This window comes from Ovis canadensis, chromosome 3, assembly GCF_042477335.2.
Source record: "Ovis canadensis isolate MfBH-ARS-UI-01 breed Bighorn chromosome 3, ARS-UI_OviCan_v2, whole genome shotgun sequence".
NCBI classification, from domain to species: Eukaryota; Metazoa; Chordata; class Mammalia; order Artiodactyla; family Bovidae; genus Ovis; species Ovis canadensis.
Genome location: NC_091247.1, coordinates 156027421 through 156096497, shown reverse-complemented (window position 1 = coordinate 156096497; position 69077 = coordinate 156027421). Strand labels below are relative to the sequence as shown.

The 69077-nt window shown below is 38.9% G+C and overlaps 2 protein-coding genes, 1 long non-coding RNA gene and 1 pseudogene across 5 annotated transcripts; 3 read left to right on the top strand and 1 right to left on the bottom strand.

Moving 5' to 3' along the window:
• Nucleotides 1-8879: 8879 nt before the first annotated feature.
• Nucleotides 8880-34763, bottom strand: LOC138435842 (uncharacterized). 3 transcript variants are annotated; one of them, XR_011255272.1, is made up of 3 exons: nt 34618-34763; nt 31136-31205; nt 8880-10294 (listed from the first exon to the last, which is right to left on the bottom strand). It is a non-coding gene; the product is annotated as an uncharacterized lncRNA (long non-coding RNA). The 3 variants fall into 3 exon arrangements; XR_011255270.1 differs by having other exon boundaries at nt 9055-9173; XR_011255271.1 differs by lacking the exon at nt 8880-10294 and adding an exon at nt 24711-26344.
• LOC138435840 (lysozyme C, milk isozyme) lies at nt 18400-24878 on the top strand. The gene is made up of 4 exons (XM_069580953.1): nt 18400-18673; nt 20443-20607; nt 22648-22726; nt 23996-24878. Exons 1-4 carry the CDS (start codon nt 18478-18480, stop codon nt 24060-24062), a joined length of 507 nt encoding a protein of 168 aa, XP_069437054.1. The 5' UTR covers nt 18400-18477; the 3' UTR covers nt 24063-24878.
• YEATS4 (YEATS domain containing 4) lies at nt 34377-58022 on the top strand. The gene is made up of 7 exons (XM_069580951.1): nt 34377-35085; nt 37928-38047; nt 40520-40586; nt 40689-40783; nt 44891-44983; nt 45075-45162; nt 57370-58022. The coding sequence occupies exons 1-7, from the start codon at nt 35035-35037 to the stop codon at nt 57537-57539; spliced, it is 684 nt and encodes a 227-aa protein (XP_069437052.1). The 5' UTR covers nt 34377-35034; the 3' UTR covers nt 57540-58022.
• A 10766-nt stretch (nt 58023-68788) lies between these two features.
• LOC138435195 (peptidyl-prolyl cis-trans isomerase FKBP2 pseudogene) lies at nt 68789-69048 on the top strand (annotated as a pseudogene).
• The last annotated feature ends 29 nt before the right edge of the window (nt 69049-69077 follow it).

Below are 69077 nucleotides of genomic sequence, written 5' to 3'. Positions count from 1 at the left end.
CTGAATAACCAACAAATCACAGAAGGAATTTTAAAAAATTAAAATATGCATAGAAATGAGTAAAAATGAAAATACAACAACCCAAAACCTGTGGGACACTGTAAAAACATTGCTAAGGGGAAGGTTCATAGCAATACAGGCATACCTCAAGAAATAAGAAAAAAGTCAAATAAATAACCTAAACTCTACACCTAAAGCAACTAGAAAAGGAATAAATGAAGAACCCCAGGGTTAGTAGAAGGAAAGAAATCTGAAAAACTAGGGCAGAAATAAATGCAAAAGAAACAAAAGACACCATAGCAAAAATCAACAAAGCCAAGAGCTGGTTCTTTGAGAAGATAAATAAAATACACAAACCATTAGCCAGACTCATCAAGAAACAAAGGGAGAAAAATCAAATCAATAAAATTAGAAATGAAAATGGAGAGATCACAACAGACAACACAGAAATACAAAGGATCATAAGAGACTACTATCAGCAATTATATGCCAATAAAATGGACAACGTGGGAGAAATGGACAAATTCTTAGAAGAGTACAACTTTCCAAAACTGAACCAGGAAGAAATAGAAAATCTTAGGAGACCCATCACAAGCACAGAAATTGAAACTGTAATTAGAAATCTTCCAGCAAACAAAAGCCCAGGTCCAGACGGCTTCACAGCTGAATTCGACCAAAAATTTAGAGAAGAGCTAACACCTATCCTACTCAAACTCTTCCAGAAAATTGCAGAGGAAGGTAAACCTCCAAACTCATTCTATGAGGCCACCATCACCCTAATACCAAAACCTGACAAAGATGCCACAGAAAAAGAAAACTACAGGCCAATATCACTAATGAACATAGATGCAAAAATCCTTAACAAAATTCTAGCAATCAGAATCCAACAACACATTAAAAAGATCATACACCATGACCAAATGGGCTTTATCCCAGGGATGCAAGGATTCTTCAGCATCTGCAAATCAATCAATGTAATTCACCACATTAACAAACTGAAAAATAAAAACCATATGATTATCTCAATAGATGCAGAGAAGGCCTTTGACAAAATTCAATATCCATTTATGATAAAAATCCTCCAGAAAGCAGGACTAGAAGGAACATACCTCAACATAATAAAAGCTATATGTGACAAACCCACAGCAAACATTATCCTCAACGGTGAAAAATTGAAAGCATTTCCCCTAAAGTCAGGAACAAGACAAGGGTGCCCACTCTCACCACTACATTCAACATGGTTCTGGAAGTTTTGGCCACAGCAATCAGAGCTGAAAAAGAAATAAAAGGAATCCAAATTGGATAAGAAGAAGTAAAACTCTCACTGTTTGCAGATGACATGGTCCTCTACATAGAAAACCCTAAAGACTCCACCAGAAAATTACTAGAGCTAATCAATGAATATAGTAAAGTTTCAGAATATAAAGTCAACACACAGAAATTTCTTCCATCCCTATACACTAAAAATGAAAAAAATAGAAAGAGAAATTAAGGAAACAATTCCATTCACCATTGCAACAAAAAGAATAAAATACTTAGGAATATATCTACCTAAAGAAACAGAAGACCTATATATAGAAAACTATAAAACACTGATGAAAGAAATCAAAGAGGACACTAATAGATGGAGAAATATACCACGCTCATGGATTGGAAGAATCAATATAGTGAAAATGAGTATACTACTCAAAGCAATCTGTAAATTCAATGCAATCCCTATCAAGCCACCAGAGGTATTTTTCAGAGCTAGAACAAATAATTTCACAATTTGTATGGAAATACAAAAAAGCTCAAATAGCCAAAGCAATCTTGAGAAAGAAGAATGCAACTGGAGGAATCAACCTGCCTGACTTCAGGCTCTACTACAAAGCCACAGTCATCAAGACAGTATGGTACTTGCACAAAGACAGAAATATAGATCAATGGAACAAAATAGAGAGCCCAGAGATAAATCCACGCACCTATGGACACCTTATCTTTGACAAAAGAGGCAAGAATATACAATGGAGAAAAGACAATCTCTTTACCAAGTGGTGCTGGGAAAACTGGTCAACCACTTGTAAAAGAATGAAACTAGAACACTTTCTAACACCATACACAAAAATAAACTCAAAATGGATTAAAGATATAAATGTAAGACCAGAAACTATAAAACTCCTAGAGGAGAACATAGGTAAAACACTCTCTGACATAAATCACAGCAGGATCCTCTATGACCCACCTTCCAAAATTTTGGAAATAACAGCAAAAATAAACAAATGGGACCTAATTGAAATTAAAAGCTTCTGCACAACAAAGGAAACTATAAGCAAGGTGAAAAGACAGCCTTCGGAATGGGAGAAAATAATAGCAAATGAAGGAACGCACAAAGAATTAATCTCAAAATATACAAGCCACTCGTGCAGAAAAATAAATGACAATCAAAAAATGGGCCAAAGAACTAAATAGACATTTCTCCAAAGAAGACATACAGATGGCTAACGAACACATGAAAAGATGCTCAACATCACTCACTATCAGAGAAATGCAAATTAAAACCACAACGAGGTACCATTTCACACCAGTCAGAATGGCTGCTATCCAAAAGTCTACAAGCAATAAATGCTGGAGAGGGTGTGGAGAAAAGGGAACCCTTACACGGTTGGGAGGAATACAAATTAGTACAGCCATGTGGAGAACAGTGTGGAGATTCCTGAAAAAGCTAGAAACAGAATTACCATACGACCCAGCAATCCCACTGCTGGGCATACACGCCGTGGAAACCAGAATTGAAAGAGACACGTGTACCCCAATGTTAATCGCAGCACTGTTTATAATAGCCAGGACATGGAAACAACCTAGATGTCCATCAGCAGATGAATGGATAAGAAAACATTGGTACATATATACAATGGAGTATTACTCAGCCATTAAAAAGAATACATTTGATTCAGTTCTAATGAGATGGATGAAACTGGAGCTTATTATACAGAGTGAAGTAAGCCAGAAAGAAAAACACCAATACAATATACTAAGGCAAATATATGGAATTTTTTTTGTTTTGTTTTTAAGTTTTTATTTTATTTTATTTTTTAAATATATGGAATTTAGAAAGATGGTAACAATAACCCTGTATGCGAGATAGCAAAAGAGGCACAGATGTATAGAACAGTCTTTTGGACTCTGTGGGAGAGGGCAAGGGTGAGATGATTTGGGAGAATGGCATTGAAACATGTATATTATCATACATGAAACTAATCACCAGTCCAGGTTCAATGCATGATACAGGATGCTCGGAGCTGGTTCACTGGGATGACCCAGAGGGATGAGAGGGGAGGAAGGTGGGAGGGGGGTTCCTGATGGGGAACACATGTACACCTGTGGTGGATTCATGTCAATGTATGGCAACACCAATATTGTAAGGCGATTAGCCTTCAATTAAAATAAGTAAATTTATATTTTTAAAAAAAGAATACTGGAGTGGGTTGCCACGCCCTCCTCTAGGGGATCTTTCCAACCCAGGGATTGAACCTACATCCCTTAAGTCCTCTACATTGACAAGTGTGTTCTTAACCATTAGCGCTACCTGGGAAGTAAGGAGATTGAATGTAATCAAAAAGCTTCCCAATGAACAAAAACCTAAGACCAGGAAGCCTCACTGGTGAATTCTACCAAGCATTCAAAGTGGAACTAATAACAGTCTTTCTCAAACTCTTCCAAATGTAGAAGAGGAAGAAACACTTCCAAGCTCATTTTATGAGGCCAGCATTACCCTCATACCAAAACCAAACAAGTACACCACAAGAAAAGGAAATTACAGGCCAAAATCCCTGATAAATATAGAGCAAATATCCTCAACAAAATATTAGCAAACTGAATTCAGCAACACTTTAAAAGGTACATAATCCACGATCCTTAGTATAAGGATGTAAGAATGGTTCAATATACAAAAAATCAATTGTGATATACCACATTAACAAAATGAAGGGTAAAAAACATGATCATTTCAGTTGATGCAGAAGAAGAATTTGATAAATGAAATTAAACATCCTTTATAATAAAAATTTCCATTGTGGGTATAGAGGAAACGGTGTACCTCAACATAAAAAATCATAGGTGACAATTCCACAGCCACCATCCTCTTAAATGATGAAACACTGAAAGCTTTCCCCCTAAGATGACGAACAAGACAAAGATGACAACTCTTGCCAGTTTAGACTTGATGCATTTACAGTCATGGCCCATATTCAATTCAAAGTCAGGGAACTAAGATCCTGCAAGCTGTACATTGTGGCAGGAGGAAAAAAAAAGGGGGGAGAGAGAGAGACCAGAACATGAAGAAAAGGAAACACTTGTGCACTGTTGGTGGGAATGTAAATTAGTATAGTCACTATGGAAAACAGTATGGAGTTCCTCAAAAAATTTAAAATACAACTACCATATGATTGAGCAATCCTACTGCTGGATATTTATCTGAAAAAAAATGCTAATTTGAAATCCCATTTTCATTGCAACATTATTTATAATAGCCAAGGTGTGGAAACAATCTATGTATCTATCAATGGATGAATGGAAAGATAAGATGTACCATGGATGGAGGTTCATGACATTGTACAGGAGACAGGAATCAAGACCATCCTCAAGAAAAAGAAATGCAAAAAGGCTAAATGGCTGTCTGAGGAGGCCTTACAAATAGCTGTGAAAAGAAGGAAAGCAAAAAGTAAAGGAGAAAAGGAAAGATATACCCATTTGAATGCAGAGTTCCAAAAATAGCAAGGAGAGATATGAAAGCCTTCCTCAGTGATCAATGCAGAGAAATAGAGAAAAACAATATAATGGGAAGGACTAGAGATCTCTTCAAGAAAATTAGAGATACCAGGGGAACATTTTATGCAAAGATGGGCTCAATAAAGGACAGAAATGGTAGGGATCTAACAGAAGCAGAAGATATTAAGAAGAGGTGGCAAGAATACACAGAAGAACTGTACAAAAAAGATCTTTATGACCCAGATAATCACAATGGTGTGATCACTCACCTAGAGACAGACATCCTGGAATGCGAAGTCAAGTGGGCCTTAGGAAGCATCACTACAAACAACGCTAGTGGAGGTGATGGAATTCCAGTTGAGCTCTTTCAAATCCTGAAAGATGATGCTGTGAAAGTGCTGCACTCAATATGCCAGCCAATTTGGAAAACTTAGCAGTGGCCACAGGACTGGAAAAGGTCTGTTTTCATTACAATCCCAAAGAAAGGCAATGCCAAAGAATGCTCAAACTATTGCACAACTGCTCTCATCTCACATGCTAGTAAAGTAATGCTCAAAACACTCCAAGCCAGGCTTCAGCAATATGTGAACAGTCAGTTCACATATTGAACTTCCAGATGTTCAAGCTGGTTTTAGAAAAGGCAGAGGAACCAGAGATCAAACTGCCAACATCCGCTGGATCATGGAAAAAGCAAGAGAGTTCTTAAAAAACATCTATTTCTGCTTTATTGACTATGCCCAAGCCTTTGACTGTGTGGATCACAATAAACTGTGGAAAATTCTGAAAGAGATGGGAATACCAGACAACCTGACCTGCCTCTTGAGAAACCTGTATGCAGGTCAGGAAACAACAGTTAGAACTGGACATGGAACAACAGACTGGTTCCAAATAGGAAAAGGAGTACGTCAAGGCTGTATATTGTCACCCTGTTTATTTAACTTATATGCAGAGTACATCATGAGAAACGCTGGGCTGGAGGAAGCACAAGCTGGAATTAAGATTGCTGGGAGAAACATTAATAACCTCACATATGCAGATGACACCACCCTTATGGCAGAAAGTGAAGAAAAACTAAAAAGCCTCTTGATGAAGTGAAAGAGGAGAGTGAAAAAACTGGCTTAAAGCTCAACATTCAGAAAACTAAGATCATGGCATCTGGTCCCATCACTTCATGGGAAATAGGTGGGGAAATGGTGAAAACAGTGGCTGACTTTATTTTTCTGGGCTCCAAAATCACTGCAGATGGTGATTGCAGCCATGAAATTAAAAGACACTTACTCCCTGGAAGGAAAGTTATGACCAACCTAGACAACATATTCAAAAACAGAGACATTACTTTGCCAACAAAGGTCCGTCTAGTCAAGGCTATGGTTTTTCCAGTGGTCATGTATGAATGTGAGAGTTGGACTATAAAGAAGGCTGAGTGCCAAAGAATTGATGCTTTTGAACTGTGGTGTTGGAGAAGTCCCTTGAGAGTACCTTGGACTGCAAGGTGATCTAACCATTCCATCCTTAAGGAGATCAATCCTGGGTGTTCATTGGAAGGACTGATGTTGAAGCTGAAATTCCAATACTTAGGCCACATGATACAAAGAGCTGACTCACTGGCAAAGACCCTGATGCTGGGAAAGATTGAGGGCAGGAGGGGAATGGAATGACAGAGGGTGAGATGGTTGGATTGCATCACTGACTCAACAGACATGAGTTTGGGAAACTCAGGGAGTTGGTGATGGACAGGGAGGCCTGGCGTGCTGCGATTCATGGGATCACAGTCAGACACAACTGAGCAACTGAACTGAACGGAACTGAGGTCATTATGTTAAGTGAAACTAGTCAGAGAAAGAAAAATACTTTATGAACCAACAGGGATTTCCCTGGTGGCCCAGTGGTTAAGAGTCCACGATTCCACTGCAAGGGTCCAGGTTCAATCCTTGGTCAGGAAACTAGATCTCACATGACTCAATTAAAAAAGAAAAAAAGATTCCAAATGTTGCAGCTAAAGATCCCACATGCCCCAGTGAAGATCGAAGATCCCAGGGCCACAACAGAGACCGACATGGCCTAAATAAACTAACAACAGGAAAGAAAACCAAGCTTATAGGTTTGGAGAACAGATGAATGGTTGCCAGAAGTGGGGGAAGGGGTTGGGGAGTGGGAGAAATAGGTGAAGGGGGTCCAAAGATACCAACTTCCAGTTACAAAACAAGTCATGGGGATGTGACATACAGCACAATGACCAAAGTTAACAATACTCTATTGCATGTTTAAATTTGCTAAGAGTACATGTTTAATGTCCTAAACACAAGAAAAAAAATTTTTTGTAACGAGGTATGGCAATGTATGACTAATATAACAACCAAACCTGGTTTACCAAGAGAAACTGGGACAAACCTTTTGCCAAAACCTATCCAATTGTAGGTACCTGGACAGGGGAAAGCTGTCAGTGGTAGAGGCTCAACTTGTCTTTGCAGTCTCTCTCTCTGCTCCTGATACAAGGCCCATTGGTGTATTCAGTCCCCTGGTATATGAATACTCATTATGGACTAACTACAGTTGCTTTGTTTCTTAACTTGAAATTTTAAGAAAGTCGATCATATAAAATGATCAACAGCCTTGTATCCAAGTCTAACTAAAATCTAATTAACCATGGTCAAGCCACAGGGTCCTTTCCAGGGATAAATGAAGCAGGCAGAGAGTCTCTTTGCAGCCTGGCCATTACTCTCAATGTGGAAGTAATTTGTTTAAAAAGAGAGAAATGTGCACATGGATATATCCTTTCAATGTATCAAATACTCTGCAGAGCTCTAAGATTTACAGTTAATATTTGAAAAATCATGGGGTGCTTGTTAAGGCAGCAGATTCTCAGGGCTTAATGGTAGCTTTGGAGTGGAGTATAGAAAAATCTTCCTTTTAAAAATCACTTCTAGTAATTCTGCAGGTGGTACATAAAGAAACAGAGTAATAGCTTCATTTTAGTCTTGAAATATCATCCAACAAATCTTAGACACTGCCCTCTTCCAACTGCTAGCTTCATAGCAACTTTTCTCCCGAGACCTACTATGCCTCGGCTTGGATCACCTTACTTGCAAAAGAACAAAAATTTCAAAAGCAAGATGCAGGTGGAAGGTGACACAGACATGACACAGGGAACAGGAATACCATTCCCAGCCTCATCCACACCCTGCACACTCACTCTTTGTCTTCCTTGAAGCACATACCCTTTCCCAGCACACAAAACCCCACAGGAAGTTTATCTGGAACAAAGGCAATGACGTTTGGGCTTTCCTGAAGGCTGACAGACAAGTTCTCAATTTCTAAGTATCTCAGAAGTATTTTCTTGTGTATTCTCAGATAAGCATCTTTTATCAATCACACAGATGTAATGACATGGTCAGTTTTACCTAAAAGTGGTGGACTAGGAACATTTTCCTTGAGAGATCACACATGTAAGAAAAAGATTTGAATTTAAGTTGTTGCCTCCCATAATTCAAGGATTCTAACTTGTGGCAAGATGCCTCAGGGTGCTGCTCCAGAATGACTAGAACTTTAGCAAATTTTCTCACTTTAATATCGAACATCCTCTCAATTAGAGTCTCCTAGAACTCTTCAGAGAGAAGGAATAGCACAGGGGTTAATTAATCTCCCGTGTCCACACAGGGTGGCTAAAGCGAGGGGAGGGTGCACATGCCAGGCAACAAGCAGATCTGTGGCTGCTGAAGAGAGAGGAGCATTCATGGTAAGCCTCGTTGCCTAGAAAGATCAAAACCAACTCTCCTGGATAAAGAAACTCTCTCCCAGACACAAAGCCAAAACCCAGCTGCTTCAGAAATTTACGGAGTCCTGATTTTTTCTGTTTGTGTGCAAACTTATAAAAATGCCAAATACTCACCTTTCTCAGAAAGAGGAAGAGGAAATTTCTGAGTTCAACAGCCACCAAGTGAGTAACAGATAACTTTGGAAACTTTAACTAAGATCAGAAGGTCTGTCGTCTACCTGGTCTACCTCAGCTTGTAGAATTAAAGAGAAAGATCTGCCAAAAAACAAACCAAAATGAAACCAAAACCCAAAAACTCCCCCAAATCCAAACAACAAAAATTTTTTAAAAACACAAAAACCGACAGATGGAATTAATACAGTTCACTTGACAGTTATTTATCCTGCCCACTTCTTTCCAGCACCATTTCCATCGCCACCACCCCGGCCCCTCTTCTCCCCCAGTCCTTATACAGCTGTTTTCTTAATTAAGAACTGAATTAAGCAAGTAGTGATTCACTCCAGACAAGGGTATACTTTCAAGAATTTGCATACTCAGTTTCTTGTGTTTCTTTGGAGAGGCTCATTCTTGATGAGGAAGAAAGCATTTGGTGGCTCCTGGGAACTGTGACTTCCCCCTGGAGCTATTCTTCTCCTGGATCCAGGAAATTCCCCTATTAACAATGAGCACAATGGACACAGGGTTTGATTATCTGCCCTGCCAGCTTCTTGCATGCAACAAAACCTATAAACAAAAATACAGGTAGGTGTCTCCTTCTATGGAACTTAGTATAACCACTTAAATGGAATGCTAAATGTACAGCAACAATAAAAGGAAGGATGATAGAGCATTTTGACAACAAGCCTGTCCTTCCATTTCCCACAGATCCCAACTGCCTTCAGATGAACTGCCTATTAGAGGCATTCTGATGGGCCCTTCAGTTCAGTTCAGTTCAGTCATTCAGTCGGGTCCGACTCTTTGCGACCCCATGAATTGCAGCATGCCAGGCCTCCCTATCCATCACCAACTCCCAGAGTTCACTCAGATTCACGTCCATCGAGTCAGTGATGCCATCCAGCCATCTCATTCTCTGTCATCCCCTTCTCCTCCTGCCCCCAATCCCTCCCAGTGTCACAGTCTTTTCCAATAAGTCAACTCTTTGCATGAGGTGGCCAAAGTACTGGAGTTTCAGCTTTAGCATGGTTCCTTCCAAAGAAATCCCAGGGCTGATCTCCTTTAGAATGGACTGGTTGGATCTCCTTGCAGTCCAAGGGACTTTCAAGAGTCTTCTCCAACACCACAGTTCAAAAGCATCAATTCTTCAGCACTCAGCCTTCTTCACAGTCCAACTCTCACATCCATACATGACTACTGGAGAAACCATAGCCTTGACTAGACGGACCTTAGTCAGCAAAGTAATGTCTCTGCTTTTGAATATGCTGTCTAGATTGGTCATAACTTTTCTTCCAAGGAGTAAGTGTCTTTTAATTTCATGGCTGCAATCACCATCTGCAGTGATTTTGGAGCCCCCAAAATTAAAGTCTGACACTGTTTCCCCATCTATTTCCCATGAAGTGATGGGACCGGATGCCATGATCTTCGTTTTCTGAATGTTGAGCTTTAAGCCAACTTTTTCACTCTCCTCTTTCACTTTCATCAAGAGGCTCTTTAGTTTTTCTTCACTTTCTGCCATAAGGGTGGTGTCATCTGCATATCTGAGGTTATTGATATTTCTCCCGGCAATCTTGATTCCAGCTTGTGTTTCTTCCAGTCCAGCGTTTCTCATGATGTACTCTGCATATAAGTTAAATAAGCAGGGTGACTAGGCAGTTTTACTGAAAAATTGGGTAGAGCTTACAGAAATGGCAGTGCATGAGCAGGGTGGCCTTTTACTTACTCCCAGAGGAGCCATGGGCAAGTTGTGAACTTCAGTGGGTTTCTGTTTCCTCATCTGTAAAATGGGGATGTTCACAGTACCTTTTTCAAGGGGAGGAAGTGATTTAATACATATTAAGCTTTTTAGCATAATGCCTGGAACATGGCAAACCCTGTGTCTGAATTTGCTATTACAATACAGAAAGTCCCCAACTTCACAATGGCTTAAGGTTTTTCAGCTTTACAATGGTGTGGAAGTGGAATGCATTGAGTAGAGAATATACTTGGAGTTTGAAATGTGATCTTGTCCCAGACTAGTGACATTTTTTGTTTATGAAGGTAAACAACCAATATACTTATAACTATTTTATACCCAGACTGCCATTCTGTTTTCCATTTTGGGGAGTGTATTCAATATATTACATGAGATATTTCAACACTTCATTCTAAAATAGGTTTTGTGTCAGATGATTTTGCCTGACTGTAGGCTAATGTATGGGTCCTAGGAAAGTTTAAGGTATGCTGATCAGAACTATGATGTTTGGTAGGTTAGGTATATAAAATGCATTTTTTACTTTATTTCTAATTTATGATGGCTTTAAGTCTGACTTTTTCTGAACCCATGGACTGTAGCCTGTCAGGTTCCTCTGTCCACAGAATTCTCCAAGCAAGATTACTGAAGTGGATTGCCATTTCCTTCTCCAGGGTATCTTCCCTACCCAGGGATTGAACCTGGGTCTCCCTTGTTGCAGGCAGATTCTTACTTTACCTTCAGGGAAGTCCAATATCAGAATGTTATCCCACAGTAAATCAAGGAACATCTGTACATAGACTCCCCTTTTCTTTCAAAAACACAAAACTCCTGATAAAAATCACCTGGCAGAGGCCCAGAATAGTGTAAATTCATGAGAACTAATTTTGAAACATAAGAATATTCATTTAGACAATTATCAACTGGTATGGCAACCCACTCCAGTGTTCTTGCCTGGAGAATCCCAGGGATGGGGGAGCCTGGTGGGCTGCCATCTATGGGGACGCACAGAGTTGGACATGACTGAAGCAACTTAGCAGTAGCAGCAAATTCCTAGGGCAGGAAGTGAACTACCTTTAAGGGATTAAAAATCCTAAAACATTCCCTTGGAACGTTCAGCACCTTGGGCCGAATTTAGAATAGTTTTTAAAGATATTGAAGAGAACAGTTATATTGTATAAATATTAAGCAAGAATTTGTTGTTGTTGTTCAGTAGCTAAGTTGTGTCTGGCTTTGCAATGTCATGGACTGTAGCCCGCTTGACTCCTCTGTCCTTAGAGTTCTCCCAGCAAGAATACAGAATGAGTTCCCATTTCTTTCTCTAGATAAGTAAGAATCAGTTCAATTCAGTTCAGTTCAGTCGCTCGGTCATGTCCGAATCTTTGTGACCCCATGAATCACAGCACACCAGGCCTCCCTGTCCATCACCAACTCCCGGAGTTCACTCAAACTCATGTCCATTGAGTTGGTGATGCCATCCAGCAGTTGGATACAAATGCTGTTTCTGGCAGATGGAACAAGCTAAGTTTACCCACTCAGATGGCAGAAGCCTTTTACCAATATTTATGGGAAGACTTTTTAAGATTTTTACTTGTCTTTTTCAAAATTTATTTTTAATTGGGGGAAAATTGCTTTACAATGTTGTGTTGGTTTCTGTTTGCAGCCATAATTATACATATATCATCTCCCTGTTGATCTCAGAATTATTCTTCTCCACAGAAATCTTTAGTAAAAAGCGAAAGATACTTGTCTTTAATAGATATCTTGTCAGGGACCTGGCAAAGGAGTTTATGGCACCAGAGTTACAGAAATATTAAATAGCATTTTGCTTTTTAAACCTCTCTGTTTGTTTCTTTCCAGTCCTAAGGTTTCTTTAGCCAACAATTATCTTTTTGAATGCCTACATTTCAAAGATATAAAATCAATATTTCAAGGGATTAGGAATTGTAGATTTTATCTAAGAAGGAAGTCAGGACATATTTGTCTGTTAGCAGAAATCCAGGATAATTGCTATAATATTTTTCTTTTTTTTAATGGTAGGAAGATTAGTTAAGTATTTTTTGTGTGTGAAGTGCCATCCCCAAATACACAAAGGTCTGGCCCTGGTAGGTTCTGCTTACAGAGTAAGGGACAATAAATCAAGATTTTTAAATAAATGTTCTGGACCTCTGTTAAAGCAGTTTCCTGGCTATCAGTATTTACATAAGTTTTACAGTGTCTGAGTGCCATCTGTAGTTCTTGACATTTGTTCTCTGATCTTCCCCTCCTAATCATGTAGAAGCGATAAAGGCCCGTTATGACTTTATTAAGATAAACTCCCCTGACAGCTGGCCTGGTTCAACAAAAAGAAGCTTGCCTGTAACTTCATGTCTTAGACTTCTAGCTGGCTGGCTAGCTGCTAATACAAGCCTGACAGACAACCTGCATCACCCAAGTGGCAGAAACCAGAAGGAATATTCTCACTTGTTACAAAAGTTCTCAGTATATAAAACAAGACAAATAGAGATTCTCTTCTCATGGTTTTTCATCCTTATGACAAATGACAGAGACAAAGGAAAGCATGATTCCTTCTGAGAGGCTAAGAATCAATAACCATAGGTGTTGATTACCAAAAACAAATTCACAAGAGTCACAATTCAAGATCTGTTTTCACAACTATTTTTCTCCTGCCACTGTGAATTTGTAAAGGAAGGGAAAGGGAGAAATTTTATCCTCCTCTCTTGACTGTGCACTACAGGCACAGAGCTGGGAGACTGTTATTATTGTTGTTGTTCAATCGCTCAGTCATGTCCCACTCTTTGCGACTGTTTATGGTCTGCAGCACACCTGGCTTCCCTGTCCATCACCAACTCCCAGAGTTTGCTCAGACTCATGTCCTGTGAGTTGGTGATGCCATCCAACCATCTCATCCTCTGTCATCTACTTCTCCTCCTGCCTTCAACCTTTCTCAGAATCAGGGTCTTTACCAAGGAATGGCTCTATGCATCACGTGGCCAAAGTACTGGAGCTTCAGCTTCAGCATCAGTCCTTCCAATGACTATTAATGGTTGATTTCCTTTAAGATTGAGTGGTTTGATCTCTTTGCTGTCTAAGGGACTCTCAAGTGTCTTCTCCAGCATAGTTCAAAGGCATCAGTTCTTCAGCACTCAGCCTTTTTTATTGTCCATCTCTCACATCCATACATGACTACTGGAAAAACCATAGCTTTGACTATAAGGACCTTTGTAGGCAAAGAAATGTCTCTGCTTTGTAATATGTTGTCTAGGTTTGTCTTGCTTTTCTTCCAAGGAGCAAGTGTTGGTTAATTTCATGGCTGCAGTCATGGTCCACAGTGATTTTGGAGCCCAAGAAAATAAAGACAGTCACTGTTTCCATTGTTTCCCCATCTATTTGCCATGAAGTGATAGGACCAGATGCCATGATGTTAGTTTTTAGAATGTTGAGTTTTAAGCCATCTTTTTCACTCTTTTCTTTATCCTTCATCAAGAGGTTCTTTGTTCCTCTTCACTTTCTGCCAAAAGGGTGGTGTCTTCGCCATATCTGAGGTTATTTATATTTCTCCCTGCAATCTTGATTCCAGCTTGTACTTCGTCCAGCCCGGCATTTCACACGATGCACTGTGCATATAAGTTAAATAAGCAGGGTGACAGTATACAGCATTGACGTACTCCTTTCTCAGTTTTGAACCAGTCCATTGTCCAAAACATCTCCAGGAGACTGACATGGTTAGAACTGTTACTTTCTGCTGGTCTCTTGTCAGTTATCCTGTATCTCAACTGCAGTCTCCAGGGAGAGTGGAGTATTCCCGTCTTTCACTGTCTCATCCTCATCACTAGAAACTGTACAAGAGGAAACATTTGTTTCCTTTTACCTGGAATGTTAGGTCCATGAATCAAGGCAATTTGGAAGTGGTCACACAGGAAATGACAAGAGTGAACGTTGACATTCTAGGAATCACCGAACTAAGATGGACTGGAATGAGTGAATTTAACTCAGATGACCATTATATCTACTACTGTGGACAGGAATCCCTTAGAAGAAATGGAGTAGCCATCATAGTCAATAAAAGAGTCTGAAACACAGTATTTAGATACAGTCTCAAAAATGATAAAATGATCTCTGTTCATTTCCAAGGCAAACGATTCAAAATCACAGTAATCCAAGTCTATGCCCTGACCAGAAATGCTGAAGAAGCTGAAGTTGAACAGTTCTATGAACACCTACAAGACCTTCTATAACTAATACCCAAAAAAAGATGTCCTTTTCATTATAGGGGACTGGAATGCAAAAGTAGGAAGTCAAGAGATATTTGGAGTAAGAGGAAAATTTGGCCTTCGAGTACAGAATGAAGCAGGGCAAAGGCTAATAGCGTTCTGCCAAGAGAACACACTGGTCATAGCAGACACCCTCTTCCAACAACACAAGAGAAGACTCTACACATGGACATCACCAGATGGTCAACACCAAAATCAAACTGATTATATTCTTTCCAGCCAAAGATGGAGACGCTCTATACAGTCTGCAAAAACAAGACCGGGAGCTGACTGTGGCTCAGATCATGAACTCCTTATTGACAAATTCAGACTGAAATTGAAGAAAGTGGGGAAAACCATTGGACCATTCAGGTATGACCTAAATCAAATTCCTTATGATTATACAGTCGAACTGAGAAATAGATTTAAGGGACTAGATCTGATAGACAGAGTGCCTGATGAACTATGGACTGAGGTTCACGACACTGTACAGGAGACAGGAATCAAGACCATCTCCAAGAAAAAGAAATGCAAAAAAGCCAAATGGCTGTCTGAGGAGGCCTTATAAATAGCTGTGAAAAGAAGGAAAGCAAAAAGCAAAGGAGAAAAGGAAAGATATACCCATTTGAATGCAGAGTTCCAAAGAATAGCAAGGAGAGATAAGAAAGCTTTCCCCAGTGATCAATGCAAAGAAATAGAGGAAAACAATAGAATGAGAGAGACTAGAGATCTCTTCAAGAAAATTAAGATACCAAGGGAACATTTCCTGCAAAGATGGGCTCAATAAAGGACAGAAATGGTATGGACCTAACAGAAGCAGAAGATATTAAGAAGAGGTGGCAAGAATACGCAGAGGAACTGTACAAAAAAGATCTTCATGATCCAGATAATCACGATGGTGTGATTACCCACCTAGAGCCAGACATCCTAGAATGTGAAGTCAAGTGGGCCTTAGGAAGCATCACTACAAACAACGCTAGTGGAGGTGATGGAATTCCAGTTGAGCTCTTTCAAATCCTGAAAGATGATGCTGTGAAAGTGCTGCACTCAATATGCCAGCAAATTTGGAAAACTTAGCGGTGGCCACAGGACTGGAAAAGGTCAATTTTCATTCCAATCCCAAAGAAAGGCAATGCCAAAGAATACTCAAACTACCACACAATTGCACTCATCTCACATGCTAGTAAAGTAATGCTCAAAATTCTCCAAGCCAGGCTTCAGCAATATGTGAACCGTGAACTTCCACATGTTCAAGTTGGTCTTAGAAAAGGCAGAGGAACCAGAAATCAAATTGCCAACATCTGCTGGATCATCGAAAAAGCAAGAGAGTTCCAAAAAACCATCTATTTCTGCTTTATTGACTTTGCCAAAGCCTTTGACTGTGTGGATTACAATAAATTGTGGAAAATTCTTCAAGAGATGGGAATATCAGATCACCTGACCTGCCTCTTGAGAAATCTCTATGCAGGTCAGGAAGCAACACTTAGAACTGGACATGGAACAACAGACTGGTTCCAAATAGGAAAAGGAGTACGTCAAGGCTGTATATTGTCACGCTATTTATTTAACTTATATTCAGAGTACATCTTGAGAAACGCTGGGCTGGAAGAAACACAGGCTGGAATCAAGATTGCCGGGAGAAACATTAATAACCTCAGATATGCAGATAACACCACCCTTATGGCAGAAAGTGAAGGAGAACTAAAGAGCTTCTTGATGAAAGTGAAAGAGGAGAGTGAAAAAGCTGGGTTAAAACTCAACATTCAGAAAACTAAGATCATGGCATCTGGTCCCATCACTTCATGGGAAATAGATGGGGAAACAGTGGAAACAGTGGCTGAGTTTATTTTTCTGGGCTCCAAAATCACTGCAGATGGTGACTTCAGCCATGAAATTAAAAGACGCTTGCTCCTTGGAAGGAAAGTTATGACCAACCTAGACAGCATATTCGAAAGCAGAGATTACTTTGCCAACAAAGGTCCGTCTAGTTAAGGATATAGTTTTTCCAGTAGTCATGTATGGATGTGAGAGTTGGACTATAAAGAAAGTTGAGCACCAAAGAATTGATGCTTTTGAACTGTGGTGCTGGAGAAGACTCTTGTGAGTCCCTTGGACTGCAAGATCTAACCAGTCCATCCTAAAGGAGCTCAGTCCTGGGTGTTCGTTGGAAGGACTTACGTTGAAGCTGAAACTCCATCACTTTGGCCACATGATGCACAGAGTGAGTCATTTGAAAAGATCCTGATGCTGGGAAAGATTGAGGGCAGGAGGAGAGGGGGATGACAGAGGATAAGATGGTTGGATGGCATCACCAACTCAATGGACATGGGTTTGGGTGGACTCCGGGTGTTGGTGATGGACAGGGAGGCCTGGTGTGCTGTGGTTCATGGGGTCGCAAAGAGTCAGACACGATTGAGCAACTAAGCTGAAACTGAAACCCTTTTAGGGTTTTTGGCTGGGGCTCTGTAACAAAAAATTAAGAGGAAAGCAAACATGTTTGTTAACATGTATATTTCATATATACTTATGAGAAATACAGGCAGCAGTAACTCAAGAACATGGCTAGAACCAGGATTTACAGACTATCTTAATCAAAAAACAATATATTTTTAGAGTAGCAACAAGACATAGGAAGAGTTCTAGCTTCAAGGGTGGTAGATTGTGGGACGATAAATATATTAGAAGCTAATGAAAGATACTAGCTACTCAGTAAATGTTGTTTTGTCAGTCCTCTAGTGATTTCTTGGGGCTGATAAATGTCAATAGTTATTGGTGATTAATATCTACACAAATTTACGTTCTGCTTTCAGGAAACTAGTTGGGGGAGGGCAGAGAATTTTTCTTGGATCTGTTTCCTCTCAATTGCCTTCAGCTCAAAATAATCCTTATGCCAAAGGGGAAGATTTGGGGTGGCATATTCTGTTATCCCTCTGCAGGTTTTATTGTTAAGTTCTTTTGCTTTGCAATGACCTTTTATGTTCTAACATGGAAATGTGAAGTAAGGCATTGTCAGAAAGGAGTTAGGAATGTTGTTCTCACGAGCTTACTTATCATAGGAAAACACTGATTCACAAATTAAGAATTTTCAATAGACACCAAAAAAGTTGGTAGAGGAATCTGGTTGAACAACATGGTGTGGAGCTACATACCTATCAGAACACCAGGCAGTGTGTCATGTTGTTTTGTGGGGAAAAAAAAAAAATATATATATATATATATATATATATATATATAAAATAATTTTACATGAAAAAGAAGACAACATAGTGAAAGTACATAAAACAATGTAATGAAAAAAATTAGTGAAAGAGTTGAGCTCATTTTCAGTTGTGTAAAATATTCAGGTTTTTTTTCTTTATAGTTGCTCAAATTTATATTTAAATAGGAGGAAGTTCCTCTTTGGGCTATAGTGCTAATCCCAGTTCTTCCTGAGCAAGGTCATTAAGCAATCTCATTTTATTATTCTTTTTTCAGGTTGATACTTATGATATCAGCATATTCCTTTAAACATAAGTAAGAAAAATTTTAAAGTCAGTGGACCAAAACACAGGCTTCTTTATAGTTGCTCAAATTTATATTTAAATAGGAGGAAGTTCCTCTTTGGGCTATAGTGCTAATCCCAGTTCTTCCTGAGCAAGGTCATTAGGCAATCTCATTTTATTATTTTTTTGCAGGTTAATACTTATGACATCAGCATATTCCTTTAAACATGAGGAAGAAATTTTTTTTAAGTCAGTGGACCAAAACATAGGCCCTGCTTTACACATGTCACCAAGGGTGTAGCCCCAAAACTGGTCAGAGAAGAAGGAAGTGAAAAGATGTTAAATACCAAGTCCAGCTCACCCTGGTCAGCCTGGACTTCTGGCTTGTCAGTCAACATGAAGGCTCTCCTTATTCTGGGGCTTCTCCTCCTTTCTGTTGCTGTCCAGGGCAAGATATTTGAGAGGTGTGAGCTTGCCAGAACTCTGAAGAGACTCGGATTGGATGGCTATCAGGGAGTCAGCCTGGCAAACTGTAAGTTAACTATTCTTCCTCCTTCCAAATAGTGAGCCAGGTGTGGAACAGATACTAAAAGAGGATGAATAATAAGGGATATTGTGTGAATGGACTTTTCTTATTTCTTGATGGGTCTGTACATTTACAATGGTTAAAACATCAATGGTTCCTTTAGAATCAGATGTACTGGGTAAAGGATTGAAGCATGGGAGGGTTAAATTCCATACAGTTAGAAGCATGCCAAGTCCCACTGCTCTCCTCTAGAGCCACTGAATTTGCCAGCTGGCATATGGAAGCTGACTATAAAATATATTTCAGCACCTGGGATATGTTTGTCAAGCCCTTGGTGTTTAACTCTAGCCATTTACAGTTTGGAACTTGAGTTCTGCAAGCCTGAGTAAGGCAGTATTTTCTCATTTTTAGTCCCCCTACCATGACACTGGGCAAAGTTTTTATAGATTTCATTGAACTCTTAAAACAGGGACAGAAGGAACCTATTTCCCCTCAATCAATATCTATATAAGGATCCCTGAAATGCAGCCTGAAACACATTTTATTATTCTGACTCCAGTTGATTATTTTTCATTTTCTTCCACAAAATTCAAGATGTGTCCTAAGGAAAAGTGACTGTGTATTTTAGTCCATATTTTTCAATGTCATCACTGTATTTTTCAGACTGAATTCAGACATTTCCCCTCCATAACTATTTTTGAATGAATGAGTAACTGGCTAGATAGATGGATGGATAACATAGTCTTTCCTATTCTATGACTCTTTTCAGGACTCTAATTTGATATCCAAACTCAACTTTAGGTATTGTAAGAAATTTTTTTTTCTCTCAAAAACTCCTTATTTTTCCAGATAAAAGTATTTTTCCATTAGCGTATGCATATACTACTAATTTGGAGAAGGCAATGGCACACCACTCCAGTACTCTTGCCTGGAAAATCCTATGGATGGAGGAGCCTGGTAGGCTGCAGTCCATGGGGTCACTAGGAGTCAGACACGACTGAGTGACTTCACTCACTTTTCACTTTCATGCATTGGAGAAGGAAATGGCGACCCACTCCAGTGTTCTTGCCTGGAGAATCCCAAGGACGGGGGAGCCTGGTGGGCTGCTGTCTATGGGGTCGCACAGAGTCGGACACGACTGAAGCGACTTGGCAGCAGCGGCAGCAGCAGCAGCAGCAGCATACTACTAATTGGACTTCCCAGGTGGCTCAGTGGTAAAGAATCCAACTGCTGATGCAGGAGACATAAGAGACATGGATTTAAGACCTGGGTTGAGAAGATCCCCTGGAGGAGGGCATGGCCACCCACTCCAGTATTCTTGTGGGAATATCCCATGGACAGAAGAGCCTGGCAGACTACAGTCCATGGCGTTGCATAGAGTCGGACATGACTGAAGCGACTTACTTCAGTCGCTTACTTCACTTACTTACTCACATATGCCGCTAATGACTGAATCCACTCAACTCTGTTGACTTTTCTATTCTAGGCTGAATCTTACATGAGCAATGGGAGCAGGGGAAGGGTAATAGCAATAGACGAAACATCTATTTTAATATTTTTAAAAATATGTTACTTGTTTCATTAATATTAACAAATGTTTTGCTAACAAAAGAATTCTCTTAAGGACCCTTTAACACAAAAGTGTTAAAATATTTTACAAGATACATCTTTATACTTATAAAACAAGTTGTTAGTAAAGCAGAATTAAAAAGAACTAATTATGCTGTGAAGTATAAGTTATGTCGTGTTGCTGTTTATTACTAATTTTTTTTCAGGGATGTGTTTGGCCAGATGGGAAAGCAATTACAACACACGTGCTACAAACTACAATCGTGGAGACAAAAGCACTGATTATGGGATATTTCAAATCAATAGCCGGTGGTGGTGCAATGATGGCAAAACCCCAAGAGCAGTTAACGCCTGTGGTATACCCTGCAGCGGTAAGACAAGATAATGTGGAGTGATGGCACAAGACCCCTCTGGTTATACCTGTTGGGTTATCCAAAAAGTTCGTTCAGGTTTTTCTGTAAACATCTTATGGGAAAACTGGAATGATCCTTTAGGTCAAGAGTCAATAGAAATAAAAAGGTCTTGAAGGGCTCATCAGGGACCTTGAAAAACTCCATATTAACTTCCTAAAACTCCTTATTTTGCTCCTCATAATTCCTCAAGTAAGAAATTAAAGAGCTGGTATCATAAAAGGTTGCTGTTTGCTAACATACAAGAGTATCTGGAGTGACCTATCACTTCATCATAACTGGACATGTTAATGCTTTGTAGAGAACAATGCCATTCCTCCTACTTTCCTTGTTTGTAAAGATTTAGGGGTAATTTGGTTATAGGGGTTTTTCATTTTTTTTAATCTGCACTCCTTTATTGGAAAATGAAAGGATTAGTGGTTAACCAAAGAAGAGGAATATGTGTGGTTTTTTTAAAATGTAACTTTGCTTTTTATGAAATGTTTTAATATATGGAAAATTAGAAACATTAGCATAATAAACATCACTATACTCATCATGGACTTTTACAGTTATTTACATTTTGTCATATTTACTTCTTTTATGTATATGGGGGGTTTTTTGCTGAGTGATTTTAAACTGATTTAGAAACATTATGACATTTCATTTCTAAATTCTTTGGTTTGCATCTCCAAAAAATACAGTGCCTTTATAAGCATAATCATTCTAACAAGCTAATTTACAGATTTAATTGGGATGAAATAAATAATCTATGAGTTCCTTTTAAAGTAGAGATAACAAATGAATCTTTAGTACATAAAATATTGAAAAAATATTGCAAAGCTGATAGTTATATTTTTAAATATTCAAAATCCTAATAAATAGTCTTTAGAATATTATTTTATATCCAGTTAATTTATATAAAAAATATTTTTAAATAATACTTTAAAAATAAAAAAATAATTTTTACATTATAAAATAACCTATGGTCATTGAATAGAAATTTTTAATACTGAGAGGTACATGACCACTGGTAACTTTTAGTATCCACATCTTTCAGAATCTACATCAGTCATGTGAATGAATTAAGGCTATATTATGCACATTTTTGGGGTCGCAGAGTCGGACATGACTGAGCGACTGAACTGAACTGATGCACATTTTTATCCACATGAGAACATAAAAGCAATGTATTTCAACATAAAAGAAATTGTTACTAAATTTACTGCTATACAACTTGCTCTTTATTATAATACAAAATTATTTTTGTTAACAAATACTAATCTTTATTATTTTTTAAGATGAATAGAGTTATACTGTGTAGATATTCTATAATTTATCAATCCACTTCTTTTTTAACATTTGTTTGTTTATTTTTGGCCATGTGAAGTCTTAGTTGCCACAGGCAGGATCTTCGTTGTGCCATGCAGGCTTCTCTCTAGTTGGGATGTGCAGGCTTAGTTGCCCTGCAGCATTTGGCATCCTCCTTCCCCCAGAGATTGAACCAGCATCCCCTGCACTGGAAAGTACACTCTTAACCACCGGACCATCAGGGAGACCCTCAGTCTACCTCTCACTGTTAAGCACTTAGGCTGTTTCCATTTTCTCCTTTTATATTAACTGCTATCAAACGTTTTGTATGCACATCTTTGGGTACATACCATGATTTCTTTAGGATATATTTCCATTAGGAGAGTTGCTGAGTAAAAAACTGCTCGACTGTTTCTGCTTGTTTGTTTTGTTTTTACACTGCCTAGTAAAAAGAGTCCCTTGTATCACATTAGTTAATAGTTCCTGAACATCCACTGACTTTGGTAAATGAGAAACAGAATGCTTTACTTCATACCAAATGGGATGGAATGAAGAAAGAGTTTTCCTCGAAAATTCACACATATATAAGGACTCTTAAAAAATAATATTACTTGTTCTTTCCTCAGTCTAAGAGAATAAAGCTGACTGAACCTAAACTTAAAATGAAATTTCTATGAAGATTGTTTTCATTTCTCACCACTTCTTTTTCAGCTTTGCTGAAAGATGACATCACTCAAGCTGTAGCATGTGCAAAGAGGGTTGTCCGTGATCCACAAGGCATTAAAGCATGGTATGTTTTTCCCCCCTCCTTCCAGTTTTATTGAGATGTAATTGACACAGAGCATGGTACAAGTTTAGGGTGCACAGCATAATGATTTGATTTATAGTCATCATGAAATGATTATCACAATAAGTTTAGTAAGCATCCTTTATCTCATATAGATACAAAATCAGAGAAAGAGAAGAAAAACAATTTTGTGTGGAATGAAAGTCTTAAAATTTAATCTCAGCATCCTTTGTATATGTATAACATATAGCAATATTAATTATATTTATCATGTTGTATCTTGTACTGTTGTTGTTCAGTTGCTAAGTTGGATCCAACTCTTTAATGACTCCATGGACTGTAGCCTGCCAGGCTCCTCTCTTCATGGGATTTCCCAGGCAAGAATACTGGAGCGGGTTGTCATTTACTCCTCCAGCGGGTCTTCCCCACCCAGGGATCGAACCTGCATCTCCTGCATTGCAGGCAGATTTTTTACCACTGAGCCACCAGCATAGGCCTGTGATACATTGCATCCCTACTGTTATTATTACAAGTCTATAGTACCTTCTACTGCCTTTGTCCAGTTCCTTACCCCCTCACCTCACCTCCAAGCCCCACACCAGGTAACCACTAATCTGACCACTTTCCTATGAGGTTGTTTGTATGTTTGTGTTTGAAGTATAATGGACCTACAACAGGTGTAGATTAGTCTTTAGGATAAGACTAATCTTATTAGTCTTTAGTTTCTGTTAAGAGCACGGTATGTGTTAAGCATTAAAGAGGAGAGCTGATTTATCCTGTTGATGTGAGAGAAGTAAAAGAATATTCCAAAGACTATACAGTATGCTACTGAGAATTGAAAATTGCAGCTTTAGATTTATGCTAAACAGTGTATTACATAGAAACAATCTATTTTACTTGATTCAGAATCTTTTGCTCTTTTACTACTCAGTTTATTTTAGGGAATTTCTAGAGGTTTTGAAATTTTCTACACAATATCTTGAAACTATTTTTGGATTTAAGTAAATGTGGGATGCACTTTGCAGTGCTGTTGGGGACTTCACAAGACTCAACATTTGTGTTCAGCATTCTGTGCTATAGTGTAGGCTTGTGGAGCTGTGACGTCCCTGGTACACATATCTCCAGTTAATAAATAGCAACATTTGGATCTGTCTGTAGCTTGTATTTCATGTACTGATTAACTATTTTGTTCTCGCAAAGGATTTGAAGTATGTATAACGCAATGAAGATATGTTTCAATCTTATCATCATTTGTTTCATCTTTTTCTATAGGGTGGCATGGAGAAACAAGTGTCAAAACAAAGATCTCAGGAGTTATGTTAAGGGTTGCAGAGTGTAACTGTGGAGTGTTCGTCTTCAGCTCATTTTGTCTCTTTTTCATATTAAGGAAGTAATCATTGAGTAAAAGGTTATACTATCATTCTTTCAAACAAATAATGTTTTTACAGAAGCAGGAGCATGTGGTCTTTCTTCTCAGAGGCTTGATGTTTACCTCACGTGTTTATTGTTTGATATTAGGCCTACAACATTTTTCAGCTTGCTAACAGAACCAATGCTGGTGAATATTTGTCTAAAATCTTCATTATCAAATGTATCTCTAGTACATTTAGTTCTTCAAAGAGATAACCCAGACTTAATCTTGAATGATATAAGTACTCCCTAATATTCAACAAAAATATAACAAAAGAATATCTTTAAGCAAATTGATCTTAGGCAAAGTCCCACCTGTGTAGGCATGTGAACTCTCATCTATTCAGTCAAAAAGAGCAGAACGTCAAATGGCTAAAAATGGAAACAGCCCAAATCAAGAATTTTGTTTTCACAAGTGTGACATTTGGTTTAAATGTTTTCATAGAAATGTTGCATGTACACAGAATTTTAAAAATAAGCTTACAATTTATACATCAACCTATTTTAGCCTTTGCAAAGAACTCATTTATGCATCTTGCTGATCCTGAAGGAATATAAAGAAGGATTAGATGAGCTGTTGATTTTCCTTAGTTTTATTAGCTTAAATTAATCCATTATGACTAAATTCAGAGGCAGATAAGTTTGTAAGCATTGAATTAACTGCTATCAAACCTATGTGAATTTATGCATGTTGTAAAAGAAAAACAAACATTTTCATTAAAAGCTTTGCAATTCATACCTTGTCCTCCTTTGTTTGGACCCATTTAATGTCTCTGAAGAAATACATGTGTGTATATTTGGGAAATAATGATCTGACACTTATTATTTCCTACATCCTCACCTGTACTGAAACAGGTGGATACTGCTAGAGAAATCCATAAGCATGCTGATTCTCAATGTTTAAAATTTTTAATCTGTTTTGGCTGTGCCTCACAGCTTCTGGGACCTTAGTTTCCCACTTCAGTTCAGTTCAGTCGCTCAGTCGTGTCCGACTCTTTGCAACCCCATGGATCGCAGCACGCCAGGCCTCCCTGGCCATCATCAACTCCTGGAGTTTACTCAAACTCACGTCCATCAAGTCGGTGATGCCATCCAGCCATCTCATCCTCTGTCATCCCCTTCTCCTCCTGCCCCCAATCCCTCCCAGCATCAGAGTCTTTTCCAATGAGTCAACTTTTCATATGAGGTGGCCAAAGTATTGGAGTTTCAGCTTTATCATCAGTCCTTCCAATGAACACCCAGGACTGATCTCCTTTAGGATGGACTGGTTGGATATCTTTGCAGTCCGAGGGACTCTCAAGAGTCTTCTCCAACTCCCAAGAGGGCTTGAATTCTTACTCTAAACAGTGAAAGCATGGAGTCCTAACCATGGAACCACCAAAGAATTCCCCTCACTTTACTTTCATAAACATCAATCTCAAATGGGCCCTCAAGTCAGCCTAATCATCTTAGTCACTTCTCTTCAATCCTTCTGTATTGGTGTCCCCACTCTCCAAAATGACTGTCACTAATTACTTCGCCAATCTTTTCAAACCCCCAGTAAACAAGCCCAACCACTGGTATTTGACATGTGCTCTCAGTAGATGACCTGGTCTCATATTACAAAGACAGAACAGAAGCAACTCATACAAAATTTTCCTCTGCTGGCCATCATAACAGAATTCACATCTTTCCCTGGGCCCACCTTCCCTTCCTTCCCCTTTATTGCTAGAATGAAGGGCCTCTGCTCCAGCCAATGGCAGTGTTTCCACATGCAGTCCATCACCATGCTGCCCTGGTAACCTGGCTTGTTACACAGAACTCTCCATGGGCTCTACATAACCCTCCAACTACAACATCATTCTCTGCTCCCTTTTCCAGTAACACTTCTGGGTGCAATATCTATATTCACCCACTCCATGCTCTCATCTCCCTTTGTGTTTTCACCTCTTCTTAATCTGACTGCGGTCCTCACTCAGCTGAAAACGGCTCCAACATGACTCCTCCCAGGATGCACTGGGGCCAGTTCTAGTGATCACCTGGTTTCTGTTCATCCTACTTGATCTCTCAGCAGCATTTGACAGAGTGAACCACTTGCTACTTCTGAAAACTTTTTCTTCCTCAGCTCTCCTCCTTTATATTGTCTCATTGATGGCTCCTTCTCAGCCCTTCTTGGCTGACTGTTTCTCTGCTGATTGAGTTTTAAGTGTTGGAGTGTCCCAGGAATCAAACCTGTAACCATTTGATAGACATGTTTTACTTCTTCTTTTAGATGAAGTATAACTTTCAAAAGAATAGAGTTTTTCCCACTTTTTAAAGAGACTGAAACAATCTCAATCTTTCCCCAAATTTGTAAGTACAGTACAGCCTTTTATGTTTTCTGAACAGTTTGAGAATACACTGTCAACATGGTGCCCATGGCTCCAAATCCTTCAGTGTGTAATTTCTGCAGAAGCTCAAAACATCATCCATATCAGGAGGTAAACACTGACAAAACTAGGAACACCTAGTCATCAGATCTATGCAATTTCATTAAGTATCCCACCAATTCTAATTAAAAGGTCTAATTCAGAATCACGTTATATTTGGTTGTTACGTTTTTCAGTTTCCTTCAACCTAAGTAACTTCTTCATGTTTCCATGACTTTTACAACTTTAACCCATTTGAAGACCTCAACCAGTTATGATGTACAATAGCCTAAGGTTTTTCTGATATTCCCTGGAGTAGATTAGGTTATGCATCTCTGGCAGGGATGCCACAGATGTGATATTGTCCTCTTCTCATTGCATCCTTTCAGGTGACATGCAGTTTTGAAATGTTCTGTTTCAGATGATGTTCCCATTGATTGTTTGATTAAGGTGATGTCTGTAAGTCACCTTCACTGTGAGGTATTTGGGAGAGGACAAGATACTTTGAGAAATTTTCCTCCTCATCAAAATATCAATTTTTGCATGTACTTATTATATCAGTATGGATCCCTGGCTTCCTACTTTATTCCAATTATAATGAGTCATAATCCATTGCTATCATTTATTTTTATGTTCTCAATGTCCCGGGTTTTTCTCTTTTCAGAGAGACTCGGCAAGCTAGCTTCTGCGTCATCTTGACATGACCTCATCATTTGGGTACTTTTTTTGTTTTTTGGCACAAGCTGTCCTAATGCTCACCTTGTTCTTTTTCTGCTTCAGCCTAGAATCAGCTATTTCTCCAAAAGCTCTTAGCCCTCACAGTGGATAATAGTATTTAAAAAAATAATTCTGGGCAGTAGAGTAGCACTGTTCCCATGTCCCATCAAAGGACAGAGCCTAGAGGATGTATGTATTTACCTAACGTTTATCTACTCAAATTGAGTTCATAGAATACCTCCAATTCTAATCCCATGCCACAAGGTTAATTGTAGGTTTTTTTCTTATGTTGATAACTTCCTTGTTATACAGTCAGAAAGCAGGTACCCATTTTCCTTAATATTCTTAAAATGTATCCTGAGCACATGCACATATTTAATCAGTTTGCCTGTATGTAACCAATCTCCCAACACTGCCACACAATGGAATAGATGGTCTCCACTCAGGCTTTGATACCCCTCAGGCGGTCACCCCTTCTTCCACATCGGGACATCTTTACTGCGTTTCATCTCTGACATACCATGCTGGGACACTGTTTTTACAGCAAGGAGGGCAGAAAGTTTTTCCTCTTGTTTATGCCCACATTCCCAGTACCTAGAACAGTGCCTGTAACGTGATACATGGTCAATAAAAACCAGCTGCTTGAATGAATCTCCCTGATGATTTAGTATATTCCCCCATGCTGGGCATTTTGAGAGTTTTTTACTCTCCAATCTCACTTCTAGTATAGCAGCTTCTGCGGCTTCAAGGGCCAGGTCTCAAATCTATGTGACCAGTCCCCTGGAGGACAGCAGAGGGGCCCAACTCAGGTGTATCCTCCGGTTTCAAGATTCTGGGAGCATTTTGATATGAATCAACAGGAAAGAATGTGGGTTTATTCATAATAGGACATTCAGAGGTGTACAAAGAATGAGTCAAGGTAGGGGAGAGAGGCTTGAAGAGTAACAGCTCAGATGCAGAGATAGGATATATCTGAGAAGCACCAGGACTGAACCATAACAATGGCTGACTGAAGAAACAACCAGAGATTAGTGCCAGCGTGAGGAACTCTGCCCATGGCAAAGGTCATGAGGAAGGAGGCTTGGCATACGCAAAGGCATGATCAAGTCTCAGGAAACCCTGTTCCCAAGCATCTACCCCCAAAACCAGAGTCTATCTACTTTACTGTTTCATGCTCTTGCCTACACCTCTGACTTTATGGGGGGCTGTTCCCCACCGGTTCTCTCGGAGAAGGAGTAAACATGCAGCTCCAAGTCAATAAAAATTCCTGGGCGTGACAAGAGTGTTTAAACTTACGAACTCCTCTGAAGGTTATCTAGCCCACCTGTATAGGTTCGTCTGGCCACATGTGATTGTTTACAGCCTCCCAACCTGAGAGGCACGAGATGTTTTAGACTTACTAAAGGCAAATTCTTTTGGGAAGTTAGAAATTATTAGTATAATGGGTTGTTTAGGAATTGTATTGGTGAAGGGTTTTTCATTTGTTGTGCCAATAATTGCTGCTAATTCCCTGCCCTGGGTGGGATAAGGGTGTCTCAGGTCAAACCTCTCTGCTGGCAAACTAGCTTGTGTGACAGGATTATCCATACTCCTGCCACTACGCACATGATTGTTTACTACCTCTCAACCATAAACAGCACAGAGAGTTTTGGAGTATTTTGAGAGTCTTAATTAGCATAGGGCTTTTCTCATTGTTGAGTCAATGATTGCCGCGAGGCCTCCATATCCTTAGGCACCTGGGAATATATTAATCAAAGTATTTGGAATATAGAAAAGGAAATATAGTAGTTTTTAAGGTTAACAATACTAGACTTTTTGAGTTAATGAATTTTCTCTTTTATAATAGATCACTGTGCTGCTGCTGCTAAGTCGCTTCAGTCGTGTCCGACTCTGTGTGACCCCATAGACGGCAGCCCATCAGGCTCCCCCGTCTACTTTGTTATAAATCACTGTGTCCTTGCTATGTAAAAATGTAACTTTATCACTATCTTAAGACTAAATAGATCTTAAGGGGAACATTGGTGAAAGGATTTTCATTTGTTGGGCTGATGTTTGCTGCTAAATCTCCATATTCCCTGCCCTTATAATGAATATAACTAGCATATAGGAGAGATAAGTATTAACCTTTAAGCATATAGGAGAAATAAGTATTAACCTTTAAGATTAATCATGTTAACCTTGGGTTAAATAAATTCCTTTCTTGATTGTAACTCACTACACCCTCACCCTATAGGAATGCAACTTTATTTGGAGAGTGGTGCCTGGTTTAAGAAAAAACACCCTTGGAAAAAATAAGTTTTTGGTTATCAGAAAGAAAGGGTCATAAAATGTCAGCAGGCCTCATGGCCAGAAGATGATGTAAAACCCCTAAGATCTTTTTTTTATGTAAAGCACCTGATTTTGATAAAGGTCAGGACTGCTGACCCCCGTGTGACTCTGTATTCATCCCTATGTGTAACAAAAGGTATATAAGCAAACCCAAAAATAAAGAAATCGGATCAGTTTCCGGAAAGACTGATTCCCCCATGTCGTTCTTTCTTGCTCCCCGTTTTTCTGGCTGGATTCCCATCTGGTGCATGGGTACCCACCAGGCCCGCTAATTTTGCCTGGGCTTCTAAGATCGGACCGGGGGGGCCTCAGTGCCTCCTCTCCTTCGGGAGAACGGGAAGACGCCTGCGGCCTACGTAGGTGGTGATTGGTATTCCATGTAAACCAAGTTATTCAGCCTCTTTTTCTCTGCTAATTTTCTAATCCCTCTCTATCTGTAATTAAATAAGTTATTTCCAAGGACACCGACTCCGTTCCTACCTTCGAATCACCCTGGATCCACCGGGGCTGGACCCCGGCAGATTAGCAAAAGTTGGCCTAAGAGAGAAAGCAATTCTTGTTGGAGATTTTGCTGTTTTTGATAAATGTTATGTCTCACTTATACCTGTTATTTTAATACAATCAAGTTCCAAAACCAAATTTTCACCCTTATTCAGAGGAAAAAGTAAAAATCAATATGAAAGTTTCATCATTTTTAAAAGAAGTTCAATTCCAATGTTGCTTACCTTCACGTCAGGATATTATTTGAAACAGAGAGTGATATTCCAGATTAAAACTGGGCTTTCATGTGGCACTAATTATAACTGAGCCCTGAGCACATTTCTTCCATTTGTATTTAGCAGACTTACTTTAAAAATATATTTTTTTAAGTTGCTAAAGGGCATCCCAGGTGGCGCTACTGCTTAAGAAACTGTCTGCCAGTGCAGGAGATGTAAGAGATGTGGGTTCAATTCCAGTATTGGGAAGATCCCCTGGAGAAGCACATGGCAACCCACTCCAGTATTCTTGCCCAGAGAACCTCATGGATAGAGAAGCCTGGCAGGCTACAGTCCATAGTGTCACAGAGTCAGACATGACTGAAGCGACTTAGCAGACACGAAGGGAATTACGAACAGTTATAGTCATGAGTGACTAATATCATTCATAGATAAAATATTTTTCATTTAAATACATGTTTATTATACAAATTAATTTTAAATAATTTTAAATTTTTATGGTTATAAATTCTCAATGTTTACAGATACTTCTACAAGATTTTTATGTAACTCCCCATTTTTCCCTCTTCACATGCAGCTGTTTTCTACGTTTTTAGCTTAATGTTAGAATTCTAGGCAGCAGGCACCACAACTACTGAATACTGCAGCAGTAAGCACTGAAGCCCATGTGCCCTAGAGCCCATGTTCTCCAACAAGAGAAGCCACTGAAATGAGAAGCCTGAGCACAACTAGAGTGTAGTCCCTGCTTGCTGCAACCAGAGAAAGCCCCTGTGCAGCTCAAAGACCCAGCGCAGCCAATAAATTAATTTAATTTAATTTAAAAACGAATCATAGGAAGTTCCCTGGTGGCCTACCTGTTAGGTCAGTACTCTCAGTGCCATTGCCTGGATTCAATCCTTGGTCTGGGAACTGAGATCTCAGAAGCTGTGAGATATGACCGAAAAAAGAAAAAAAATTATATTTTCTCCCATGGTTTAAAGTGTCAGACTTGTATTGTTCCTGATGTTGGTTCCTACAGTGGAAGTTAAGGATTAAATTCTATTTCCTCCTTCTGTATCTCATCACACATGGCACCTTTCCCTAAAACCCATCCTTCCAATGTAATTCCATATTCTTAAGATCAATACTCAGTATTTACATAGCAATGGCACCCCACTCCAGTACTCTTGCCTGGAAAATCCCATGGATGGAGGAGCCTGGTGGGCTGCAGTCCATGGGGTCGCTAAGAGTCAGACACGATTGAGTGACTTCACTTTCACTTTTCACTTTCATGCATTGGAGAAGGAAATGGCAACCCACTCCAGTGTTCTTGCAGGAAGAATCCCAGGGATGGGGGAGCCCGGTGGGCTGCCGTCCATGGGGTCACACAGAGTTGGACACAACTGAAGCGACTTAGCAGTAGCAGCAGCAAATACAATTACTTTCTTCTCTTATGCAAGATTTTATTTTCCCTAGAGCCAGTAACTGCATAATTGTTATATTGGCTTACCTTTATTTGTATCTATCATTAGTTCAATTCCCAAACTCTAGGTCTCTTTTTTCTTTATTGAGGTATGGTTCATGTACAATATTACTAAGTTTGAGGTGTACGACATAGTGATTCACATTTTTATAGGTTATATTTCATTTAGTTATTATAAAATATTGGCTATATTCCCTGTATGGTACAATATATCCTTGTAACTTATTTATTTTGGACTGTGCTGCATGGCTTGTGAGATCTTTGTCCCCAAAGCAGGGATCAAACACATGCACCCTGCAGTAGAAGTGATGAGTCCTAGCTACTGGACAGTCAAGGAAGTCTCAGTTTATTTTATACATGCTCGTTTGTACCTCGCAATCCCCACTGCTCTATGTCTTCCATTTAAATCTCCTCTAGGTCTTCAGAGGCAGCAAGAATTTCATTAGTCTAACCTTGCTCTGAGTTTTTTTTTTTTTTCATTTCTGTTATAGTTTTAACTTCCAACAACTCCTTTTCATTTTTCAATACTCTTTTCTCCTTGTTTTGTGTCATGCTTGCTATTTCTTATTCTATATATGGTATTAATATATTTACTATATATAATAATATGTAGTAAATAATATGTACTATATATAATAATATGTAGTATTTACTATATTTTGGATATAGTACAATAAGGGCTTCCCTGGGAGCTCAGCTGGTAAAGAATCCACCTGCAATGCAGGAGATCCTGGTTCAATTCCTGCATCAGGACAATCCCCTGGAGAAGGGATAGGCCACCCACTCCAGTATTCTTGGGCTTCCCTGGTGGCCTGGATGGTAAAGAATCTGCCTGAAATGTGGAAGACCTGGGTTCAATTCCTGGGTTAGGAAGATTCCCTGGAGGAAGGCATGGCAACCCACTCCAGTATTGTTGCCTGGAGAATCCTCATGGACAGAGGAGCCTAGTGGGCCTCAGTGCATGGGGGTCACAGATTTGGATATGACTGAATGACTAAGCACAGCACACAGCATATTAATAATAACAGTTTGATTGATTTTTATTTTAGTTGACTTCTCTGTTTCCTCTAATCTGCCATTTCGCTTGTTTACTTTGGATTATATCTTTCATACTAGAGGCATTTCTCTGTTATTTGGCAATCCTTGGTTATCTACTTAAATTTAGGATTGGGAAACTTTAAAAGTCATTTGAGGTTCTGAGGGCCTGTGTGGATTTGACCATGTGTACTTCACTGAAGGATGACCTGGTGGGTTGAGTCAGTTTCACTGAGGCTCCTTAGATCTCTCCTCTTAGACTGGTCACATCCCCCAAGACAGCCTCTCCCTATTCTCTACTCAAAAAAAAAAGGCCTGGTTGCCAGTATTTTAGAGTTAAATGACAGATGAAGTCTTGGTACCAGGCATGTGTTTAGCTAAACTGCCTATTTTCTGTAGGGTATTTCTCAGGTCAAGAAGCAACAGATAGAACTGGACGTGGAACAATGGACTAGTTCAAAATTGGGAAAGGAGTACATCAAGGCTGTATATTGTCACCCTGCTTATTTAACTTATAGGCAGAATACATCATATGAAATGCCGGATTGGATGAAACTCAAGCTGAAATCAAGACTGGAGATATATCAATAACCTCAGATATGCAGATGATACCACCCTTAAGGCAGAAAGTGAAGAGGAACTAAACAGTTTCTTGATGAAGGTGAAAGAGAAGGCTTAAAACTCAACATTCAAAAAACTAAGAACATGGCATCTGATCTATCACTTCACGGCAAATAGATGGGGAAAAAATGGAAACAAACAGACTTTGTTTTCTTGGACTCCAAAATCATTGTGGATGGTGACTGCAGCCATGAATTAAAGATGCTTGCTCCTTGGAAGAAAAGCTAAGACAAAGCTAGACAGCATATTAAAAAGCAGAGACAAAACTTTGCTGACAAAGGCATGCCTAGTCAAAGCTATGGCTTTTCCAGTAGTCACCTACAGATGCGAGAGTTGAACCATAGAGAAATCTAAGCACCGAAGAACTGATGCTTTTGAACTGTAGTGCTGGAGAAGACTCTTGAGAGTCCCTTCAACAGCAGGGAAATCAAACCAGTCAATCCTAAAGGAAATCAACCCTGAATATTCATTGGAAGGACTGATGCGGAAGCTGAAGCCCAATACTTTGGCCACATGATGCAAAGCACTGACTCACTCGAAAAGACCCTGATGCTGGGAAAGATTGAGGGAAGGAGGAAAAGAGGGCAACAGAGGACGAGATGGTTGGATGGCATCATCGACTCAATGGACAGAAGTTTGAGCAAACTCCAGGCGATAGTGAAGGACAGGGAAACCTGGTGTATGCCAGCCCATGCGGTGGCATAGCGTCAGACACGACTGAGAGACTGAACGACAAACAACAAAACTTGCAAAGTAGTTAGTACCACAGAAGGGACAAAGGAGGGGAGGTCCGTTGTCACGTTAGGGATCTTAGAATCGAAACTGAGCAGAAAAAGGAAGGAAAGAGATGAAAAAGGCAGTAAATAAATTATAATAAATAATAATAAATGATAAATAAATTTAAATAAATAATAAAAATAGAATAATAAATAAAGAATCGATGCAACCATGTAAGTCTGAGACTGCTCAGTTCAGTCGCTCAGTCGTGTCCGACTCTTTGCGATCCCACGGACTGCAGCACGCCAGGCTTCTCTGTCTATCACCAACTCCTGGAGTTTACTCAGACTCATATCCATTGAGTCGGTGACGCCATCCAACCGTCTCATCCTCTGTGGTCCCCTGAGACGGCTAGTTGAACGCAGAGAAAAGCGGTGAGTAGCCGAGATATCATGAACATAATTTCAGAACTGTAACGCTTTAGCGATGGCAATGTATCACCTCGAACAGCCAGTTTCTCTGTCACTGCGAAGCCAGGTGGTCTGGGCCGTCGACACGCTGACTGGAAATTCCCGGCTTCCTCTGACCCTGGCAACCGAGATTGGTCCACCGACACCCACCGCAGCGGCCCTGCGCGTGCGCAGTGTAAGAGAGCTCGTCGCGCCTGCGCACACTTCGCCGCTGCCGCCCACTCCAGATCCGACCTTACCGGGAGCAGAGCTGAATGGGCGTCCGGGACGCTGTCCCCGGCCAGGAGTTGGCGCTTCCTAGGCGACCGGAACCCCGCTGACTCGTCCTCCTTCGACCAGAAACCCTCCTCCTGGGCCCGCGCGGGAGGAGTGGGGTCTCTGAGGGAGCGGCGAGCCCGCCGGCCCCGGTCTCTTTCCCTGGCGGCTGCGGCTTCTACCGTAAGACAATATGTTCAAGAGAATGGCCGAATTTGGGCCTGACTCCGGCGGGAGAGTGAAGGTCAGTGCACGGCCGGTGCCTCCCCTCACGGAATATCTTTTTCGTCCCGGCTCTTTCTAGCGCGGCCTGGGGAGGGTCAGCTTTCGCTCCTTCTTGCCTCAGGCTGAAACTGGGGTTTCTAGGAGGACGGCGACTCAGAGCCCCAAAGGGAAAATCGTGGTTTCATTGGGCCCCAACTTCAGGTGTAACCGCCTCCCTTCCATCCCAGACAAAATAAACTGACATAATCCTTGGTGCCTGGGGGAGAGATGGACGTCGTAGCCAAGGAAGAAGCCATTTGGAGGGCTGGCAGATCCTGGCTTGGTGTTCATCCGCTGCCAACCCAGGTCACCTGTAAATCGGGGTCGGGGTCACCCACCTATTGTGGGATAACAACAGCCGATTCCATGCTAAAGAAGCACGTAGGTGAATGCTTTACCGAATTCTCTCAGCCCCTATTGCAGCCTTAAAAAAGGCAGTGTTACTCCCAGTATTTACAAGTGTGATAACGATAGAGCTGGCGGATAGAAAAGTTCCAAAGACTTCCCCAAATTTGTAATGTTTGAAAGCCTCAAGGCTACGGCCAGGATACTAATCAAGGCAAAGAAGATGCCTGGCACATAGGCAACATTCAGTACACGTTAGTTTCTTAGTTTGTAATTAAAGTTATAATCGAGCTTAACGTGATGTTTGACACCGTGACAAATTTCCCTCCCACTTTAATACGTTACCTGGCACATTAATTTTTTATGTCACGACCAGCTGGTTCCTGATATAACATTGGTTTTTACCCCCTTCAGATTTTTATTTACCACAGAAAGAAAAATTTTTTCAAAAAGAAATCACCCAATTTTTGCACCAGTCTAGTTGCTCTAGGTTTTAAGACTCCTTCTCCATATCATATTGTTTACAGAAATGTATGCTGTATATGCAGTTGTCATACACAGTGCTTTAATGCTTCTTATAAAGCGAGAGCTCTTTGAAAGTTTCAAAAGCTACTGAAATTAAATGGAAGGGGAAAGAGATGGCCAGGTAAAATTCATAGTAGTAGGAGTTTCATAAACATATTTTCTCTCTGCTTTGGGGCCAGATTTTGGAATGATAAGAAAGCACCACAGAAAAGAGGATTATAAAAAGATTGAAAAATAATAATAAAAAATAAGGGGAAAAAAAGAAAACAGAAAAGAGGATTATAAGATTAGCTTTCAGAGAAGAACTTACAGAGCTTTCTCAGTTTGTAATCATGTTAGGTTCTAAAAGTCTTGTAAGTCCAAAATGAAGTGAGGAGATCAGGCTTGTAGTCCTCAAATGCTTTTCCACCAAAAATGGATGTGAGTTAGTCATTTAAAACTTAAAATTTAGGGACCTGTTTCTTCTCCTTGCTGACTGTTACCTGATATTGAAAGCACCTTTTTCTGACTTAGATAAGTTTCATCCTAGTAGAAAGTCCACTGGCAAATGAAAGCCCTTTAAATATTTGAAGACCTCTACAAGTTCCTGTCAACACTGGCGCTATGAAACCTGTTACCTACTCACCTTGTCAGTGCTCCTTTGTGTTTGTTCATTCAGTCCTTAAAGGTGAGGCCCTATCTTTGTGTGCCCCAAAAGTGCTCTTGCTGTAACTTTTTTTTAATTTCCATAGAAACTGCTTGCCTTCTTCTGAATTAACTTTAGGCTAATAGGTATTGATTTATTTGAGGATTACCTAGTCGCAGTGAAGTTTTTCTCTTTATGACTAACCTACTGTATAGCAGGTGCAACTCTCGCAGCTTGGATGGGAGGGGAGTTTGGGGGAGAATAGATACATGTGTATCTATGGCTGAGTCCCTTTGCTGTTCACCTGAAACTGTCACAACATTATTAATTGGCTATACCCCAATACAGAATAAGAAGTTTGAAAAAAAAAGGAAAACCTTTTTCTATTTGTTCACCGCTTTTCCTCTTCTTATTACTTGTTGATTACATTGGCCCTACACTTTTTACATATGCCATATCTTGGTCTTGACCTTCAGGTACACTCCTACTATTCAACAGTTAGTCTTAAATTCATGTGCAACACTCAGCATTTTCTCCTGAAATTTTTTTCTCTCTCCTTTTCATCATACTCTGCCTTTGCAGTTCTGACATGTGCACAGAAACATGTACATGCATCACAGAACTGAGCACAAATATAGCAAACATGCCATCAGTCAAGTGTTTATCAAGCTTGACTCTTCCACGTGCCTCTGCCATTATCTGAATTCAAATGTAATATTTAACTTGTTTGTTTAAATCTAATGTTTAAAGTCCCTTCCTAAGCATTACTATTCTTGAAATTGTGATTTGAATTGCTAGTTGTAGTTGTGGTTTTTCTAATATAGCTTAAAGTAAGCACAAGTAATAAAAAGAAAATGCTTCCCTTATTCTACCAAAAAATTCTCTTTGAAACTGCCTTTAATTTTTGTACTGTGCTTTGGAAAACCTTGCTGTAAGCTGATTAATAAGGACATTACCATCAGGTGATGACAATCAAAGTTAGTGACTATTAATTACTGGTTGTTCTTTAAAGTCTGTAAATAAAGAACCTTTTCTGTTTCTTTATTAAATAACCAAAGCAAAAATAGAAACTCTCAAAGTACTTTATATGATTTAAATAGATGTTTTCAAAGTGAGAACACTGTAATTACTGTGATATTTAGTTATTTGTGGTAATATAAAATGAGGCTAATGGTCTGGAATTGATTTTTAAGGGAAATCCATGGTATATGCAAACCTAGGTTGTTAGGCCGCCTGCCATTTCTTTAATCAGGCTTTCAAAGCTTTCCTTCTGTTTATTTGGGTAATGGTACAATGTTAATTTATGTTGAAATTGTTTATCTTTTAGGGTGTTACTATCGTTAAACCAATAGTTTATGGTAATGTTGCTCGATATTTTGGAAAGAAAAGAGAAGAAGATGGGCACACCCATCAGTGGACAGTATATGTAAAACCATATAGAAATGAGGTAAATATTTCTTTTTCCTAAAACCTTTTTGACGCTATGGTTTGTTTTGCTTGAAGATAAATTGTAATGTCATTTTATAGTAACTGATAATAAAATTGTCCCATTGTAGGATAACCGAGGTCCTACTGTGTAGTACATGGAACTCTGCTGAATGTTATTGGGAGGGGAGTTTGAGGGAGAATGGGTACATGTATACGTATGGCTGAGTCCTTTCTGTTCACCTGAAACTGTCATAGCATTATTAATCAGCTTTACTGCAGTACAGAATAAAAAGTGTTTTTTTTTAAAAAAGGTAAAAAAAATTGCCCATTGTAGAAATGTTACCCCAAAAGTTGAAAGAATAAAGTAAGAACTGTCATCTTTGTATACTTGTTAGTAGAAATCAATTTTCCAAAACTGTTTTCTAATGAAAATTAAGTTATGAGCTTCCCTGCTGGCTCAGTGGTTAAGAATTCACCTGCTAATACAGAGGAAGTGGGTTTGGTCCCTGGGTCGGGAAGATTCCCAGGGAAAAACTTGGCAACCCACTCCAATATTCTTGCCTAGGAAAGCCCATGGACAGAGGAGCCGGGCAGGCTGTGGTCTGTGGGGTAGCAAAAGAGTTGGACACAACTTAGCGACCAAACAACAACAATGGTAACAAGAACTGTCCTGTATACATAGTATGTCTTCTAATCGCCACCTCTTAAGGTAGCCTTGTGTATAATCACATGTTTCAGGAATGATAAATTTAAGTTATAATTTGATAATCAGAGAAGATGAAAGACAAAACTGCTACATAATCTGGCTGCTGGTAGTTTGGTTTTGTGGCTGTATCTCTAATGCCTGGAATGTGGTCAGTACATAGTAGGTATTCAGTAGGTACTAAATGAATAAATATTCCTCTGTTTAAAACTCTTCATTTTGTATGTCAGCTGTTATTGATCCAATATAGTGGAAGCAATAAGGCAAATGAGAATTTATGTTATCATTGTTATCATTTGTCACCATCTGGAAACATCTGTAAAAGCATTTAGAGGCATCATGAAGAGATGTTAACGTCTGAAAAGTTGAAAATGGTGCCAAAAACCACAGGATAGATTCATAGCTTGATAATGATAAAGTTATCCTGCTTCAAATACTTTTACCACATGTAAGAGAGAAGAATTTTGGACTTACACTTTATCAAGGAGGGGGCACATTTTGTGAAGGAATCTAGTAACTATTCAAAATAACTTTATAGTGTCAGTTTTAAGAGTCATCTTCCCATGTAACCCCACACTGTGTTCAGTCATGTTTAATAAATTAAGAGATGATCAATTTGGAAGTAAATAAAACACAATATGCCTCACATTAAACTGCCATGTAGGACAGTTTATAGTGACTCAGCTCAGTGCCGGCATGCTAACTTGCTTCTGTCCTGTCCAGCTCTTTGCAGCCCTATGGACTATAGCCGTGCAGGCTCCTCTGTCTGTGGGATTCTTCAGGCAAGAATACCAGAGTGGGTTGCCATGTCCTTCTCCAGAGGATCTTCCACACAAGGATCAAACCCACATCTCTTATCTCCTGCCCTGGCAGGCAGGTTCTTTACCACTAGCGCCACCAGGGACGCCCACATAGAACTCAGTTCAGCCACAATTTAAAGGTGACTAGTTGAATGTAGCGGAGAAGGCGATGGCAGCCCACTCCAGTACTCTTGCCTGGAGAATCCCAGGGACAGGCGAGCCCAGTGAGCTGCCGTCTGTGGGGTCGCACAGAGTCGGACACAACTGAAGCGACTTAGCAGCGGCAGCAGCAGCAGTTGAATGTAGGCCACTGGAGCTGAAATTAAGCAAAATACAGCACAGCAAGTAGTGTTGCAACCCAAAGTTATCTTAATTTCAAGGGCAAAGAAGATTCTAGTTGACCTTTGATTTCTGTTTATCTTTTCTTGGTATATTTCACCAAAAGGCTGAATTAAAATAGTGAAACCAACTAAGCTTGATAATGTTTCTTCTTCAGCAGTTATACTATCACGTATTAAACAAAATTAAAAGACAAAAAACTTTCAAAGTCCACACAAAAACTTGTATGTAAATATTCAGTGACATTACTCATAATTGCCCAAATGTCTCCAAACTGATAAGTGGATAAATAAAATATGGTGTATTCATACAGTGAAATATTATTAAGCAATAAAATGAAGTATTGATACAGTCTACTATCACATGGAAAAAATGTATTTGTTTTTATGGAAAAATCAGAATTGATTTTGAATATTGTCAACAGAGATATTAGCAAACAATACTCAGAGGTACATAAACATAAGATTTGTAACACACGTGAATAGAGACATATATACTTATATGTATGATGAATTATGAAAGAATCTGGCATAAGCTTCCTTTGTTTAAAAAACAAACCTCCAGGTTGTAATTCATATTTCTTAGGCATTTCTTCCCTTCTAATGTTTATATGTAGATGGCAGAACTAATTAATTCTTCTGTATTTTAGGATATGTCAGCATATGTGAAGAAAATCCAATTTAAATTACATGAAAGCTATGGCAATCCTTTGAGAGGTACAGTAGTTCTGTGATTCATAACATACAAAATATAAAAGAACTAGGAAATTGTATCAGCAATTAAAAATTCCTGATTGTTTTCTTTTTTCTTTCTTTTAGTTGTTACTAAGCCTCCATATGAGATTACTGAAACAGGATGGGGTGAATTCGAAATAATCATCAAAATATTTTTCATTGATCCTAATGAAAGACCTGTGAGTAATGTTACTCTTTGTAGATATAAAATGGATTTTTTAGTAATTGTAAAAATGTAATGTAATAGTACATTAGACAACATATGCAAGCTGTATGTTGACTTTTTTTTATTCAAGTATAGTTTATATAAGTTTATGTCTTGCTATATCTTGCCATGCATTAAGGTTTTTCCTTTTTAAATGAAATGCCTTTCAAAAATCTTTTATTTTCCAAGTATAAAAAGAAGGAATACAGTATGAACAGTTATTTGAAAGAAATCATGGAAATTATATGATTACTAAAGCAAAAAAAAGGTCTAAAATTCATTAGTATTTTTTGGTTATTAGTAATAAACAAGTTGAGTCCATACACTTTGTGAAATGGGAGTGTCCAGTGTCTAGTTAAAAACCCTAGAATGCCTTTTTACTTTTTCATACTGTCATCAGTACTAGCAGCTTTATCTTATTAATGATTCCTTATTATAACTACTTTTTCATCATTTGCTCTCTTCTTCCAGTTGTTGCTAGCTAATGTAAAAAGTCCCAGAAGTTTTCGCTTTGAGCCCTCAGCAACTTGGTGAGGTTGGTGAGATCCTCTTTTTAGAGATGAGGATACTAAGGCTCAGAGATAAAGCCTTGTGCTCAAAAATACAGTTAATTGTGATAGAGCTAGTTTTTGGACCTGTACATTTGCATTCAGATATCATACTCTTTCCTTTACTCTTTTAACTAAAACCACTAAGCCTGCTTTATTGTTAAACACAGAGTTGCAACTCAGGCTATTTCATTGCACATTTGTATGGTCAGTGTTCAACTCCACTTTCAGGATTTTAACATTCATCATCATCAATTTTCATCTTGATAGATTGAGTTCATTCCTTCAGCACCAAACATTTACACTTTAATTATCTGAATACATTTGTAAAACTGTGTGCTTTTAAAGGACTTGAATAGCACCTGGGCCAGTGATAGAATTAGTTCCTAACTAACTACACCAGAAATGCCTAAGGTATTTTTTAGAAGTTCAGACATCTAGTCCCCATTCTCTGGATGGTGATTTATAGATTTGGAGAGGGGCCAGCACCCCGCAGGTAATTTTGATGCACAGTAAGATTTAGGACCGGTTGATGTAGACCACTACATAGAAGTTTCCTTTAACCCCTCCAGTATAGTAAAAAAAGAAGACTAACTTCCATCATGAAGTAAAACATCCTGTTCAGATTTGGAGAAGTTCTAGTTTTCAGAAAGTTCTACTTTATATTAATCTTCCTTGAACTTTTTCCTGATAACTATTCATAGATTAGTTTGTTTTTATTTTCCTCCTGAAGATCCATCTAAATGGTTATTTAAATATCTTCCATGTGGTAACGTTTTGGTATCTCCTACCATTCTTGTCTTTCTGTGATACTCTCACAGATACTCTGTTTGGCAAAAAATTATTAAATATATTTGCAAGATACTTCTCAGAGGGCAGGATACAAAGATCAGACACTACACCTATCCTTGATCAAAATAGTCTATTTGGGAATATAGAGCACAGAATATGGCAGATATTGAGAGAGGGGAGAGGGAGAAATTGTTAATGTTATTAGAGCTGAGGTTCTTATTAACTTCGTAAGGTTGCTTTGAATTCATTTTATTTTGAGAATGTGCTGCTTTACCTGTCTGCCGCCTCATCTGTCTCCCCCATCTCACCTCCCTGCCCCGCCTTGGAAGATACATCTCTGAAAGAAATCATTATATCATGTAGCCTCATTATGAGACAGTTCTGAAAGTCTACTCTTGGGAAAGGAAGGTAATACATTCTTTTGCACTTCTGCAGTGATTAATTTATTGATAGGTTTTTATGTAGATCTACATGAACCTGAATTTTATCCACTCCAAACTGTTCTTGTGTTCTTTCAGTGTAATGAAACTATTATAGTTTTTCAGTTGACTCTTATAGAAAATAAGTCATATGAAGATTTATTTAAATTATAAAAGAAAGACATGGATAACTTGTGATTTGCTTCCGTTATCCAGTAACCTATTACAGGTGAAGCCACTATGTAAAAGGAATGGTTGTTTCTAAAAGCAAAATACTAATACTAGGGTTTTATTCCTAGAAATGTTGCCAGCAGGTATAGGCATTTTCATTGTTCTAAGAGTCTTCAAGCATCAGTGTTAATTGGAGACATTATGTCTTGAAATTTTTCATTGTCTGTATCTGCATGAATGCCTCTCAAAATCTGAACAAGGTTGGGAAAGGACAGTTTTATGATGTAGTTTTCAATACTGCTCAAATTATAAAACACATAATATATAGGTTTTAAAAGATTAAAAAATAAAATGTGCAAGCTTCCTGTATTAAGTTCCTATTGCTGCCATAACAGTATCACAAACTGAATGGGTGAAAACAGCAGTTTATTCTCTTGGTTCTGGAGACTAGAAGTCCAGTTTCAAGATGTTGGCCATGCTCTCTCCAAAGCCTCTAGGGGAGGATCTTTTCTTGCCTCCTCTAGTTTGTGGTAGCCCCAGGTGTTTCTTGGCTGTGGCAGCATTAACTCCAGTCTCTGCCTCCACTGTCACATGGCCGTCTCTCCCTTCCCATCTCTGCATCTCTTCCCTGTTTATGAGGATATCAGTCATATCGGGCTAGGGCCCCCCCGTGACTTCATCTTAACTTGATTACATTTGCAAAGACTCTGTTTGCAAATATGGTCACATTCACAGGTACTGAGGATAAGTATAGATTCTTCACTATCTTTGGGGGGATATAATTTAACCTCATAACATAGAAACCCCATTTCTGACCCCTTCAGGAAAACGACAGTTACTGTTTTCAGTTCCTCTAGGAATTAACTCCCATGTGTCTGATGTATTTAAATCCCTAAGTTTGGATTTTTCAATTTTAGATAGTGCCTCTCAACTCCTGAGGATGACACATAATCCTTTATCTTCATATTTCTTTCTTTTTTCATTTTGCTGGAAGAATTTCTTCAGAAAGGATGCCTAAGAAATAAATTTTCAGAGTAAATGCTCTCTAAAAATACCTTTATTTTTACTTCATGATTGATTGATTGGGTGAAGAATTCTGGGATCCACAGGAGGATATGCTCTCTTGTTTGTGAGTAAAAGGAGAAGAAGGAAGATTAACCAACCTAGCCACCCAAAGCATTCTTGATTTCTACACCTGTCTCTCTCGGGCTTCACTGGGGCCACTGTCTCTCACCTCTGATGTAGTTTTCTTCCCTAAGTTTTTCGGTTATGGATTTCTCCATTATGGTTTATCTATTGGTGTAGTCTCATCTGCTTTCTGTCATCCTAGAAATTTGTCAAATTATCTGCTTTAAATATGATGCCTGCTTTTTATGATGATTTTAGCTGACTTTTTGGAAAATTCTTCAAGTCCTCTCAGTCGCTTCTCCAACTTCAGCATGAACCTTTGATGTTTTACCTGCTAGATTTTGTTTTGTACAAATAATCATACATTGTGCTGCAAAGTTTTTCCATTGATGTCTTATTATATCTGTTTCCAAGTATTTTGAAGAGAGGTTGCTCTTGCCGAAGTGAATTATCAGTGGCTGACTTTTCACTTATTATGCTACTTATGTTATAATCTTAATATTACACTGGAGAAATTAACTTGTCCTCTAAAACTTGAGTATTTTAGTATTGATCATTCCTTTTGAAATCAAATCTTTTTTCCTCACAGTGAATGTGTAAACTTTATCTGTCACAGTTAAGCAAATTTCATTTGTATGAGTAAAAGACTTTTTGTCTTAGTGATTTCCCAGTTTAATTTGCATAGCCGTATCTTTTTTATATAGTTATTTTTATATATAGTTATTTTTATATATAGTCACTCTCTGGAATGCTTTGTAGCCAGTCTTTACTTATCCTCTCTGTAGCATACATATTAAACAGATATGGATAGATGTTAATACCTAATAGGAGAATAAAAGTACAGTCAGAGTTCGGATGATCTGCCACTGTAAGTTGTAGTTGTGACAAGATCCTGAATTTGATAGGTTTACTGCTTTACTTTAGTAGTTACTTCTGTAACTGTAAATCAGTTAGAGAAATAATAATCTCACATGATGATGATAAAAACCATCCATGGATGTCATATCTGTTTTTATTTCACAGGTAACACTGTATCATTTATTAAAGCTGTTTCAGTCAGACACCAATGCAATGCTGGGGAAAAAAACAGTGGTTTCAGAGTTTTATGATGAAATGGTGAGAAGATTTTATAATAAGAGTTTTTAAAGCATTTTCAATTTGTAGATTTTGAAGTTACAGGGCTTTTTTTCCCATTCTATCCCATTAGATATTTCAAGACCCAACAGCAATGATGCAACAATTATTGACAACATCTCGTCAGCTTACCTTAGGAGCCTATAAGCATGAAACAGAATGTAAGTACCATGAGTTTATAATTAATCCTGAGTAATAATGTATTCAGTGATGATGAAAGGATTGTATGATAAGTGACTGTTAAATTTTTTTATTATGTATAAGTAAAATTTTTAGGAGTTAGGAAACAAAATATGTATTACCAAAGAACAAATAAGAAGGATGCTTTAAATAGTTCTCAACGTAGGCCAACTTTCAAAAAGGTAAAAGACAGCTGCTCACACACTCTGAAATACTGTTTGCCTTTTATTCACTAATTCCATTTAAGTGTAGCTTGTCATTAATCTCACTGAACCTGTCACTCAGCCGTTTTCTGTGTGTTCTAGTCTTTGCTAATGACGGTGTGAAGAACCTTGCAGAACATTATACTTCAGTGTACTGTGGTTAGTGTCTCTCCACACAGCATTCCTTGCAGCTGCATCAGTCATTTGCTTTTGTCATTCAAGGTGAAGCCTATTTAGCGACCCTCTGTGGACATCCATGTTACCATTTATTCAGTTGTTCCTTTGATCTTTCATTTATTTCCTTGCAATGTATATTGAGCATCAGTGCTATGCCAAGCATTGTTCTAGGTTCAGAAGATAAAGCAGTGTCTAAACCAGACAAAAGCCCTGTCCTCATGGAGCTTACATTCTAGTGGAAGGAAGAGGAATAGCCAATAAATAGAACAATGGAACGTTAGGTAGTGATTGGATGGCATGGAGAAACCTAGAGCAGGTGAGGGAGTGCTTCTGGTGCAAGGAGATTGTTAGAGTTTTAAATATCATGTCAGAGAATGCTTCCTGAAATTGTGGCGTTCAAGCAAATACCAAAAGGAGTGGGGAAATAAGCCACGCAGCTGCATGAAGGAGGCATGTTATGTGTAGAGGGGCAGCAAGGGCAGGAGCCCTGAGGTAAGAGCAGGCTTGGCATATCCAAGGAACAACAGAAAGGCCAGTGTGACTGGAGTAGAGGGAACATGGAGTGGGAGACGAGGCCAGAGAAGTAAGAAGTTAATAGAGGACCAGGTCAAACAGGGTCTTAAAGGTAACTATAAGGACTTTAGATTTTTAAACTGAAGGAGATGTGAAGTTTTTTTGTGGGTGTTGAGCAGCAGAGTGACATTATAGGAGTAACATTTTCAAAAGATCAATCACCCTGGTTGCTATATTGAGAGTAGACTATAAGCCAGAAAGAGTAGAAGCAGAGTAGTTAGGAGGTTGTTGCAATTGTCCAGATGTGATAGAGTTGTGAGTGGTACCAGTGGGGCAGCAGTGGAGGTTCTATTTTAAAGATAGTTACAATAGGATTGCTGATGGTTTAATAAGATGTGAGAAGAAGGTATATTAATACAAAGCATGGCTCTTAAGGTTTGGAGCCCGAAGAAGGAAACAAACAAAAAATTATTGTTGCTTTTCATAGAGATAGGAAGTCTGGGAGGGGCAGCTTTGAGGGGAAAGATTAGAAGTAAAGTTTGGACATGATGAGTGTGAAACACCTGTAAGACATGTAAGTGAAGATGTTGAGAAGGGAATTGTACTCAAAGTCTGGTATTCAAGGAATGGTCTGGGCATATAGATGGATTTATAAATTGTGAGGCCATATGGTATCATCAGTAGAGTAAGTGAAGATAAACAGAGGTTCAAGGGTTGAGCCCTAGGCTTTCCCAAAATTTAGAGATTAAGGAGGTGACCGGCTAAGGAAATTAGTTAAAAAAATAAATAAATAAACATGAGTGTGGAGGGAGTGAAGCTAGGTGCACATAATACCCTAGAGCCAAGTGAAGAAGGTTCATCCGGAAGTAGTCGTTAGCTGTGTACCTCTTAGAGAGCAAGTAAGATAAGAGCCAAGAAACAGGCGATAGCAACGTGAAATTCCTTGGTGACCTCAGTGGGGCAGTTGAAGGAGAATAGTAAGGACAGACATCCGTTGAAGTGGATCCAGAGAGAATGAGATGAGACACTGGAGACAGGTGCTATGGATAAGCCTGTCTTGGAGTTTGACCTGTAAAGGGAAAGGAGCTCTTGAAGCAGTAGGAAAAGCAGGATTTGGGGTCCAGAGGCCAGTGTTTTCCGGGGGAAGTGGACCAGTAAATGTAGGTGTAGGCTGAAAGAAGTGATCCAGTAAAAGAAAAGGGTGAGGGGATGAAAATGCCCTGCTGGGGAAAGAGATTGCTGTTAAACCATTAATGGTTATAGTAGTGCTTGTGTTTTCATGAAACCCATGACTGGGGGGTTAAATGATCTGAATACTGATTAAAATTGCCACTTGTTAGTCATTTAAAATTTCAAATCACACTCATTAAAAGGATTTATGCTTCATTTTCTACATCTGAAAATATGGTCTACTTTGTCGTGAACATAAAACAGAAATGTATATGATCACTTCGAAAAGGTGAAAAGCGTTAATAATATGCTGTTTAAATTTGTTACTGGTAATTTTCTCTTCATTATAAATCTTTCTCCCATTTCATATTCATAGAGAAAAATTCTCTTTTAAAATTCAAGTGCCTGCATTTCTGTGTTTTCAACAAGACTAATATCATTAATTCATATGTGTGTAACAGTAAAAACAAATATTTTATAAAAAGACTTTTCCACAAACTACTTTTGTTATATTAAAACTTATATGTGGAGCTTTATAACCTTGGAAAGTTTCTTTTTTTAATTTATTTAGATTATTTTTTCAAGGCAGGTGGGTGGCCGACATTATCACCGCTTACCCTGTGTGCTTGCTTCGCCAACTGGCATGACCTGAAACCCCCCAGGCATGGTCCACTCCAACCCCCATCTCCCTCCACGCCTGGCTTTTGTGCAGAGCCCCTGACTCACGCACGTGTTAGACTCCTTGGTCCATGTTTCAGATTTATTTTTGGCTGCACTGGGTCTTTGTTGCTGCAGGAAGTCCTTCTCTAATTCCAGCAAGTGGAGCTTACTTTCCATTGCAGTGCATGGACTTCTCATTGCAGTGGCTTCTCTTGTTGGGGAGCACAGGCCCTAGAGCACAGCCTCAGTAGTTGTGGAGCATGTGTTTAGTTGCCCCACTGCATGTGGACTCTTCCCATACTAGGGGTCTACATGCGTCCCTTGCATCAGCAGCTGAGTTAACCACTGGGCCACCAGGGAAGCCCCAACCTTAGGAAGTTTTTATTAGTAAACTGCATTTTTGTATTATCTTGAGGTTATTTTCTTTTTTTTTTCTTTTTTTAAAAAATATAATTTATTTTAATTGGAGGCTAATTACTTTACAATATTGTATTGGTTTTGCCATACATCAACATGAATCCACCTTGGGTGTGCATGTGTTCCCCATCCTGAACCCCCCTCCCTCCTCCCTCCCTGTACCATCCCTCTGGGTCATCCCCATGCACCAGCCCCAAGCATCCTGTATCCTGCATCGAACCTGGACTGGAGATTCGTTTCATATATGATATTATACATGTTTCAGTGCCATTCTCCCAAATCATCCCACCCTCTCCCTCTCCCACAGAGTCCAAAAGACTGTTCTATACATCGGTGTCTCTTTTGCTGTCTCGCATACAGGGTTATCATTACCATCTTTCTAAATTCCATATATATGTGTAAGCATACTGTATTGGTGCTTTTCTTTCTGGCTTACTTCACTCTGTATAATAGGCTCCAGTTTCATCCACCTCATTAGGACTGATTCAAATGTATTCTTTTTAATGGCTAAGTAATACTCCATTGTGTATATGTACCACAGCTTTCTTATCCATTCATCTGCTGATGGACATCTAGGTTGCTTCCATGTCCTGGCTATTATAAACAGTGCTGCGATGAACATTGGGGTACATGTGTCTCTTTCAGTTCTGGTTTCCTCAGTGTGTATGCCCAGTAGTGGGATTGCTGGGTCATAAGGCAGTTCTATTTCCAGTTTTTTAAGGAATCTCCACACTGTTCTCCATAGTGGCTGTACTAGTTTGCATTCCCACCAACACTGTAGGAGGGTTCCCTTTTCTCCACACCCTCTCCAGCGTTTATTGCTTGTACACTTTTGGATAGCAGCCATTCTGACTGGCATGAAATGGTACCTCATTGTGGTTTTGATTAGCATTTCTCTGATAATGAGTGATGTTGAGCATCTTTTCATGTGTTTGTTAGCCATCCGTATGTCTTCTTTGGAGAAATGTCTATTTAGTTCTTTGGCCCATTTTTTGATTGGGTCATTTTTTTTTTTCTGAAATTGAGCTGCATAAATTGCTTATATTATATTTTTGAGATTAGTTGTTTGTCAGTTGCTTCATTTGCTATTATTTTCTCCCATTCTGAAGGCTGTCTTTTCACCTATCTTGAGGTTATTTTCTTAACAGCATCAAATCTATAAGGAAGAAAAATAATTCTGTAAATGGTATTGGCACAGTTGATAAATTTTGAGAAGAAAACTTAATTTAGATCATTGTTTCATGGCACTTAAAAAATTCCATTTTAATTAATGATGGTTAATTGTTTTTTGATTTTTTTGCCATACCATGTGCAAATGGCCAAGCAAAGATCACACCCGTGCCCCTTATATTGGAAGTGCAGAGTCTTAACAATTGGACCACCAAAGAAGTCCCTAAATTTTTTTTTTATCAATTAACCTGTTTAAAAAATTAAAGAAATGACTGTCTATCTTGGCTAGGGAAGACTTTCTAAATTTGAGGTGTTAGAAGAAATTACATTGAAAGACAAAAAATTTTTTTGCAAAAGATATGTAACTTATGCATTTCAAAAGGGCAAAAAAAGAAAAAATAGATTTTTAAAAGATATGACAAAGGATTAAAAGCTGTAAAACTCTAGAAAAAAAAGAATATAATTTTAAACTTCAGTTTAAAACAAAGGACAAAGGAGTGGACTAGACAGAAGAAAGATGGTTAGTAAATAAAAAGAAAAATATTTGACCCTGCTAGTAATTTTTAAAATGCAAACCAATAATAATGGATGGCTATATTTGTATCAAATATGCAAAAGAAATCTTTCATAGTTGTACCTAGTAAGGATGTGTTGAACACTGTCTTCTCATGAATTGTTTATGTGAATAGGCCTTTTAGGAAAGCAATTTGGGAATATTAATCAAAGGTGTAAAAAAAGATAGATGCACTTTTACCAGTTTCAGAACATTATACTCAATATTTGGTAATAATATCAGATTTGTTGAGTACTTTTTTAATCTATACATGTATAAGCTCATTTATATCTATAACTTTTTTTAGGTAGTCCATTTAGAAAAGGAAACTGAGGCACACATTGGTAAGAAACTTGCTCAATTAATATGAGTGAGTGGTACAGCCCAGTCTCCTAGGCAGTCCTCAGAACCTAGGGTCTAAAAGCATTGTAATATTTGTAGACAGAGTAATAAGATAGAGGTTGCTCATTATAAAGCAAGTTAAAAGTTTATAAAGATATTTATATTGATAAACCTGCAGGAATTGACTTAAGCACTAATGGTCTAGCTTTTAATAGAAGTTGCTTCAACAAGGAATAACTAAACTGATATTGAATGCTTAATAGAGCTTACACATACTAGATAAGTGCTTTACATTTCTGAAGTGAAGTGAAAGTTGCTGTCATGTCTGACTCTTTGCGACCCCATGGGCTATAGAGTCCATGAAATTCTCCAGGCCAGAATAATGGAGTGGGTAGCCTTTCCCTTCTCCAGGAGGATCGTCTCAACCGAGGGATTGAACCCAGGTCTCCTGCCTTGCAGGCAGATTGTTTACCAGCTGAGCCACAAGGGAAGCCCTTAGGAATTCCCTTAATAGCCCTCAGAGGGAGGTACTACTGTTAACCCCATTTTGCATAGAGAGTTTTGATCTTGCCCCAGATCACTCAGAAGAGCCAGGATTTAAACCCACACAGAGTCTGTACTCTTAAACAATAAACTGTTGTTTCTCTTTGTAAAAAGCCTGTGCTTCTAACGAGTGCGTTACATTTGCTTTGCAAAACTAACAATTCTTTGATTTGGTTTACTGTAAATTGAGGCTTCATTTGGAATTTAAAATAGAAATTTTATATATATTTATATATGCTATAAGCCCATGGAATTTCAAAGAGTCAGACACAACTGAACACACACACACGTACATACATACACAGGTGTACATACATACATACACACATGGACACACATATATATGCACATATATATCTTAAATGTATGTGTAAACATTTAATATATAGGAAGCAGAAAACTAGAACAGGCTAAAACAAGTTTTTAAATGTTTTCTTTAGGATTTCCTCATTAACCCATTTCTCTAATATATGGTACCCTTGGCAATTTTATGATTTATCAAAAATACAGTATGGTAACTAAATCAAAGAACAAAGATCTATGTCTACAATGAATGCTGTCCTCTAACAGATGAGTTAAATTAAGTCTTCCTGACTAGATTTAAAACTACCTATTACAGTCATAAAGTCCTTGTTGTTTCCCTCATCTTTCTGTACTGTCTCCAAGGCCTGCTGTGTCCCACTTCATCTAATTCCTATCTTATTCTTTAAAACTCAGTTCAGATTTTACTTCTGCCAAGAAACATTCCTTGATACACACACACACACACACTCTCTCTCTCTCTCTCTCTCTCTCTCTCTCTTTTTCTCTTTCCCTTTATAGCTCCCTAATTACCTCATGACACTGTAATGCATTTTTCTTTCTTGTCTATCTCCTATGTCTGTGTCCCAGCCTCTGTCAGTCCATTGTCAATGTGCCTCTGTCAATGTGCCTTTCACTCTGCTGTTGTTTAGTCGCTCAGTCATGTCCAGCTCTTTGTGGCTCCATGGATGGTAGCCCTCCAGGCTTCTCTGGAAATCCATGTATGTGCTTAGTCACTTCAGTTGTGTCTGATTCTTTGCAACCCCATGGACTGTAGCCCACCAGGTTTTTCTGTCCATGGGGGTTCTCTAGACAGGAATACAAGAGTGAGTTGCCATGCCCTCCTCCAAGAGGCTCTTCCCAACACAGGGATAGAACCCAGGTCTCCCTCGTTGCAGGCAGATTCTTTGCCGTCTGAGCCACCAGGGAAGCCCAGAAGTCCATGGGATTTCACAGGCAAGAATATTGGAGTGGATTGCCATTTCCTTCTCCAAGGGATCTTCCCAGTCCAGCGATTGAACCTGTCTTGCATCTGCTGCATTGCAGACAGAGCCTTTACCATTGAGCCACCGGCGAAGCTTGCTTTCACTCTCTGTATGTCTTTTAATTGATATGAAGAGAATAGGGGAGCAAGGGGTAAAAATTTCTGCATTGTCAACCAAGTCTAAGGACAGACAAGCCATGAAAAGAAATATTGTACTTCTATCACAGATGACTTGTTTCTTTTCGATATAAAGAGCTCCTCACATCATTTTAAAAGGCCAATAACCAGTAATTAAAGCTTCAGGGCAAAAGAACCATCAACAAAATTAAAAGGAAACCTACTAAATGGGAGAAAATATTTGCAAATCATGTATCATTTCCAAAATATATATAGAACTCATACAGCTCAATGGCCAAACAAAGCATACAATTCAATTAAAACTGGACAGAAGAGCTAAATAGATATTTTTTCAAAGAAGACATGCAGATGGCCAACAGATATCAAAAATACGCTCAACATCACTTATCATCTGGGAAATGCAACTCAAAGCCACAAAGTATTATTTGATGTCTGTTAGAATGGCTGTTCAGAGAAGGCAATGGCACCCGACTCCAGTACTCTTGCCTGGAAAATCCCATGGATGGAGGAGCCTGGTAGGCTGCAGTCCGTGGGGTCGTGAAGAGTCGGACATGATTGAGCGACTTCACTTTGACTTTTCACTTTCATGCATTGGAGAAGGAAATGGCAACCCACTCCAGTATTCTTGCCTGCAGAATCCCAGGGACAGAGGAGCCTAGTGGGCTGCCATCCATGAGGTCGCACAGAGTCGGACACGACAGAAACGACTTAGCAGCAGCAGCAGAATGGCTGATATCAAGAAGACTAGAAATAACAAGTGTTGGCAAGGATGTGAAGAAAAGAAAACCCTTATTCAGTGTTGATTGGTGTAGCCACTATGGAAAACAGTGTGGAGGGTCCTCAAAAAAATAAAAGTAGAACTGCCATATGATCCAACAATTCCACTTCTGGTATGGCCTGAAGGAAAACAAAAACACCAACTTGGAAAGATATATACACCCCATGTTTGTTACAGCTGCTGCTGCTAAGTCACTGCAGTTGTGTCTGACTCTGTGGGACCCCGTAGACGGCAGCCCACCAGGCTCCTCCATCCTTGGGATTCTCCAGGCAAGAACACTGGAGTGGGTTGCCATTTCCTTCTCCAATGCATGAAAGTGAAAAGTGAAAGTGAAGTCGCTCAGTCATGTCTGACTCCTAGCGACCCCATGGACTGCAGCCCACCAGGCTCCTAGGTCCATGGGATTCTCCAGACAAGAGTACTGGAGTAGGTTGCCATTGCCTTCTCCGGTTCATTACAGCATTATTTACAATAACCAAGATAGGAAAACAACGTAAGTGTCCATCAATAGATGACTGGATAAAGAAGTGTTATTTATACACACACACATACATACATACATACATATATACACATGTACACACACACATAATGGAATAATATTCAGCCATTAAAAAGAAATCTTTCCATTTGTATCATCATGGATGGACCTCAAGGGCATTATGCTAAGTGAAATAAATCAGAGAAAAGCAAATACAGTGTAATCTTATTTATATGTAGACTCTTAAAAAAAAGCTCAAAAATAATAGAGAACAGATTAGTGGTTGCCAGAGGTTGGGGTTGGGGGGGCCATGGCCAAAAAGGTGCAAACTTCTAGTTATAAATAAGAGGTGATATGATTTACAACATAGTGACTATAGTTAATAATATTATATCGCATGTTTGAGAGTTGCTAAGAGTAGATTTTAAAATTTCTCCTTACAAGAAAAAAATTCGTAACTAAATATGGTTCAGTTCAGTTCAGTTGCTCAATGTCCAACTCCCTGCGACCCCATGAACTACAGCACGCCAGGCCTCCCTGTCCATCACCAACTCCCGGAGTCCACCCAAACCCATGTCAATTGAGTCGGTGATGCCATCCAGCCATCTCATCCTCTGTCTTCCCCTTCTCCTCGTGCCCTCAATCTTTCCCAGCATCAATGAGTCATTTCTTTGCATCAGTTGGCCAAAATATTGGAGTTTCAGCTGTAGCATCAATCCTTCCAAAGAACACCCAGGGCTGATCTTCAGAATGAACTGGTTGGATCTGCTTTGCAGTCCAAGGGACTCTCAAGAGTCTTCTCCAACACCACAGTTCAAAAGCATCAATTCTTCTGTGCTTGGCTTTCTTTATAGTCCAACTCTCACATCCATACATGACTACTGGGAAAACCATAGCCTTGACTAGACGGACCTTTGTTGACAAAGTAATGTCTCTGCTTTTTAATATGCTGTCTAGGTTAATCATAGCTTTTCTCTCAAGGAGTAAGCGTCTTTTAATTTAATGGCTGCAATCACCATCTGCAGTGATTTTGGAGCCCCCCACAAAAAAGTCAGCCACTGTTTCCCCATCTATTTGCCATGAAGTGATGGGACCAGATGCCATGATTTTCGTTTTCTGAATGTTGAGCTTTAAGCCAACTTTTTCACTCTCCTTTTTCACTTTTCATCAAGAGGCTCTTTAGTTCGTCTTCACTTTCTGCCATAAGGGTGATGTCATCTGCATATCTGAGGTTATTGATATTTCTCCCGCCAATCTTGATTCCAGCTTGTGCTTCTTCCAGCCCAGCGTTTCTCTTAATGTACTCTGCATATAAGTTAAATAAGCAGGGTGACAGTATACAGCCTTGACGTACCCCTTTTCCCATTTGGAACCAGCCTGTTGTTCCATGTCTAGTTCTAACTATTGCTTCCTGACCTGCATATAGGTTTCTCAAGCTGCAGGTCAGGTGGTCTGGTATTCCCATCTCTTCAGAATTTTCCACAGTTTATTGTGATCCACACAGTCAAAGGATTTGGCATAGTCAAAAAAGCAGAAATAGATGTTTTTAAAACTGGAACTCTTGCTTTTTCGATGATCCAACGGATGTTGGCAGTTTGATCTCTGGTCCCTCTGCCTTTTCTAAAACCAGCTTGAACATCTAGAAATTTACAGTTCATGTATTGCTGAAGCCTGGCTTGGAGAATTTTGAGCATTACTTTACTATCGTTTGAGATGAGTGCAATTGTGCGATAGTTTGAGCATTCTTTGGCGTTGCCTTTCTTTGGTGTTGGAATGAAAGCTGACCTTTACCAGTCCTGTGGCCACTGCTGAGTTTTCCAGATTTGCCCGCACATTGAGTGCTGCACTTGCACAGCAGTGCAGTGAAGCAGTGCACTGTCACACTTTCAGGTCATCTTTAGGATTTGAAATAGCTCAGCTGGAATTCCATCACCTCCACTAGCTTTGTTCATAGTGATACTTCCTAAGGCCCACTTGACTTCACATTCCAGGATGTCTGGCTCTAGGTGAGTGATCACACCATCGTGATTATCTGGGTCGTGAAGATCTTTTTTGTATATATGGTAACAGATGTTAACTTCAGACTTACTGTGATAATCATTTTGCAGTATATACAAGTATTGACTCATTATGTTGTACGCCTGAGACTCATATGTTGTATGTCAATTATACCTCAGTTTTTTTAAAAGGCGGGGGCCAGTCACCTAATAGAAAACAGAGGAAAGGATAAATAGGCAGTTCATAGAAAGAGAGGGAGAAATATCCCCTAACCATATTAAAAGATTATCAATCTCAGAAGTAATAGAAGTACAAATTAAAACTATTCTGAAATATAATTTTTAACCTTCCAGATTATTTAAGACCAAAAAGTTGATGCAGTAGGGGAACAGACATACTATGCTAATGAGATTATAAATTAATAATAGAACCTCTAAGAGTCACTTGGCATTCTTCCAGAATTACAAGCACAGTTATTATTCAACCTAACAATTACTATTTACAGGAATTTATCACACAATTTTCAGCCTTTTAATTTTGTATCGGGTGTATGTACTATCTATTTTCAAAAATAATTTAAAAAATAAAAGCAATGAAAAATTACAAAGAAAAATGTGGATTGTTTTGGCAATGTAAAATGTATCACAAAAAGAAAGTCACCAGCATTGGGCAAAATGAGAACACATTATGTGTTTTTAACATGCTGAATGGTTTTTACATGTATTGCTTAATCCTAAATCCTCTGTGAAATACAAAGTTTTAACTGTATTATATAGAAAGAAGAAATTAAGTGAGAGAGATATCAGCATTCAGCTAGTAAGGGACCAAAGGTGTATTTGAACTCAAGTCTTTCTGATTTTAAAAGGTTTTAGTTTTTTTTCCTTCAATCCATGCTGGTTCTAACTAGTGATCATTTTAAACTAACAAAAGTACAGCTGTGCCTTAACAGCAATTACCTGAGATGTCTACAAGATGGAAATGTTGGGTGATAGTAGACATTTTTCTCTATAAAACATGGTACTACACTATCCAAGTGGAATATTTAAATAAATATAGTCTATTTTGCAGTAATGATATTTTTCTTTAGTAATTTATTACATAACCAGCTAGAATGTTTTAAATATTTAATGTTCCTCTGTCATAATAGTACTTAATATGTTTTTATGTGCCAGATGATATTCATTTTAAATCTTTTAAGCAAATAATATCACAAGGTGTTTGCAGTTATCATCTGTATTTTAGAAATGAGGAAATGAGCATGGAGATTAAAAAAATAGCTTATTCAGAGTGGCACAACTAGTAGAGCTAGAATTCAAGCCTAGGTAGTTACTACTCTGTTTTGAAAAAAGGTACAGGTTTACCAGTGTGGTTTTGGTATGTAAGTTTTTCCTACATGTAAATTTAAGAATCCTCTTTTTAGTGAAGTCTTATTACTTGGAAGTCTCTTGGACTATATACTCCCTAATTTCCAAATCAGTATGTAAATGGAGAAAAACAAGGACATTATGTCTTAAAATCTTAAGTGTGAATTAAAATACTGGTGGCCCGAATTTTATTCTTTGTGATAGAAAACATCTTAGATCCTCTCTTGAGAGTTGAGACTTTCTCACCCACCCTCCTGTGTTTAGTTACATATCTTAAGTTGTTTGCATTTCATCATGGAAACATTGACCTAACGGAATGTCACATTTATTACTCTGTGACATATCTCAGACATATGAGAAAAATGCAATAAATTAATAACAGTCTGTTTTCTTTAGTTGCAGAACTTGAAGTGAAAACCAGAGAAAAATTAGAAGCTGCAAAAAAAAAAACAAGCTTTGAAATTGCAGAGCTTAAAGAGAGATTAAAAGCAAGTCGTGAAACTATAAATTGTTTAAAAAATGAAATCAGAAAACTGGAAGAAGATGATCAGACAAAAGAAATATAAACAGTTCTGAAGACAACTTGATAGTGAGCTAAGATGAAAATAAGGTGGACTTTAAAGGAGAGATGGACTACAAATGCTACAGTGTTTCTAAAAGGAACTTTGTATATAGTTGTCGACCATAGATTTTTCAGCAATGGGGTCAAAGTATTTGTACTTTACCAGCAATCTTTAATGTGAAATATGTGTATAATAAGAATGAATGGTGTATAGGTATTTTACCAACCCATTTTGGAGTAGTTCTGTGATGTTAAGCACAATTTTAAAATATTTTTATTGCATTGTATGTATAGCTTATCCTTTTGACAGGCATTGAAATTTCATTATAAAGTATAACTTGTACAAATTTTGTACTTCCCCTAGTAGTTAGAATTAGTCGTAAAATTAATGTGTGTATTAAATTTTTACCTCCCCCATCCCAGCTCTTTTGTATCTGATGTGCCCGGTGTCCAGTAAGCACTGAATAAATGTAGTCTGCATATGCTATTTCTGCCTCTTGATGGGTTTCTTTGTCTTGAAGCCCCTGGAACTCTCTCATTACGATTAATGTATCTCCATAGTATTGTGACCATGTATCTCTGATTTGCAGTCATTATAACATACCAAAGCTCTCAGATGGCCAAGATCATATCTGAAGTATTGTTCTGCCTAACTACCGCAGTGTCATTAGTTTTCACATAGAACAATATTCAATCCCTTGTGCATGTTCCAAAGACACATAGGATACATCTATGCAATAATTTTGTAAACTACCTCTGATTTCTCTACCTTCTCCCTCAGGCTGTCTTGTTCAAATCCACATGGTGAGCCCTCTACTTTTTTTTTTTTCCCCTGACTTTGCTGGATCATAGCTTTAGCATAAGGGATCTAGTTTCCTGACTGCAGATCAAATCTAAGGCCCCTACATTTGAAGCACAGAGTCTTAGCCACTGGACCACCAGGGACATCCCAGCCCTGTACTTTTGAGTCATCTAATTTGAACACTAGTGGTACTTAATTTCTAAGGCTTTATTGGCTAACCCATCTTGGCAACCTAGGAACAACAGTAAGTAGGAAAGTATTTTGGAAAACGTAATACTAATATGTTACAAGTTCCTAAAAATGGAAGCTATGCCTGTGCCTAATGCAGATTTAATACCTTCTGGAGAGTGATAACTAGCCACTAGTATTTTAAGATACTTGTAATCTATCTGCCCTGGTGGATTGGTTAAGTTTTACCTTGTTGCTTTATTTTTTTAGGTTGTGACATTTATAAACATTATGGAGGTATGCAAAACTCTCTGTGGTCTGAAATTTCTGCCAGGGGATCTGGTTGGGGGTGTTGGAGATGGCACTTCTAGTTATGCCAGGCTTCATTGAGCTTTACCCTACCTCTAGCCCAATGCCCACAGTGTGGGGTAGGCTTGGGGATAGATCAGAAAAAGAATGGGAAAGTCCCATTCTACTTGAACTCTGACATGGGAGATCATCCCTCCATTATTCCATAAGATTAGCCCCTAAGAATGTATTCATAAAGCTGAAGTTCATAGAGGTAATTCTGACTTTATGCATGGATGAATACAAGAGTTTAAAATACATAATCATGAGTCAGTCTGGCCCTTTGTCAGGTCTTATTTCTGTGTTGGCTTAAAGTAAGGTCTTCCATAAGTATGCAAAGAATCTTTATAATCAAAATAACAGGAACAACCCAGTTTTTGAATGAACAAAGGATTGAGTTGACATTTATCCAAACAAATACAAATAGCTAGTAAGTACATGAAGGGATGCCCAGCATCATTGGTCATTATGTAAATGCAAAGCCGAACCACAAGAGACCATTTTACACCCACCAGGATGCCTATAATTTTAAAGAAAACCAAAAGCAAGTTGGTGAGGATATGAAGAAATTGTGAATCTCATACATTGCTGACAGTAATGTAAGATGGTGCAGCCACTTTGAAAACTAGTTTGGCTATACCTCAAGGAGTTAAGATTGGTTACTCTAATGACCCAGCAATTACACTCCTAGATGTGTACCAAAGAGAAATGAAAACATTCAAATGAAAACTTGAATGTACATGTGTGTTCATGGCAGAATTATTTATGATAGTCAAAAAGGAAGCAATATATTCATATATACACATATTCATCAACTGATGAATGAATGAGTAAAAGTAGTATATCTAAGCAAAGGAATAGTTTTCATTCAGAAGAAGGAAATAAGTACTGATTGTGCTTCAGAATGAACGAATCTTGAAAACATATACCAAGTGAAAGAAACCAGACACAGAAGCCACATACTGTATGATTCCATTGACATGAAATGTCCAGAATAGGCAAATCTGTTAAACAAAAAACAGTTGATTCGATGTTGCCAGGTGATGCGAAGGGAATTTCCAATTTGGGATGATGAAGTTTTCTGGAATTAGTGATGGTGATTGCACAATCTTGTGCATATATTAAAAACAATTGTACATTTTTACAATGATTTCGATGAGTGCTATGTGAATTTTATTTCAAAATATTTTTTAAACATTTAAATGGCAAATTCTGTTCAGAATGATAAAAACTTTAAAAATATTCTACCATGTCTTGATTTCTACTTCCTTATTCTTCTACAAATGAGAATATTTACCAAAGATTAAAGTGAAAGTCACTCAGTCGTGTCCAGCTCTTTGCGACCCCATGGACTATACAGTCCATGGAATTCTCCAGGCCAGAATACTAGAGTGGGTAGCCTTTCCCTTCTCCAGGGGATCTTCCCAACCCAGGGATCAAACCCAGGTCTCCCGCATTGCAGGTGGATTCTTTACCAACTGAGCCACAGGGGAAGCCCAAAAACACTGGAGTGGGTAGCCTATCCCTTCAGGGGATCTTCCCAACCCAGGAATCGGACCAGTGTCTCCTGCCTTGCAGGCAGATTCTTTACCAACCAAGGTATCAGGGAAGTCCACCAAAGAATAATTCATTGAAATAAACATGAAGAATAATTAAAGGAAACATCTAATTAGGCAACTCACTTCTTTAAAGATCAAAGTATAGGTCTCATTGTTCTAAGCAGTGTGGTAGACTCTGCTATCCATATTTTATAGGTAGGAGATTAAGGGACTGTAGCTGGATGCTGAGTCAACAATGTGACTCAGACCATCTTTCTGCCTCAATAATACTTCTCATATTCAAAGTCTGAGCATTTTTAATTGTTTGATGCTCATGCCTAAATACTCCTCAAATCTCCTTTCTTTACTAAATTGAGTAATTTAAGACTTTATGAACATCAGGTGGCATGAATGTGAAACTGAGATAAGAAACAGGTAAGAAAATTCTGGTGTTTAAAATTAGTAACATGTAAGAAAATCTAAGGAATCCCTTAGAAGAAATGGAGTAGCCATCATGGTCAACGAAAGAGTCCAAAATGCAGTACTTGGATGCAATCTCAAAAATGACAGAATGATCTCTGTTCGTTTCCAAGGCAAACCATTCAATATCACAGTAATCCATCTATGCCCCAACCAGTAATGCTAAAGAAGCTAAAGTTGAACGGTTCTATGAAGACCTACAAGACCTTTTAGAGCTAACACCCCCAAAAGATGTCCTTTTTATTATAGGGGACTGGAATGCAAAAGTAGGAAGTCAAGAAACACCTGGAGTAACAGGCAAATTTGGCCTTGGAATACGGAATGAAGCAGGGCAAAGGCTAATAGAGTTTTGCCAAGAGAATGCACTGGTCATAGCAAACACCCTCTTCCAACAACACAAGAGAAGACTCTACAGTGGGCATCACCAGATGGTCAACAGCGAAATCAGACTGACTATATTCTTTGCAGCCAAAGATGGAGAAGCTCTATACAGTCAGCAAAAACAAGACTGGGAGCTGACTGTGGCTCAGATCATGAACTCCTTATTGCCAAATTCAGACTCAAATTGAAGAAAGTAGGGAAAACCACTAGACCATTTAGGTATGACCTAAATAAAATTCCTTATGATTATACAATGGAAATGAGAAATAGATTTAAGGGACTAGATCAGATAGATAGAGTGTCTGATGAACTATGGACGGAGGTTCCTGACATTGTACAGGAAACAGGGATCAAGACCATCCTCATGGAAAAGAAATGAAAAAAAGCTAAATGGCTGTCTGGGGAGGCCTTACAAATAGCTGTGAAAAGAAGAGAAGTGAAAAGCAAAGGAGAAAAGGAAAGACATAAGCATCTGAATGCAGAGTTCCAAAGAATAGCAAGGAGAGATAAGAAAGGCTTCCTCAGCGATCAATGCAAAGAAATAGAGGAAAACAACAGAATGGGAAAGACTAGAGATCTCTTCAAGAAAATTAGAGATACCAAGGGAATATTTCATGCAAAAATGGGCTTGATAAAGGACAGAAATGGTATGGACCTGACAGAAGCAGAAGATATTAAGAAGAGGTGGCAAGAATACACAGAAGATCTGTACAAAAAAGATCTTCATGCCCCAGATAATCACAATGGTGTGATCACTCACCTAGAGTCAGACATCCTGGAATGTGAAGTCAAGTGGGCCTTAGAAAGCATCACTACAAACAAAGCTAGTGGAGGTGATGGAATTCCAGTTGAGCTATTTCAAATCCTGAAAGATGATGCTGTGAAAGTGCTGCACTCAATATGCCAACAAATTTGTGAACTTCAGCAGTGGCCACAGGACTAGAAAACATCAGTTTTCATTCCAGTCCCAAAGAAAAGCAATGCCAAAGAATGCTCAAACTACCACACAATTGCTCTCATCTCACATGCCAGTAAGTAATGCTCAAAATTCTCCAAGTCAGGCTTCAGTGATACATGAACCGTGAACTTCCAGATGTTCAAGCTGGTTTTAGAAAAGGCAGAGGAACCAGAGATCAAACTGCCAACATCCACTGGATCATGGAAAAAGCAAGAGAGCTCCAGAAAAGCATCTATTTCTGCTTTATTGACTATGCCCAAGCCTTTGACTGTGTGGATCACAATAAACTGTGGAAAATTCTGACAGAGATGGGAATACCAGACCACCTGATCTGCCTCTTGAGAAACCTATAGCAGGTCAGGAAGGAACAGTTAGAACTGGACATGGAACAACAGACTGGTTCCAAATCAGTAAAGGAGTACGTCAAGGCTGTATATTGTCACTCTGCTTGTTTAACTTATATGCAGAGTACATCATGAGAAATGCTGGGCTGGAGGAAGCACAAGCTGGAATCAAGATTGCCAGGAGAAATATTAATAACCACAAATATGCAGATGACACCACCCTTATGGCAAAAAGTGAAGAGGAACTAAAAAGTCTGTTGATGAAAGTGAAAGAGGAGAGTGAAAAAGTTGGCTTAAAGCTCAACAGTCAGAAAACGAAGATCATGGCATCTGGTCCCATCACTTCATGGCCAATAGATGGGGAAACAGTGGAAACAGTGGAAAGTTGGTTATAACTTTCCTTCCAAGGAGCATATTAAAAAGCAGAGACATTACTTTGCCAACAAAGGTCCGTCTAGTCAAGGCTATGATTTTTCCAGTAGTCATGTATGGATGTGAGAGTTGGACTGTGAAGAAAACTGAGCATCAAAGAATTGATGCTTTTGCACTGTGGTGTTGGAGAAGACTCTTGAGAGTCCCTTGGACTGCAAGGAGATCCAACTAGCCCATTCTAAAGGAGATCAATCCTGGATGTTCTTTGGAAGGACTGATGCTAAAGCTGAAACTCCAATACTTTGGCCACCTCATGTGAAGAGTTGACTCATTAGAAAAGACTCTGATGCTGGGAGGGATTAGGGGCAGGAGGAGAAGGGGACAACAGAAGATGAGATGGCTGGATGGCATCACTGACTCGATGGACCATGAGTTTATGTGAACTCTGGGAATTGGTGATGGACAGGGAGGCCTGGCGTGCTGCGATTCATGGGGTCGCAAAGAGTCGGAAACGACTGAGCAACTGAACTGAACTGAACTGAAGAAAATCTAAGAAAATTATGGTGTTAAGTCCTGTTTGATGGAATATTGAAGAGGTATTGAAATCTCTAGTAGAGGGTATTTCAGGTACTTACTCCTTAGCATTACCCCAAATGTCCCCAACTGACTTTTGTCTTTGGTTTAAAAAAAAAAAAAAGTTATAGGCTTCAAATTTTTGAAACTAGAGTAAATGAGGTTATACAGGGACTAGCTAGAAAAAAACATGAGTAAATATTTTTCTAGAAAGAACTTGTAAAACACAATTGGAAACCCGAAATCCTAAAGTTCTGGATCTCAGATGAGTTTAGGAATCTCCTGGGATGTGCTTTGAATCTGAGGAAATGGGATATGGTAGAGAGAAATAGGGCACATAGATAAAGCAAGATAGACCATATGTTGATCATTTCTGATGTTGGGCAATGGGACGTGGGAATTACTCCCTCTACTTTTATAAGTGCATAACATTTTCCATAATAAAGGGGACTTCTTTAATGTTAAGAGGAAAAAAGGTACAATTTTTATTTTCTCTCCCTAAAGTCAAGAACTGATAAAGAATAGTCATTTTAATCACAGTGTACTCTCTCGGAAGATATAGCTTCCTATCACATTGTTTGCATGTTTACCTCTATATTTTAATTTTAATAATTCTAGCAAATTTTTTACTCTTGATCACTAAATAAAAGTCTGGAAGGATGGGTAGGAAGTAAGGAAGAAGGAAAAAAGAAAAGATGGAGATAGAAAGAAAACCCCCCAACAGAGATTTTTAAGTACAGAGTCCCAAGTTTTATTTCCAGGAATTTGATTGACTACATCTAGAATGAGGTCCAGGAATTTGTATTTATACAAAGCATCCAAGTGATTTGAGACACTGTCATAATAGTATAGCTTCCCAGGTGGCTCAGTGGTAAAGAATCCACCTGCCAATGTAGGAAACACAGAAGACTCTGGGTCAGAAGATCCCCTGGAGGAGGAAATGGCAACCCACTCCAGTATTCTTGCCTGGGAAATCTCATGGACAGAGGAGCCTGGCGGGCTAGTCCATGGAGTCTCAAAGAGTTGGACACAGCTGAGCATGGACATTCGTTCGTAGTGATATGGCTTGATAAACTGGTACACACAGTACTTCTAGATGGGGGATAAAACAAAAATAGTTCAAAGGAAAACTGAGCTATATATGTGTCTAATTCTTTAATGATAAGAACATTCTTAGAAATCATTAAGGAAGACAAATAAACCACTGGCAAAAGGAACAAGTATAAAAACAGGTAGTGCACTAAAAAGGACGTGAAAGTGGCCTATACTTATACTTGCTCTCACTAAGTCTTACTAGATTTATTTATTTATTTTCTTGGCTGCACCATGTGGCATGGGATCTTTATTCCAAGACCAGCAATCAAACCTGAGTCCCTGCATTGAAAAGCACAGTTTTAATTGCTGGACTGCCAGGGAAGTTCCCTTGATCCCACTAACTCTTAAGAATATGCAAATTTAAATAGCAAGGATGAGAAAAAATGTCTACGATAAGTGTTGATAATCAGAGAAGATGGTCACTGATGATACCAAAGGAGAGACCAGACATGGAAGCCAGTTCACAGATGAAGATGGTTGATCTTTTTATCTGAATTCAAATTTACCTAGACATTCTACTTTTTACTTGCTAAATCTGACAATTCACCATCTGTATAAGATGAGAAAGATTTTTTAAAAAAACAAAACGACTGCCCAGTGCTAGCTAAAGAGTGAGGAAACATCTGCTTTCATACACTGGTGAGATTATAAATTGGTTTGACATTTTGGAGGATAATTTGGCAGTGTCTACTAAAATACTCTTTGAGCCAGCAATCTCACTTTTAAAATTTACATTTGTACACCTAACTTTTTATTGAAGCAGTTAGTTTTAAGAAGGTATTATTTAGAAACATTTACTCAAATATGCAAGGATGTTCACTGCAGTATTGTTTACATATCAAAAAACTGGAAACAAGGTAAATGCCCATCAATAAGAGTGTCATAAATTATGATATCATGATATGGTGGACTCCCCTGTAGCTATCAAAATGGATAAAGCACATGTGTATGCTGTGACATGAAAAATACCTGGATTATAGTGGTTGGTTAGCAAAAATTCATGTCGATGCATGGCAAAAACTGCCACAATATTGTAAAGTAATTAACCTCCAATTAAAATAATTAATTTAAAAGAAAAAGAAAACAAAAAGACAATTTGCAAAACAGTGTTCATGATTCCGTTTTTTTGTAAATAATATTACATTAGTGTATAGAGAGAAGACTTGGAGGAGACAATAGGAAAAGGAATGGGATTATCACTATCTACATTACATGTGTGCAGAATTTTTTACAATAACAGTGCATTTTATTTTAAAATAGTTTCAAAGAGAATTTTAAAATAGCTTAAAACTTATATGAAAAGGAAAAATTGATGTGTTTTTAATTTTTTTTGGAGTATAGTTGATTTACAATGTTGTGTTACTTCCTGCTGTATAGAAACCGTTATCTTTTCATTATCAGAACATTGCTTCCTATGAACCAGATTATTATGAAGCATCATGTGGCATTCAGAGAAATGAAATTCACATGTGACCTCTAAATGAAGCAAGAAACTCTTGGGGCAGGGCTTCTTCTGGAACTCTGCTGAAGGAGCTTATGGGTAAGGTCCTTGCTCTTCAGTACATCACCCAGTAAATGAGATAAATAACATTGTGATCCTGATGCAAAAATAGGTAGTGGGGTTTATCTGTCTTCTGTCCCAGCCTGGACTGTCTGCTCTGGATTCTTAATTTCTTTAGTTATATTTAAAATGCATTTATTTATTTAATATATTTGGCTCTCTGAGTCTTAATTGCAGCATGCAAACTCTTAGTTGTGGCTTGTGGAATCTAGTTCCCTGACCAGGGATTGAACCCAGTCCCCCTGCATTGAGAGCATGGAGTCTTAGCCACTGGACCACCAGGGAAGTCCTTCTTTAGTTATATTTAATTAAAACAATTTTTAATGAATTAACTACCTAGATTCCAGTAGCCTGTGTAATATGCTCCATGACATCCCCAACTCTAGGTAGCATCCCCCACCCAATGTTTACTTTCTCACTTTCACTTTCTACCCTTCCTGGCTTACCTGCTCTCTGCTTCACCAGGCTTCATTGCTCTTCAGTAAATCCTTATCTACCCCTAGTGAATTCCTCATCCATGCTGTTTGAAAATTTTCAGTCAACTGAATCACCACTCCCCTTATTCACAAAATTAATAGAGTCATAAAACTGGAAAGGTAGCTTAGAAAACATCTAACTCAATTCCCTCATTTGGTGAAAGAGAAAAACTGGCTTAAAACTCAAAATTCAATAAAAGAAGATCAGGACTGGCATCCAGTCCTATCACTTCATGGCAAATAGATGAGGAAACAATGAAAACAGTGACAGACTTTATTTTTTTAGGCTCCAAAATCACTGCAGATGGTAACTGCAGCCATGAAATTAAAAGACGCTTCTTGGAAGAAAAGCTATGATCAACCTAGACAGCATATTAAAAAGCAGAGACATTACTTTGCCAACAAAGGTCTGTCTAGTCAAAGCTATGGTTTTTCCAGTAGTCCTGTGTGGATGTGTAAAGCAAGATGAGCGCTGAAGAATTGATGCTTTTGAACTGTGGTGCTGAAGAAGTCTCTTGAGAGTCCCTTGGACTGCAAGAAGATCAAACCAGTCCATCCTAAAGGAAATCAGTCCTGAATATTCATTGGAAGGACTGATGCTGAAGCTGAAGCTCCAATACTTTGGCCATCTGATGCGAAGACCTGACTCATTAGAAAAGATCCTGATGCTGGGAAAGAGTGAAGGTAGCAGGAGAAGGGGACGACAGAGGATAAGATGGTTGGATGGCATCACTGGCTCTATGGACATGAGTTTGAGTAAGCTCTGGGAGTTGGTAATGGACAGGGAAGCTTGGTGTGCTGCAGTCCATGGAGTCTCAAAGAGTCAGACACTACTTAGCGACTGAGCTGAACTGGAAGTCTTGCCAATATTAAATGACTTGCAAAGTCACACAATCCACTGGGGCCAGAGGTAGAATTTGAACTCAATATCCATTGACTGAGGAGTCATGGTACATCACTGTACAGCTCCACTAAGGCTTAGAAGAGAGGGTATGAGTTGATAGTTTACTTGGAGAAGAGCTTTTCAAGAAGGAAGGAATCTAAGTTGCAGTATACACTGATAGTGATACAGTCCAAGCCCTATCATCATTTTTTTGGTTTATTCCCCTTCCAGTTTATCTAGTCAAATCATGATCTCAAAATTAATCAGAATTGTCACCCCTACTTGGTTTAATAATACGCATGAATTGAAACCACAAGTCTATTTACTCTTATTGTGCACATCAGCAGATGACCTCAATTCTTATGTCATCAAGATCATGGATGCCATTCAAACTGACCCTGTAAACGTCTAGCCATACAAAATCTCTCTTTGTTTTCACCAAATCCTCCTTTCTTTCATCTCCCTAATGTTCTTCTCATCTGTAGTTGTGGTTTCAGTTTGTACTATATACTACTGCAAATTTATAATTAGGGGAAAATCACTTCACTTTCCTGAGCCTCAGTTTAGTGTGAATATGACTGGACTACTCACCTCATGCAATTAAGTGAAATAGCATATATAAATATACTTTGAATGGTGGGAATAAAGACCATCATAATGTTAGCAGCTGCTCATAGAAATCCTCAACAAAATACTAGCAAACTAAATCCAGCAACATATAGAAAGAATTAAGTGATCTCATGATCAAGCGGAATTTATTTCAGGAATACAAAGTTGGCTCAGCATATAAAAATCAATCTGTGACCAACAGGGGACCAGTCTGGGTGTCCTGCAGGCCCCAGAGGGTGTAAAGTTGGGGCAGCAATTGGGGAGGAGGCACAGGGCCAGCCTGGATGTACCCCTGCAGGACTGGGGCTCCCCAGAACCACCTAGTGGAGACATGTAGGTGCCTCGGGGCCAATCCCCTGCAACAGCCACAGATATATGGATGTGCTGGGTGGGAAGGAACTGGATGTGGTGTGAATGGGAGTCCCCCCAACTCCCGGTTGGGGCAGCCACTCTGTAGCCAGATAGGGTCTGGACTTTGCAGAAGGGGATGGGTGGGAATTGACGAGCAGAGCTGGGGACCGGGAGGGTCGGAAGGGCAGGCAGTGAGCAAAAGGGCCATACCCTGGCTGAGGTGGCCTCCCCAGAAGCTGCAGATCAGAGTCAAGAAATGAATAGATCACTGTCCCATCAAATAGCACAAAGGGTACATCCTTCACAGGCGCTACATGGGAAAGCTAGAAGATGGAACAGAGTTTGACAGCACCCTGCCCCAGAACCAACCATTTGTCTTCTCTCTGGGCACAGGCCAGCTTATCAAGGGCTGGGACCAGGGGCTGCTAGGGATGTGTAAGGGGAAAAGCAGAAGCTGGTGATTCCATCAGAGCTGGGTTATGGAGCACGGGGAGCTCCCCCAAAGATTCCAAGTGGTGCAACCTTGGTGTTCTAGGTGGAGCTGCTCAAAATCCAGCGATGTTCAGAACTGTAGCCAAACTGGAGAGGGGAGATGGAGAGGCC

Excerpts from the sequence above, each read along its gene's own strand:
- LOC138435840 (XM_069580953.1), top strand. The coding sequence starts at position 18,478 with ATGTTAAATACCAAGTCCAGCTCACCCTGGTCAGCCTGGACTTCTGGC. Across the intron at positions 20,608-22,647 it reads CTGTGGTATACCCTGCAGCG|CTTTGCTGAAAGATGACATC; the intron begins GTAAGACAAGAT and ends CTTCTTTTTCAG. Across the intron at positions 22,727-23,995 it reads CCACAAGGCATTAAAGCATG|GGTGGCATGGAGAAACAAGT; the intron begins GTATGTTTTTCC and ends CTTTTTCTATAG.
- YEATS4 (XM_069580951.1), top strand. The coding sequence starts at position 35,035 with ATGTTCAAGAGAATGGCCGAATTTGGGCCTGACTCCGGCGGGAGAGTG. Across the intron at positions 35,086-37,927 it reads ACTCCGGCGGGAGAGTGAAG|GGTGTTACTATCGTTAAACC; the intron begins GTCAGTGCACGG and ends TTTATCTTTTAG. Across the intron at positions 38,048-40,519 it reads TAAAACCATATAGAAATGAG|GATATGTCAGCATATGTGAA; the intron begins GTAAATATTTCT and ends TCTGTATTTTAG.